The 72,089-nt window shown below is 39.5% G+C and overlaps 1 protein-coding gene and 2 pseudogenes across 1 annotated transcript; 2 read left to right on the top strand and 1 right to left on the bottom strand.

The window, feature by feature from the left end:
• Positions 1–24,284: 24,284 nt before the first annotated feature.
• LOC113906199 lies at positions 24,285–24,665 on the bottom strand (annotated as a pseudogene).
• Positions 24,666–42,929: 18,264 nt separating this feature from the next.
• On the top strand, positions 42,930–50,637 carry PTGS2 (prostaglandin-endoperoxide synthase 2). Its single transcript, XM_027565599.1, has 10 exons — positions 42,930–43,171; positions 44,229–44,345; positions 44,455–44,598; positions 45,283–45,426; positions 46,075–46,256; positions 46,856–46,939; positions 47,051–47,297; positions 47,582–47,868; positions 48,366–48,513; positions 48,663–50,637. The coding sequence occupies exons 1-10, from the start codon at positions 43,120–43,122 to the stop codon at positions 49,070–49,072; spliced, it is 1,815 nt and encodes a 604-aa protein (XP_027421400.1). The 5' UTR covers positions 42,930–43,119; the 3' UTR covers positions 49,073–50,637.
• A 19,370-nt stretch (positions 50,638–70,007) lies between these two features.
• Positions 70,008–71,040, top strand: LOC113906248 (annotated as a pseudogene).
• Positions 71,041–72,089: the final 1,049 nt, after the last annotated feature.

Raw genomic sequence — 72,089 nt, 5'->3', positions numbered from 1 at the left:
TGACTTAGATTTCACTCAAGTTACAGTGTCTGTTGCCCAAGAGTAGCAGAAGTGCTGTCTTCTCCGAATCAGCCCAGGGAATGCCTGTGAGGTGTTGATCTGGCAATGTAACTTCCTATTCTAATTCTCAATATTTTAGAGATTCTATGAGCCTCCCAAATTCTTTCACGTTTTCGTTTTACTACTACTAGTTAATACGCTTCCCTTCATTTCAGTTGAGAACCCCAACTATACACAATAGACACAATGAAACTTTGGCAAGAGAAGCTGACAGAGATAATCTTTTAAATGTATAGATCCATCTCACGTGTAAGCATAAATGGTAATGCAAAAATAATTTAATAGAATCCAGCAGCTTATTAAAAGAATAATTCACCATGACTCAGAGGGGTTTTCCCAAAGGAGATTTTTTTATTATTAGGAAATCTAGTGCTATAATTAATGTAATTAAAAGGTCAAAGGAAATAAGCCATTTAATCATCACTAATGATGCCAAAAAACATGTGATAAAATTAAGCATCCATTACTGATTCAAAATGAAATTTCATAAAACCGGAAGAATAGATTTTTTTTAACATAACAAAATACAAGTTTTTTCAAACTCAAATTACATCATACCTAATAAGGAAAGTATATTCATACTCTGACTAAGATCAGGAACAAGATAACCATGCCCACTACCTTAATTCTTGCCATAATTTTTGAAGAACTGGACAAAGTAATTAGAAAAAGGCAGAGTCCTTAAAAACTGAAGAACAAAAGAGAAAATGTCACTTATTTCAGATGGTGTGACTGTATATCTGTGAATCCTATCAATTCCAAATTAAAAAATAATTAAGCTAGCTAGACACAAATTAATATACAAATATCAATGTCAGCAGCTTTCCTAAAATGACTTTCCTTACAGTTACTTAGGAAAATAAAGAAAAGATGTAATTTATAATAGCAACAACAACAAAAAAACTAGGAATGAGCTTAAATGTGTAAGAATTATGTGATGAAAACTTCAGCCAAAGATACATTTAATAAAGTTGAATAGAGATGCAACCATTTTAAAGAAGGTTTGCTGTTATAGTCGCATTTATTTTCCTTTAAGTTATTTTATGAATGCCATGTAATCACAATAGAAATATAAATGTTTTTTGAGAGAGCAAGAAAAATCTACAACAAAATTCATGTAGAAAAATAAAAATAGAATAGCAGGGAAAGAAATAATGAAGGCCTAGTTCTATTATACATTTAAATCTGTAATTACAGTGATTAAAGTAGCATGACATTAGCAAATAAAAAGTTCAGTACAATAGAGGCATTCATAAAGAAACCCAAACAGATAGAATAATTTGTATATAATAGGACAGCATTTTGCAATAGGGGAAAAGGGCAAGCTGTTCACCATATGGACAATTTGGCTGTTTTGGCAAATGTTTAGCTATTTGAAAAAAAACAAAACAGTATTCCTAACTAGTTCTTTAGATCACGATAAATTCCAAATATATCAAATATGTGATGTCAATACTATAATAAAGTAAAAATTTTCATACAAAAACATGAGAGAATCTTAGTGGGGAGGTCTTTCTTCATATTCAAACCATAGAAGCCATAAAAGAGTTTGACAAATATGAATGCATTAAAGTAAAACATTTCTAAACAATGACAATATATACACAAATATAAATATGTGTATATATATAATATATGTGTGTACATGTATGTATGTGTAAATGCCAGTAACTATGCCAGATACAAACATAGATTGAGAGTGAGTCTGGCAGGATCTGTGAAAGCTTGAGTTACTCAAGTGGCTAACCACTGGGTAAGGCAGCAAGGAATAATCATTCTCCATCATTCTCTTCCCAGTATCCTCCCACAGGGGAACAAGAACCATCACACTCCCCATTAGAAAATTACCAAAAGATTGGCCTTTCTGTACATGCGGTGCTGAATCAAATCCAGGAGATAGTTTTGGGTGAAGTAGAAAAGCTTTATTGATTTGCCAGGCAAAGGGAGACACACCAGGCTTTTTCCAGAAAAACTTTGTGTCTCTCCACCCAGAAACCCTGAGGAAGATTTTTATAACAGTGGGTCAAAGTGGGGTCTCTAACAAGATTAGGGTGTTTGCACTTTCTTAAGTTCTTCTCAGGTGTCTCCTAATCTTGATGAGCTTCTCTGGTTCTTTAGTCTTGCTTGAGGTCATTTCTCAGCTGTTCCTCCCTTGATTAGCAACTGTTCAAATCTGCCCTTTGGAACTCAGGGAAGGTCATAATGGCTAGAGTCTTGCCTACAAGAAATGGGGGACAGAAGGCCTCTGTGATTCGGAGCCTCTCAGGGCGCACTCGGTTTCACTAGTAAGAGCACAAAGAGAGCAGATGGTCATTTAGAAACCTCAACCTCCAGTCTTGACTGTCTGACCGGCTCCAGGTTCAGTTAAGTTGCTCAGTCCTGTCTGACTCTTTGCGACCTCATGGACTGCAGCATGCCATAGGCTTCCCTGTCCATCGACAACTCTGGAGCTTGCTCAAAATAATGTCCATCCAGTTGGTGATGCCATCCAACCATCTCATCCTCTGCTGTCCCCTTCTCCTCCTGTCTTCAATCTTTCCCAGCATCAGGGACTTTTCCAGTGACTCAGTTCTTCATATCAGGTGGCCAAATTATTGGAGTTTCAGCTTCCAGTATCAGTCCTTCCAATGAATATTCAGGAATGCCTTCCTTGAGGCTTGTTTTCCTTTAAGATTGACTGGTTTGATCTCCTTGCAGTCCAAGGATCTCTCAAGAGTCTTCTCTAACACCGCAGTTCAAAAGCATCAATTCATTGGCTCTCAGCTTTCTTCATAGTCCAACTCTCACATCCATACATGACTACTGGAAAAACCATAGCTTTGACTAGATGGACCTTTGTTGGCAAAGTAATGTCTCTGCTTTTTAATATGCTATCTAGGTTGGTCATAACTTTCCTTCCAAGGATTAAGTGTCTTTTAATTTCATGGCTGCAATCACCATCTGCAGTGATTTCGGAGCCCAGAAAAATAAATCAGCCACTGTTTCCACTGTTTCCCCATCTATTTGCCATGAAGTGATGGGACCAGATGCCATGATCTTCGTTTTCTGAATGTTGAGCTTTAAGCCAACTTTTTCACTCTCCTCTTTCACTTTCATCAAGAGGCTCTTCAGTTCTTTGCTTTCTTCCATAAGGGTGATATCATCTGCATATCTAAGGTTGTTGATATTTCTCCTGGCAATCTTGATTCCAGCTGGTGCTTCATCTAGCCCAGCATTTCGCATGATGTACTCTTCACATAAGTTAAATAAGCGGGGTGACAATAGACAGCTTTGATGTACTTCTTTCCAATTTGGAACCAGTCCATTGTTTCGTGTCCAGTTCTAACTGTTGCTTCCTGACTTGCATACAGATTTCTCAAGAGGCAGGTAAGGTGGTCTGGTATCCCTATCTCTTTAAGAATTTTCCACAGTTTGTTGTGATCCACACAGTCAAAGGCTTTGGTGTAGTCAATGAAGCAGAAGTAGATGTTTTTCTGGCACTCTCTTGCTTTTTCAATGATCCAGCGGATGTTCGCAATTTGATCTCTGGTTCCTCTGCCTTTTCTAATTTCTGCTTGAACATTTGGAAGTTCTTGGTTCAAGTACTGTTGAGGCCTTGCTTGGTGAATTTCAAGCATTACTTTGCTAGCATGTGAGATGAGTGCAATTGTGTGGTGGTTTGAACATTCTTTGGCATTGCTTTTCTTTGGGATTGGAATGAAGACTGACCTTTTCCAGTCCTCTGGCCACTGCTGAGTTTTCCAATTTTGCTGGCATATTGAGTGCAGCACTTTCACAGCATCATCTTTTAGGGTTTGAAATAGCTGAACTGGAATTCCCTCACCTCCAGTAGCTTTGTTCGTAGTGATGCATCCTAAGGCTCACTTGACTTCACATTCCAGGATGTCTGGCTCTAGATGAGTGATCACACCACTGTGGTTATCTGGATCATAAAGATCTTTTTTGGAGTGTTCTACTGTGATTTCTTGCCACTTCTTCTTAGTAGCTTCTGCTTCTGCTAGGTCTGTAATGGATACAAATGAACAGTCATAGCTCAGGGTCCTCAGGAAACTGCCTCTGAGCGAGAGATTTTCAAAGGAAGCTTACCAAAATATGCTCTGGGGACAATGTCCTTAGAGTGGTTCCATGGAAGTAGTATCGGGCAGAAGAGAGTCACTGAACTTCAGGGATCTCAGTGGTGTGGTTTACCATCGCACCTCCCAGAAGCTGAGGAAATGATTCCTTCAGCCCTGCAGAGGGATCCAGGCAGTGCCCACGTCATCCACCACAGAGAGCAGGAGTGTTTCCAAACAGCCTTGGCTCAAGGCAGAGATGAACAAACGCTGAAGTTATTTTCCAAATATGTAAATTTTGTTATTCCAGTCTTTCGAATGGTCTCAGGTTTGCATTTTATGCACTGCTATATCCCCATACATACCTAGATACACACCTAAAACAATTCCTTAGATTCAACAGATGACCGGATAATAGTATTGAATCAGTGAATGAATAAATAAGACAATTAAATTTTAATTTCCTTAAAACATAAATAATTCTTTCAACCAATTGGCTAACATCTATCAGTATTTTTAATGTATATGTCCTTTGGCTTTATGATTGCATATCTAGAATTTTTTCTGCAGTTATAGTCACATAGATGAATAATATGTATGTGATAGAAAATTATATCTTGCACCATTATTTAAAATATTAAGACTGCCATGGCTGCGTGCTTAGTTTTTTCCAACTCTTTGCGACCCTTTGGACTGTAGCCCACCAGGCTCCTCTGTCCATGGGGTTTTCCAGGCAAGAATACTGGAGCAGGTTGCCATTTCCTTCTTTGGGGGATCTTCCTGACCCAGGAATTGAACCCACATCTCCTGTATCTCCTGCATTGCAGGCAGATTCTTTACCTGCTGAGCCATCAGGGAAGCCCATTTAAAGACTGCAAACAATATAAAGTCTATAAACACGGAACTAAGAATGAATGACAGATAGATACAAGTGAACACCGTGCTGTTTAAAAGGAGGTGATAGAATGCACTGAAAAGAAATTATCTCCAAGGCACATTTAGTAGTGAGAAAAGTGTGCTGCTAAATTGGGTATAGGGAACTCCCTGTGGGCCAGAGCTGAAGAATCCACCTTGCAATGCCAGGGGTGCGGGTTTGATCCTTAGGTCAGGGAACTAAGACTCACGTCCCATGAGACAGCTCAGTCTGTGCTCTGCAACTACAGAGCCCACAGTCCAGAGCCCGAGTGTCACAACTAGAGAGCCTGCCTGCAATACCTAACAAAGCCAAAAAAATAAATAGTAAACAGTGGGTATAGAGTTCTTATGTTTGATAAAAATGAAAAATATCCACACATAAAAATAAAAGTCAAGGCTCTGATAAGTATAAAAAAAATATGTCTTTTTTTAAAAGATTTGCCTCTATTTTTGACTGTGCTGGGTCTTCGTTGCTGTACCTGGGCTTTCTCTAACACGGCAAGCAGGGACTACTCTGTTGCCGTGCGCAGGCTTCTCATTGCACTGACTGGTCGTGTTGCAGAGTACCGGCTCTAGGGCACGCCGGCTTCAGTGGTAGCAGCTGGTGGGCTTAGTAGTTGTGGCTCATGGAATCCTCCTGGACTAGGAATCAAACCGGCATCCCCTGCATTGCAAGGCATATTCATAACCACTGGACCAGCAGAGAAGCCCTATTTGTCATGTTTTTAACATCATCTATTAAAAGAGTTTGAGTCTGAATAAACTCCGGGAGTTGGTGATAGACAGGGAGGCCTGTCGTGCTGCAGTCCATGGGGTCGCAAAGAGTCGGACACGACCGAGCACTGAACTGAACTGAACTGATTAAAAGGGTTTCTGACGTTCCTCCTTCCAAATCCTATTTGTTTTTTAAAGATTTTTTTTAATGTGGACCATTCTTTTTAAAAAAATTTTGGCCATGCCCAGTGGCATGTGGGATCTTAGCTCCTCAACCAAGGATCCAAGCCACACCCCATATATAGGAAGACGAAATCTTCACCACCACACCAAGGAAGTCCCTTTTCCTTTTTTCTTTCTTTCTTTCTTTCTTTCTTTTTTTTTTTTTTTTTTTTGAGGCGTAGAAAGGAGTAGCTATATTCCTTTGCCAGTAGGATTTGATGAGGAATTTTATAACAATATTTCCCAATGGTGGGGTTGCTGACAAGAAGAGGGTGTGTGCAGGGTGTTAGGTGGTCAGATCTCCTAATCTTGATGACCTTCTCTGAGCTTTTTAATTTTGCCTCAGGAGGATTCTCGACTGCTCCTCCATTGATTAGCCATTGTTCAAAGCTGCCCTTAAGAACTCCGGAAAGGTCATTGAGACTGGAGTCTTGCCTACAAGAAATAAGCGGGAAAAAAGTCTTCTGTGCCCCAACTTGGTTTCACTTCCCCCTTTCTTGGATCCTCCTTACTATCAGAGTAGTTATATCATACTTACTTAAAGTCTACATTTGTAATAATCATCACTGGTTTCAGGCATTCTTTAAATTTAGCTCTCTTCTAAATTTCAACTTTCTCAGTCTAGGTCTAATTCACGTTCGGCTCTTTTGGAACCCCACGGACTGTAGCCCACCAGGCTCCTCTGTCCATGGGATTTCCCAGGCAAGAATACTGGAGTGGGTTGCCATTTCCTTCTCCAGGGGATCTTCCCAGCCCAGGGATGGAACCTGAGTCTCCACTTGGCAGGCAGATTCTTTACCACTGAGCCACCAGTGAAATGCAATTTCAACTTTACTAATTCATAAATAGACATCTTGGTATTTCACATTATAGACAAGCGTCAGGGTTTTTCTTAATTTACATACATTTTCAAATATTTTTAATTTGATTATTTGCTTCTATAGAGAGAACATCATAGGCATTTTTAAAGCTGAAATAAACTTTAGAAAGCATGTTAGATATGAGGAAACTTGGGTCCATGGAGATTAAAAGCATTACGGAAGATTCAGCACTACTTAGCAGCACAGACTGCAGAATACCACGCATCTGATGGCGACCAGGTGTTCTCTCTTGGTAAAAACAATCTTTTATTATTAGATTTTGTCTGTCATGATTTTCAGATCATGTGAGACAGCTAGGAATAAATTGTGACTTGGTGAGAAGACAAATATAAACCATCTAGTATAAGTTTATTTTCAAAGATAGTACAACCAAAGTAATCATTTATCATGTAGTTTATACATAGGCTAACTAGGGTGATTTTTCCAGTGTGGACCTGCATAATATAACCCTCCCGAAACCAAGAAAACTTTTCCAGTAGGACTTTATTAAATAAATCCTTAGTTAAATTTCTTTCCTTTCTTAAAAGAATTTATATTTCTGTTTAAATAGGATGTTTGAAAAATATACCTTTAAAGACTTCTTTAAAAAAAAATCTGCCAGGACTCAAGGTCTATTTTATAGTCAACAACAAGAATCACAATTTGATCACACTGGAGAAGAGCACGTGCACTGACATCAGATTGCCCTGGTTCAAATCCCAGTTCTGCCTCTTAATATTATGTGTGACCTTGTGCTGTCTCTGCACCACAGTGCCCTCGTCTATAAAAGATACATGACAACAACACGAATCTCTATGAATTGTTTTGCATCTTGGAACTTAAATGAGTTTTACTCTGAAGAAGCTTGGGCCTCCCAGGTGGCTAAGTGGTAGAGAATTTGCCTGCCAGTGCAGGAGATATAGGTTTGATCCCTGGGTTGGGAAAAATCCCCTGGAGAAGGAAATGGCAACCCACTCCAATATTCTTGCCTGGAAAATCCCATAGACAGAGGAGCCCGGTGGGCTATAATCCATGAGGCTGAAGAAGAGTTGGACACAACTTAGTAACTAAACAACAGCAACATAAAGAAGCTTATAATAGAATCAGATTATGTGTGTATGCTCACTCAGTTGTGTCCAACTCTTTGTGACACTATGGACTGTAGCCTTCAAGGCTCCTCTGTCCATGGGATTTCCCAGGCAAGAATGCTGGAGTGGGTTTCCATTTCCTTCTCCACAAGATCTTCCCAATCCAGTGAGTCTCCTGAGTTTCCTGCATCAGCAGGTGGATTACCACTGAGCCACCTGGGAAGCCCAATAAGTTAAACTGAAAACCTACGTAAAAGTTAACTGTTGTTATGCAGAGATGTAGCCATGCTCTTGAAATTCTGCAGTAATAGGAGACATCTCTAGTGGTCGATATTTTCCCCCTTCCGTTTTCCTTCTTTCTTAAATAAAGATGTATTGAGCACTTACTTGGTTCAATAAACTTACCACACTTGGAACAGATGTGTCTCTGTGTGAGGATAACTAAATTTTGTAGTCTTCCTCATCTCAACATATATATATATTTTTAATTGGAAGATAATTGCTTTACAATGTTGAGTTAGTTTCTGCTGTAAATGTGAATCAGCTATATGTATACATATATCCCCTCCCTCTTGGACCTCTCTCCCGTCGCTGCCCCATCCCATCGCTCTAGGTCATCACAGAGCACCGGGCTGAGCTCCCTGTGTTATACAGCAGCTTCCCACTAGGTATCTACTTTACACATAGAGCGACTAACACACACACACACACACACACACACATACACATGTATATATGTCAATGCTGCTGCTGCTGCTGCTGCTGCTGCTAAGTCGCTTCAGTTGTGTCTGACTCTGTGCGACCCTATAGACGGCAGCCCACCAGGCTTCCCATCCCTGGGTTTCTCCAGGCAAGAACACTGGAGTGGGTTGCCATTTCCTTTTCCAAGCATGAAAGTAAAAAGTGAAAGTGAAGTCGCTCAGTCATGTCCGACTCTAGCAACCCCACGGACTGCAGCCAACCAGGCTCCTCCGTCCATGGGATTTTCCAGGCAAGAGTACTGGTGTGGGGTGCCATTGCCTTCTCCCTATGTCAATGATACTCTCTCGGTTTTCCAACATATGTGTATTCTTTACTTCTACTGAATGCCCTTAGTAGGTCATGGAGTGAATTAATTTTTCTAGCACCTATGATAAAATTGCTCAGCACCATCTTGATTTCTTTTCTCACCCACTTTTGTAGCTTTATGAAACAGCATGCTTGGATTGGATGCTTAGTTCCTGAATAAGGAATTTTAAAAAAAAAGTGACCACTACATTTCTCACTCCTCAATCTTAAATCGTTTTTGAACTTATTACTCAAACTAATTTCTAAAGCACAGAAATTAAAATATTAATATTGTTAAAGAAATCAGAAAAATTCATATGCATTGTGTATTGTTTTGTTTATTTTTCATGTGGTCTTACCCCAAAGTTGATTTGCTGTGAAGATAATATTTTTAAGCTCCTGGCACCAACTTCTTCTGAGGTCTTAGATGCCCCAGTCTTGGAGAACTTGGTTGTTGTGTACTCAAAAATCAATTAAGATTAGTGTCTGCATGAGAAAATGACATTCTTACCACTTAGTTAAGAAAAGAAACTTGATATTTACCCATATTTTATGTTACCAATAGTGAGTGTTATACACACTTGGGTGTTTAATACAGAGAGAGATTTCCTTTGGGAAGCTTATCTTTAAATCAATATGATATGAATTTTCTCAAAGCCCTGGGAGACCCTAAATCAAAGTAAAGAAGCCACTTTTTAGAGCAGTTAAACCCACCACACAGTCCCATGAAGGCAGAAAGATACTGAACATTTAAGAATGTTAGAACACATGTGTAGAGTGCCTCACTCAGAACTTGTATACAGAAGAACTAATAGGTTTTGTCTATAATAAGCATTAATAACATTAAAATACACATATATATGAAAATATCTAAGATTTACAGTGTTGACTTTGTTGCTATTACTGACCAGGGTTCTTGCCTTCCTTAATGAATAAAAACTGATAAGAGGTCAGACAAGAAGGTTCCAGCCTGTCTCATTGCTAGGCACTATTCTTGGTATCTCTTGTGCATTATCATATTTTATCCCTACTTACAGATAAGAAAACTAAGAGAAAACTTCAGTCCTTTTTCAGAGATTGAAAAAGCAGAAATTATCAGGAACCTAAGTCCAGAATGCAGACTCCTAAACATATAGGGTCCTACTGCTATGTAGCTTATTTTGTATAGTTGGAAAAACAGATATGTAAATAATTAAATCTCAGATTAGTAATTCACTACCTTGGTCCTCTCTGAGGCCCAGTGTTATTATACATAGAACAGACTTCAAAATATACATTGGGGGATTTCCCTGGTGGTCTGGTGGCTAAGACTCCTCCTTCCCGTCTAGGTGATGCAGGTTTGATCCCAGATCTGGGAACTAAGATCCCACATGGCATGAGAAAAGCCCATGCTAAGAACCCAGGCAGCTAAATAAATATTAAATATATATATAGGTAGCAACTGCTGGTGAAGATTAAATTACACTCTACATTATGCCTCACCTCAAATATTCAATAGATGCTATAATGGAAAGAATGAATAACCAAGCACTGTGAAAGCACTGAAATCTTGACTCATTTTTTTTTCAACTTGTTTTAAATTGTTGGAACACGAACATTTAATACTGAATATTTTCAGGAATTCCCTGGTAGTACAGTGGTTTAAGACTGTTTCTACTGCAAGGGGCACAGGTTCAACCCCTAGTCAGGGAATTAGGATCCCACATATCAGGCAGCACAGCCAGAAAACAAACAAACAAAATTATTGGCCTAGAGAAGAGTGATGACTCCATGCTAGCAATGTTTAAAGTATTCTATTTTTCTATTAAACAGTACTAAAGAATGAGTGACCATTTTAGCTTTTTTCATCTTCTTGCTACATATCTTATTGAAAGCTCAAAAATATTTTATTAAAACCACCATATATATATGGTGTGTTTCAGTGGTTCACTTTTCGTAACACAATCCACCAAAGATAAAAGGTATGTTATGTTCTGCATTAACAGACCCTCTTTGATCAACATATACTTTTCAATTACTGAACCTGTTTAATGCCTTCATATAACTTAATTCAATTTGTAAATACATTCGTTTCTTCTTTCCTGTTTTATCTTCTGCCTTCCCCTCAATAATATAAGCAAGGCCCTTACTTTTGGTAATTAGTGATGACTGTGAATAACTATAATGCCAATAGATGACTGAGTGAACATGATTCCAAGGGAACAGAAGAACGAAAGTCATGCACAGTATGTCATTTCCAAATATATACTGAATAATTACCTTGAGCCAGAAATTTACAATTACCCTCATTGGCATGTTTACTCACAAAAGCAAGCCATTGATTTGCTTGCTTCAAAATCAAGCTCTGAATTTGGTTTGATTATAAAGCTTTGCATCTCCTACCCACAGAAGGCACCTAGTATTTTGTGAAAATACATTCAGCAACAAAAAAAGAACAAATATTTCATTCAGTGACTGTAAAATAGATGATTTATCTTAATGTATTTAGGATCGCGTGCTACGTGCTAAGTTGCTTCAGTCGTGTCTGACTCGTGGCGACCCTATGGACTGTAGCCTGCCAAGCTCTCCTGTCCATGGAATTCTCAAGCAAGAATACTGGAGTGAGTTGCCATGCCCTCCTCCAGGTCAAAGACAACATTTGGAAACAAACAACAAATAGCCTAGTGAATAACACATCCATTAAATCACTTCAAATTTTTGTTTGGTGTTTCTAATTTCTTTTTTAATAAAAAATTGGTAAGGAAGTTGGGAGTGGGGTACCTTCTTTAAATAGATTTTTTCCCATTTGCTTCTAAAATCAATTACACGCACCACTTATAAGTGAAAACAGCTGATTACTTAAACGCCAACTGAGTAAGCTTTTACTTAAATGCCAAGTGAAGAATGCAAATTTAAAAACAGTATTTGCAACTATTCAAATACCAAAATGGAATCAGTTTAAACCACAAAAAGGAGATGTGTTTTGGAGTTGAATGTCATATCAGCAATGTGATCATCTTTGTGGCAGATGAACATCTTAACAACAACCAGCAATCTGAGAATAGTTCAAAGTATAAAATTAGATGAAAATGAAAATGCAAAGACATGAAATATCTCAATGGCAGAGCAGAGCAATGATCAGATTTCACTTGAAGAAAGGGATTTCAGGAAGTCTAAATGTCCTGGATTTAGATGTCTTCTCATAGTTCAAAGGAGTTTATACGTCTTACTTATCCTCATTACCAACTTACAAGTAGATGAGGAAACTAACAAAGATAAGGCCTAAGGTTTTAAGATCAATCTCTCAAATTAAATGCTCCTTTCATTACACTATATTGGAAATAATGATGGCATTTGACATAAAGAAATTTTAAATATTTTAGACCACACCAAATTAGGATATGTAAATAAGAAATACATAATAAAATATTTTTATTAAAATACATATCTTTTATTATAAAAATAATGAGTGTTTGTTTAGAAAATATAGAAATAAAGATTAGCAAGGCACTGCTTTGGTGGTCTTTCTCTGGTGGCTCAGATGGTCAAGAATCTGCCTATAATGCAGGAGACCTGGGTTCCATCCATGGGTCAGGAAGATCCCCTTGAGAAGGGAATGGCTACCCACTCCATTATTCTTACCTGGAAAATTCCGTGGACAGAGGAACCTGGGAGGCTATAGCATGCGGTAGCAAAGAGTGGGGTATGACAGCGACTAACACTTTCTTCACCTTCCCTGGTGGTCCAGTGGCTAAGACTCTGAGTGCCCAATACAGAGGCCCAAGTTCCATCCCAGATCAGAGAACTAGATTCCACATGACTCAACTAGAGTTCACATGTTGTAACTAAAGCTCCTGTGTGCCACAACAAGACCTGGTGTAGCCAAATTAATTAATTAATTTGTTAAAACTTCTAGCAAAAAGATGAAAATTAAGATTACCTTTAGTCCCATAGCTAAGAGATAGTCATTGTAAATATATATTATTTAGTGTCTACTAACTACCAGATCCCCAAATCTCTCAAATCTATTTCCCAAAATCTCCTTAACTGCCTTTCTACCAGACGTAGTAGCCTCCTTGCTATTCTTTGAACATTTCTAACAGTGACTATTCCATTATATTTATAGACGCAAAGATGTAAATAGATGAACGGTTATTGGCATGTACAGTAATAATTCAATATGCAAACACTATTAATAGTGTTTAATTATTTTATTCAGTTCAGTTCAGTTCAGTTGCTCAGTCATGTCCGACTCTTTGCAACCCCATGAATCACAGCACGCCAGGCCTCCCTGTCCATCACCAAATTATTAATTTTTTTGAGCAAATGATCTTTTGATTTTATTTGCAATTTTTGCTTCTTAGGGCAAACTATTTTTTTCTTATCATTATTAAGCAATTCTATATTGAATTAATTCATTATAGCTTTTTCCTGTTTACCTACTGATATATTTGATTTTTTAAATTCATTTGCAAGTGTTATTTAGTAAACATTATAGTTATTTGCTAAATATATTTCCTTAGTGTAATTTTTCTTTATCATTTTGTTTATTGTGGGCACTTTAAAAAATGAATAAGTATTTTAAATGATTTCATCTAGTCCACATTTCTTGTATAGTCCACAGTTTTTAAATAGAAGCTCTTCAGCATTATAAATTCCATATTCCTATTTATTTGTTCAAGAAATATTTTGAGCACAGACCATATATTAGGTACATGTACTAAGTACTGTACTAGGTATTAAAGATACAGCAGTAAACTGAAGAGGTAAGAATTGTCTCACTGATGAGCATACTAGAGAGAGGAAAGGAGATAATAAGCAAGTAAGTATGTTTTTAAAATTAGATTATAAAAAGTACAATGGAAAAAATAAACAAGAATGTATAATCAAGAGAGTAACTGGAGGAAACACTATCTGAGCTGATTGCTAAGAGTATGAAAAATCCAGCCCTATGGAGGAAAACCACCCTGGGTAAAGATAACATCAAATGCAAAAGCCTTCGGGCAGTGAAAAGTAGGACACAATTATGACACACATAGCCCTGTGTGACTGGATCGTAGTGAGGAAGAAAGAGTTGCCTGAGGAAGTTGGAGAGGTGGGTAGGGCCTTGCAGGCCATTTTAAAGAGTTTAAACTTTATTTCAAAAGCAACAAGAAGCTGTTAGACTTGACAGATGAAACATGATGTTTAATATCCCTTTTAAGAGTATTTAAGTCTATGGATCACAATAAACTGTGGAAAATTCTGAAAGAGATGGGAATACCAGACCACCTGATCTGCCTCTTGAGAAACCTATATGCAGGTCAGGAAGCAACAGTTAGAACTGGACATGGAACAACAGACTGGTTCCAAATAGGAAGAGGAGTACATCAGACTGTATATTGTCACCCTGCTTATTTAACTTCTATGCAGAGTACATCATGAGAAATGCTGGGCTGGAAGAAGCACAAGCTGGAATCAAGATTGCCAGGAGAAATATCAACAACCTTAGATATGCAGATGACACCACCCTTATGGCAGAAAGTGAAGAAGAACTAAAGAGCCTCTCGATGAAAGTGAAAGAGGAGAGTGAAAATGTTGGCTTAAAGCTCAACATTCAGAAAACGAAGATCATGGCATCTGGTCCCATCACTTCATGGCAAACAGATGGGGAAACAGTGGAAACAGTGGCTGACTTTATTTTGGGGAACTCCAAAATCACTGCAGATGGTGACTGAAGCCACGAAATTAAAAGACACTCTTTGGAAGAAAAGCTATGACCAACCTAGACAGCATATTAAAAAGTAGAGACATTACTTTGCCAACAAAGGTCCATCTAGTCAAGGCTATGGTTTTTCCAATAGTCATGTATGGATGTGAGAGTTGGACTATAAAGAAAGGTGAGTGCCAAAGAATTGATGCTTTTTAACTGTGGTGTTGGAGAAGACTCTTGAGAGTCCCTTGAACTGCAAGGAGATCCAACCAGTCCATCCTAAAGGAGATCAGTCCTGAGTGTTCTTTGGAAAGACTGATGTTGAAGCTGAAATTCCAATACTTTGGCTACCTGATGTGAAGAGCTGACTCATTTGAAAATACCCTGATGCTGGGAAAGATTGAAGGCAGGAGGAGAAGGGAATGACACAGGATGAAATGGTTGGGTGGCATCACCGACTCAATGGACATGGGTCTGGGTGAACTCCGGGAGTTGGTGATGGACAGGGAGGCCTGGCGTGCTGCAGTTCATGGGATTGCAAAGAGTCAGACACGACTGAGCGACTGAACTGAATTGAAGTTTATAAAAAAAAAAAACAGGAGTATAAAAATGGACATATGTTGAGTCCAACTGTTGCCGGTGATTTTGAGGTTCCTTCTTTGTCATGAAAGAATTCAGAGATGAGGCAGAGAGATTTAAGAAATTAAACTATGAAAAGTGTTAGTTATTCAGTCATGTCTGACTCTTTGAGACATCATGGACTATAGCCAGCCAGGCTCCTTTTTCCATGGAATTCTCCAGATAAGAATACTGGAGTGGGTTGCCATTTCCTTCTCCAGGGGATCTTCTTGATCCCTGATGAATCTATGTCTCCTGCATAGGTATGCAGATTTTTTAACCATCCGAGCCACCAAGGAAGCCCAAGAGAGTAAAGTAAAAGTTTATTTAAGCAAGGATACCCACTCTCTGAGGGAGAGTGGGCAGACAGGTGAAGAGCTGCATCACTAGGCCTCTTTGGCAAGCTGCTTATAAGGGATGTACAAATGAAGGGGTGGAACATTCAATGGAAAAGTTTGGGGGTTGACTTTCCTGATTTTCATCCCAGCTCCATTTTCCCAAGTGAAAGAGGAATTTCTGTCCCCATTTAGCCTAGATCAGAAATGTCATGGCATTCATGCATGATGGAGAACTTATCTGTAAGGCAAATCTTATTATAATGAGAGCACAATGAGAAAAAGTTTACATTTGGATGCAGGATATTCCCTCCTATCCCTATCTTTCTTTGCTACTCAAACCCTTATCACTCAAAATGTGTGCTTTCAGCTTGAAGGTTCTTGTTTTCCATTGTTTGCCTATGGACTCCTGCAGTTCATAAGATACGTGATTTTAGCCCACTAGGCTCCTCTGTCCATGGGGATTCTCCAGGCAAGAATACTGGAGGGGGTTGCTATATCCTCCCCCAGCGGATCTTCCTGATCCAGGGATTGAACTTGCATCATTAATCTGTAGACCTGTACAAAGGGTCAGAGCAGTTCCTGGCAGGAGAGGCCTCCAGCAGTGTCAGCCATAACTATTGCACTAAAAAAAAAGCTACAAGTGGTGCTGGGAAAACTGGTCAACCACTTGTAAAAGAATGAAACTAGAGCACTTTCTAACACCATACACAAAAATAAACTCAAAATGGATTAAAGATCTATTTGTAAGACCAGAAACTATAAAACTCCTAGAGGAGAACATAGGCAAAACACTCTCCGACATACATCACAGCAGGATCCTCTATGACCCACCTCCCAGAATATTGCAAATAAAAGCAAAAATAAACAAATGGGACCTAATTAAATTTAAAAGCTTCTGCACAACAAAGGAAACTATAAGCAAGGTGAAAAGAAAGCCTTCAGAATGGGAGAAAATAATAGCAAATGAAGCAACTGACAAACAACTAATCTCAAAAATATACAAGCAACTCCTACAGCTCAATTCCAGAAAAATAAATGACCCAATCAAAAAATGGGCCAGAGAAGTAAACAGACATTTCTCCAAAGAAGACATACAGATGGCTAACAAATACATGAAAAGATGCTCAACATCACTCATTATCAGAGAAATGCAAATCAAAACCACTATGAGGTACCATTTCACGCCAGTCAGAATGGCTGCGATCCAAAAGTCTACAAGCAATAAATGCTGGAGAGGGTGTGGAGAAAAGGGAACCCTCTTACACTGTTGGTGGGAATGCAAACTAGTACAGCCACTATGGAGAACAGTGTGGAGATTCCTTAAAAAACTGGAAATAGAACTGCCTCATGACCCAGCAATCCCACTGCTGGGCATACACACCGAGGAAACCAGAATTGAAAGAGACACGTGTACCCCAATGTTCATCGCAGCACTGTTTCTAATAGCCAGGACATGGAAGCAACCTAGACGTCGATCGGCAGATGAATGGATAAGAAAGCTGTGGTACATATACACAATGGAGTATTACTCAGCCATTGAAAAGAATACATTTGAATCAGTTCTAATGAGATGGATGAAAGTGGAGCCTATTATACAGAGTGAAGTAAGCCAGAAAGAAAAACACCAACACAATATCAGATCAGATCAGATCAGTCGCTCAGTTGTGTCCGACTCTTTGGGACCCCATGAATCACAGCACACCAGGCCTCCCTGTCCATCACCAACTCCTGGAGTTCACTGAGTATACTAACGCATATATATGGAATTTAGAAAGATGGTAACAGTAACCCTGTATACGAGACAGCAAAAGAGACACTGATGTATAGAACAGTCTTTTGGACTCTGTGGGAGAGGGAGAGGGTGGGATGATTTGGGAGAAAGGCTTTGAAACATGTATAATATCATATATGAAACGAGTCGCCAGTCCAGGTTCGATGCATGATACTGGATCCTTGGGGCTGGTGCACTGGGACGACCCAGAGGGATGGTACGGGGAGGGAGGAGGGTTCAGGATGGGGAACACGTGTATACCTGTGGTGGATTCATGTTGATATATGGCAAAACCAATACAATATTATAAAGTTAAAAAATAATAATAATAAAAATAAATAAATAAAAAATAATAATAATAAAAAAATAAAAACAACCTAAAAAAAAAAAAGCTTTAAAAATGTTGATACCATTGATTTGGAATTTCAAACTTTAGGAAAGGACTATAAGATGAAACGAAGATCTTCTAATTATTAAAGCTGATTTTGAAACCAAGGAAGACCCTGTGGGACTCCTGGGCATAGAAGCCTTTCTGTGTCCCCCATTTCTTGCACAAAATAGACGCCAGCCTCCATGACCTTCTTCTCTGAGTTCCAACAGTTGCTAGTCAGGGAAGGGAGGGGATACACAGATAAGGGAAGAGCAGCCTGGAAGCAATAGTGCAGCCTTGGGGCAGAGTCAACCTCATGGGATACACATGACAATATCTTTGAGCTATTTACAGAACTAAAACAAATGGAAGATGTTATCATTCTTCATTCCAGAGAAGACCACTAGAGGCCAGATTAAAGGAACTAGAGAAGCTCATCAGATCACCTGAGGCCAGGTTAAAGGAATACAGGCCCTACACATACCTGATCATTATCAGCAATCTCATCCTTGAACCCTTGCTATAAAACTTCTCACCAAATCTTCCTGGCTTAGGACACACAATTTTTGACATCTGCCGTGTCCTCCCTTCTTAAGCAAAGCAATAAAGCTATTCTTTTATGCTTCACCCCAACTTCTGTCTCTAAGATTTGATTCGGTATTAAGTGCATGAGTTCAGTTCAGTTCAGTCACACAGTCGTGTCCGACTCTTTGCGACTCCATGAACTGCAGCACGCCAGGCCTCCCTGTCCATCACCAACTCCTGGAGACCACCCAGACCCATGTCCGTTGAGTCAGTGATGCCATCCAACTATCTCATCCTTTGTCGTCCCCTTCTCCTCCTGCCCTCAATCTTTCCCAGCATCAGGGTCTTTTCAAATGAATCAGCTCTTCTCATCAGGTGGCCAAAGTATTGGAGTTTCAGCTTCAACAGCAGTCCTTCCAATGAACACCCGGGACTGATCTCCTTTAGGATGGACTTTTTGGATCTCCTTGCAGTCCAAGGGGCTCTCAAGAGTCTTATCCAACACCACAGTTCAAAAGTATAAATTCTTCGGCACTCAGCTTTCTTCACGGTCCAACTCTCACATCCATACACGACCACATAGCCTAAACTTGACGGACCTTTGTTGGCAAAGTAATGTCTCTGCTTTGGAATATGCTATCTAGGTTGGTCATAACGTCCCTTCCAAGGAGTAAGCATCTTTTAATTTCATGGCTTCAGTCACCATCTGCAGTGATTTTGGAACCCCAAAAAATAAAGTCAGCCAGGGTTTCCACTGTTTCTCTATCTATTTCCCATGAAATGATGGGACCAGATGCCATGATCTTCGTTTTCTGAATGTTGAGCTTTAAGCCAACTTTTTCACTCTCCTCTTTCACTTTCATCAAGAGGCTTTTGAGTTCCTCTTCACTTTCTGCCATAAGGGTGGTGTCATCTGCATATCTGAGGTTATTGATATTTCTCCCGGCAATCTTGATTCTAACTTGAGCTTCTTCCAGCCCAGCATTTCTCATGATGTACTCTGCATATAAATTAAATAAGCAGGGTGACAATATACAGCCTGATGTACTCCTTTTCCTATTTGGAACCAGTCTGTTGTTCCATGTCCAGTTCTAACTTTTGCTTTCCAACCTGCATATAGGTTTCTCAAAGGGCAGATCAGGTGGTCTGGTATTCCCATCTCTTTCAGAATTTTCCACAGTTTGTTGTGATCCACACAGTCAAAGGCTTTGGCATAGTCAATAAAGCAGAAATAGATGTTTTTCTGGAACTCTCTTGCTTTTTCCATGATCCAGTGGATGCTGGGAATTTGATCTCTGGTTCCTCTGCCTTTTCTAAAACCAGCTTGAACATCAGGAAGTTCACAGTTCATGTATTGCTGAAGCCTGGCTTGGAGAATTTTGAACATTACTTTACTAGCGTGTGAGATGAGTGCAACTGTGTGGTAGTTTGAGCATTCTTTGGCATTGCCTTTCTTTGGGATTGGAATGAAAACTGAACTTTTCCAGTCCTGTGGCCACTGCTGAGTTTCCAAATTTGCTGGCATATTGAGAGCAGCACTTTCACAGCATCATCTTTCAGGATTTGAAATAGCTCCACTGGAATCCATCACCTCCACTAGCTTTGTTCATAGTGATGCTTTCTAAGGCCCACTTGACTTCACATTCCAGGATGTCTGGCTCTAGGTCAGTGATCACACCATCGTGATTGTCTTGGTACATGGTTTTGTACAGTTCTTCTGTGTATTCTTGCCATCTCTTCTTAATATCTTCTGCTTCTGTTAGGTCCATACCATTTCTGTCCTTTATCGAGCCCAACTTTGCATGAAATGTTCCCTTGGTATCTCTAATTTTCTTGAAGAGATCTCTAGTCTTTCCCATTCTGTTGTTTTCCTCTATTTCTTTGTATTGATTGCTGAGGAAGGCTTTCTTATCTCTCCTTGCTATTCTTTGGAACTCTGCATTCAGATGTTTATATCTCCTTTTCTCCTTTGCTTTTCTCTTCTCTTCTTTTCACAGCTATTTGTAAGGCCTCCCCAGACAGCCATTTTCCTTTTTTGCATTTCTTTTCCATGGGGATGGTCTTGATCCCTTTCTCCTGTACAATGTCACAAACCTCCATCCATCGTTCATCAGGCACTCTATCTATCAGTTCTAGGCCCTTAAATCTATTTCTCACTTCCACTGTATAATCATAAGGGATTTGATTTAGGTCATACCTGAATGGTCTAGTGGTTTTCCCTACTTTCTTCAATTTAAGTCTGAATTTGGCAATAAGGAGTTCATGATCTGAGCCACAGTCAGCTCCTGGTCTTGTTTTTGCTGACTGTATAGAGCTTCTCCATCTTTGGCTGCAAAGAATATAATCAATCTGATTTCGGTGTTGACCGTCTGATGATGTCCATGTATAGAGTCTTCTCTTGCGTTGTTGGAAGAGGGTGTTTGCTATGACCGGTGCATTTTCTTGGTAAAACTCTATTAGTCTTTGCCCTGCTTCATTCCATATTCCAAGGCCAAATTTGCCTGTTACTCCAGGTGTTTCCTGACTTCCTACTTTTGCATTCCAGTCCCCTATAATGAAAAGGACATCTTTTTTTGGTGTTAGTTCTAAAAGGTCTTGTAGGTCTTCATAGAACCATTCAACTTCAGCTTCTTCAGCGTTACCGGTTGGGGCATAGACTTGGATTACTGTGATATTGAATGGTTTGCCTTGAAAATGAACAGAGATCATTCTGTCGTTTTTGAGACTGCATCCAAGTAGTGCATTTCAGACTCTTTTATTGACCATGATGGCTACTCCGTTTCTTCTGAGGGATTCCTGCCCACAGTAGTAGATATAATGGTCATCTGAGTTAAATTCACTCATTCCAGTCCATTTTAGTTCGCTGATTCCTAGAAAGTCGATGTTCACTCTTGCCATCTCCTGTTTGATCACTTCGAATTTGCCTGGATTCATGGACCTGACATTCCAGGTTCCTATGCAATATTGCTCTTTACAGCATCGGACCTTGCTTCTATCACCAGTCACATCCACAACTGGGTATTCTTTTTGCTTTGGCTCCATCCCTTCATTCTTTCTGGAGTTATTTCTCCACTGATCTCCAGTAGCATATTGGGCACCTACTGACTGGGGAGTTCCTCTTTCATATCCTATCATTTTGCCTTTTCCTACTGTTCATGAGGCTCTCAAGGCAAGAATACTGAAGTGGTTTGCCATTCCCTTCTCCAGTGGACCACATTGTGTCAGATCTCTCCACCATGCCCACCTGTCTTGGGTGGCCCCACAGGCGTGGCTTAGTTTCATTGAGTTAGACAAGGCTGTGGTCCTAGTGTGATTAGATTGACTAGTTTCCTGTGATTATGGTTTCAGTGTGTCTGCACTCTGATGCCCTCTCGCAACTCTTACCATCTTACTTGGGTTTCTCTTACCTTGGACGTGGGGTATCTCTTCATGGGTGCTCCAGCAAAGTGCAGCCGCTGCTCCTAACCTTGGATGAGGGGTATCTCTTCACCCGCCCCTCCTGACCTTGAACATGGAGTGGCTCCTAGAGGCTGAGTTTTCAGCATGAACTTCACAGAAGATGTCATTGTTGTTTAGTCACTAAGTCATGTATGACTCTTTGTACCCCATGGACTGTAGCCCACCAGCCTCTTCTGTCCATGGAATTCTCCAGGCAAGAATACTGGAGTGGGTTGCCATTCCCTTATTCAGGGGATCTACCCAACCCAGTGATCGAACCCTCATCTCGTGCATTGGCAGGAATGTTCTTTACCACTGTGCCACTGGGGAAGCCACAGAAGACAGTTCCACTCATTTATTCAATAAATATTTATTGAAATATGTAGCACTTGAAATACTGACAAATGCTAATAAATGATAAATCTGGTTGGATTGTGAGCCTGTTAATTCGTCTGGTGAATATTAAAGGAAAATAGCTTTATGCTGATGCTGAAGTTCCAATACTTTGGCCACCTGATGCAAAGAGCCAACTCATTGGAAAAGACCCTGATGCTGGGAAAGATTGAAGGCAGATTCTTTACCAACTGAGCTATTGGTGAAGCCACCATAGTAGGAATCTTACTCACAAGCCAGCTATATGTCTTTCTGTTCAACTGTTTTGAAAATGAATTGCTTCTGTATTTCTTATAATTTCTCCTTTGATAGAAAAGACCATATACCATATCTTTCCTACATGATCATGCATAACTCTTTAACTCTTTTCTGTATTTTTCTTTTATTCATCACACCATCTATTGAAAACACATCTTTGTTTCCTTAAAGTTTTTTTCCACATTGAGGTACTTGCTGACAAATTTGTAACAGATGCAATAGCTTATTTATGTTAAACCTAGGCGCAATGAAAGTTTTATACTTATTATTATATTTAATATGTTGATTATTCAAGACATGTCTATATTATTATTAGATCAACAATCAAACATTAATATCAGGTACTAATGTAATATTACGTTTTCCAGTTCATGTGAAATGGAAACTCATTTAACTTGATCTCTCTTGTATTTAGAATGTTTTTGGTTTGAAAGTGCTTATTACTATAATTTAGGCCAATTAAATAGAGTTATTTTTACAATCAACCAGGGCAATATTTCCCAAAAAAGAGATATACATAAACACACAACAAGGCCCCAGTTCTTACTTCGACTTCAGTTCTGAGTCAGGTACAGCAATGTAAAACCCATTAGCTTACAAAAGAGGTGGATTAAAAGTGGGCTTCTCACAGATGAAACAAGTCAGGCTTACTTGGCTAGGTGGCAAAATATTAATATTTGCAGAAAAATCAATTTCTAATTACATAGGACATGCCAGCTTCTAATTACCTTCAGTTGAGTTCAGTCCCTCAGTCATGTCCGACTCTGTGACCCCATGGACTGCAGCACGTCAGGCTTCCCTGTGCATCACCAACTCCTGGAGTTTACTCAAACTCATGTCCATTGAGTCAGTGATGCCATGCAACCATCTCATTCTCTGTTGTCCCCTTCTCCTCCTGCCCTCAATCTTTCCAGCATCAGGGTCTTTTCAAATGAGTCAGCTCTTCGCATCAGGTGGCCAAAGTATTGGAGTTTCAGCTTCAACATTAGTCCTTCCAATAAATATTCAGGATTGATTTCCTTTAGGATGGACTGTTCATATCTCCTTGCAGTCCAAGGGACTCTCAAGAGTCTTCTCCAACACCATCATTCAAAAGCATCAATTCTTCGGCACTCAGCTTTCTTTATAGTCCAACTCTCACATCCATACATGACTATTGGAAAAATCAGAGCTTTGGCTAGACCGACCTTTATTGGCAAAGTAATGTCTCTGCTTCTTAATATGTTATCTAGGTTGGTCATAGCTTTTCTCCCAAGGAGTAAGCATCTTTTAATTTCATGGCTTCAGTCACCATCTGCAGTGATTTTGTAGCCCAAAAATATAAAGTCTGCCACTATTTCCACTGTTTCTCCATCTATTTGCCATGACGTGATGGGACTGGATGCTGTGATCTTTGTTTTCTGAATGTTAGGCTTTAAACCAACTTTTTCACTCTCCTCTTTCACTTTCATCAAGGGGCTCTTTAGTTCCTCTTCACTTTCTGCCATAAGGGTGGTGTCATCTGCATAGCTGAGGTTATTGATATTTCTGCCGGCAATCTTGATTCCAGCTTGTGCTTCCTCCAGCCCTGCGTTTCTCATGATGTACTCTGCATAGAAGTTAAATAAACAGGGTGACAATATACAGCCTTGACGTACTCCTTTTCCTATTTGGAACCAGCCTGTTGTTCCATGTCCACTTCTAACTGTTGCTTCCTGACCTGCATACAGGTTTCTCAAGAGGCCAGTCAGGTGATCTGGTATTCCCATCTCTTTCAGAATTTTCCACAGTTTATTGTGATCCACACAGTCAAAGTGAAAGTGAAGTCGCTCAGTCGTGTCCAACTCTTAGCGACCCCATGGACTGCAGTCCACCAGGCTCCTCCGTCCGTGGGATTTTCCAGGCAAGAGTACTGGAGCGGGGTGCCATTGCCTTCTCCGTTAACAGCGGCTAGGCATATTATATTTACTTGGAGCTGGTATACTTGGTGACAGCCTTAGTGCCCTCAGACACGGCGTGCTTGGCCAGCTCCCCAGGTAGCAGCAAGCCCACAGCGGTCTGGATCTCCCTGGATGTGATAGTCGAGTGCTTGTTGTAATGCGCCAGGCACTATGCCTCGCCAGCAATGCGCTTGAAAATGTCATTGACGAAAGAGTTCGTGATTCCCATGGCCTTGGACAATATGCTGGTGTCCAGATGGACTTGCTTCAGTACCTTGTACACGTTCACGGAGTAGCTCTCCTTGCAGCTGCACTTGCGCATCTTGCCATCCTTCTTCTGGGCCTTGGTCACAGCTTTTTTAGAGCCCTTTTTAGGGGCAGGAGCCGACTTAGCCGCTTCAGGCATGTCTATAATGATAACATCCAACAACACAGAAATATCGTGAAACACAGTCAAAGGCTTTGGCATAGTCAATAAAGCATAAATAGATGTTTTCCTGGAACTCTCTTGCTTTTTATGATCCAGGGGATGTTGGCAATTTGATTCTTAGGTTCCTCTGTGCCTTTTCTAAAACCAATGCCAAAAAATGCTCAAACTACTTCACAATTGCACTCATCTCACATGCTAGAGAGGTAATGTTCAAAATTCTCCAAGCCAGAGTTCACGGATTGTTGAAATCTGGCTTGGAGAATTTGGTGCATTACTTCACTAGCATGTGAGATGAGTGCAATTGTGCGGTAATCTGAGCATTCTTTGGCATTGCCTTTCTTTGGGATTAGAATGAAAATTGACCTTTTCCAGTCCTGTGCCTCTACTCTTTTGTAGAGTCAGAGGGATAGAAGTAATGAGGAACTAAATTCAAAAGCCACAATTGCACTCATCTCACATGCTAGTAAAGTAATGCTCAAAATTCTCCAAGCCAGGCTTCAGCAATATGTGAACTGTGAACTTCCAGATGTTTTAACTGGTTTTAGAAAAGACAGAGGAACCAGAGATCAAATTGCCAACATTGCTGGATCATCGAAAATGCAAGAGTTCCAGAAAAACATCTATTTCTGCTTCATTGAATATGCCAAAGTCTTTGACTGCATGGATCACAATAAACTGTGGAAAATTCTGAAAGAGATGGGAATACCAGACCACCTGACCTGCCTCTTGAGAAACCTGTATGCGGTCAGGAAGCAACAGTTAGAACTGGACATGGAACAACAGACTGGTTCCAAATAGGAAAAGGAGTACGTCAAGGCTGTCTATTGTCACCCTGTTTATTTAACTTCTATGCAGAGTGCATCATGAGAAATGCAGGGCTGGAAGAAGCACAAGCTGGAATCAAGATTGCCAGCAGAAATGTCAATAACCTCAGATATGCAGATGACATCACCCTTATGGCAGAAAGCAAAAAACTAAAGAGTCTCTTGATGAAAGTGAAAGAGGAGAGTGAAAAAGTTGGCTTAAAGCTCAACATTCAGAGAACAAAGATCATGACATCTGGTGCCATCACTTCACGGGAAATAGATGGGGAAACAGTGGAAACAGTGTCAGACTTTATTTTTCTGGGCTCCAAAATCACTGCAGATGGTGATTGCAGCTATGAAATTAAAAGACATTTACTCCTTGAAAGGAAAGTTATGACCAATCTAGACAGCATATTAAAAAGCAGAGACATTACTTTGTCCACAAAGGTGCATCTAGTCTAGGCTATGGTTTTTCCAGTGGTCATGTATGGATGTGAGAGTTGGACTGTGAAGAAGGCTGAGCACCGAAGAATTGATGCTTTAGAACTGTGGTGTTGGAGAAGACTCTTGAGAGTCCCTTGGACTGCAAGGAGATCCAACCAGTCCATCCTAAAGATCAATCCTGGGGGTTCATTGGAAGGACTGCTGTTGAAGCTGAAACTCCAATACTTTGGCCACCGGATGTGAATAGCTGACTCATTGGAAAAGACCCTAATGCTGGGGAAGATTGAGGGCAGGAGGAGAAGGGGACGACAGAGGATGAGATGGTTGGATGGCATCACCGAGTCAATGGACGTGGGTTTGGGTGAACTCCGGCAGTTGATGATGGACGGGGAGGCCTGGCATACTGCGGTTCAGTGACCGAACTGAACTGAAAGTCAAAAGGCAGAACAGAGAGGGAGAGGCAGTGGGGAAGTAAAGTGAAAGGGTCTACAGTCTTGCAAAACATCTCCCAAGGAATGGCCAGCCTTTGGAAAGGGTATATTAATCTCTTCTATTTGCATGTGGGCAGGGACAAACCATCTTTCCATGAGCTGAACAAAAGCCCTTTAGTTTACAGACAAGCAGAGGGACAGGGTCCTTTTAAGCAAGCCACTGTGTATGTTTATAATAACAAAAGCAATAAAAAGCAAGTTAAAGAAACAGTTTCCATCATGGAGTTAGAATTGGCTTTTTCTCTACAACAGGACATGACTTAGCAACTGAACAACTCAATTTTATTCCCAGATGACACAGTGATAAAGATTCTGCCTGCCAATGCAGGAGACACAGGAGAGGCAGGTTTGATCCCTGGGTTGGGAAGATCCCTTGGAGGAGGAAATGGCAACCCACTTCAGTATTCTTGCCTGGAAAATTCCATGGACAGAGGAACTTGGCAGGCTGCAGTCCACGGGATCCCTAAGAGTTGGACATGACTGAGCACGCACAAAAAATGAATTTTAAGCTGAGGGTGAGTTTGGCTTTTAGTATGGTCTTATGAAAAGTTCCAGGGGGCAGTTGTATAAGTATTTGAAATTTAGATTAGAGAGTAGAGATACAGCTTTAGAGGTCAGAAACCCTGAAGCTTTTGCAGAAGCAGTTGGGAAAGATGCACACGGCTTATGAGTAGTGCTTCTGAAATTGAGCAGGACCCTGTAAGGCCCTCCCAGGTATAAAAACCTCTCTGGTGACCCAAGGACGAAAGAGCAGATAAAACCAAGGAGGATCTTGGAATGCAGGAACAGAAAAGCCAGACCCTATCATCCTTCCCTCTCCCATGTTATAACTATTAACTGATTTCAGGTTCTCCTGAGCAGTATAACCTGTCTCCCCTCCTACCCAATAGGGAGGAGATATTTGTGTTAGTCTTCCCCTCCTGCAATATATGTGCCTTATCCAATCAGCAAATGACCCACAAGACCCCCTACCCCACCCCTGTACCCTGGGTATAAAAGTGGACTAAAAAAAGGACCACTGTTCAACACTGGCTCTCCCTTGAGCTGGCCCGCTGTTCTAACAGTGTCTCCCACTCTAATAAACTTTATTTCCCTCTCATATCGGGAAATTCTTTACCAACCCACACCCAGACCATAACACTCTCCATGCTCCTTATTTCTTGTTTACAGGAAAAAAGGCTTCAGCCTACTTAATCTTTCCTGAGTTCTAAAGGGGGCTTCCCTGGTGACTCAGATGGCAAAGAATCTGCCTGAAATGCGGGAGTGCTGTGTGTGTGCTAAGTCACTTCAGTCATGTCCGACTCTTTGTGACCCTTTAGACTGTAGCCCACCAGGCTCCTCTGTCCATGGGATTCTCCAGGCAAGATTACTGAAGTGGGTTGCCATGCCTTCCTGCAGGGGATCTTCCAGACCCAGGAATCAAACACACATCTCTTATGTCTCCTGCATTGGCAGGCAGGTTCATTACCACTAGGGCCACCGGGGAAGCCTGCAATGCAGGAGACCCGGGTTCAATTCCACGGGGTCACAAAGAGTCAGAAATGACTGAGCAACTAACAAAAAGCAGATTCAAATAGTTCCTTACTAGGGAAGGATGTCAGAGCTATGGGAATGGAGGTCAAAGCTATAGTCAAAGCTATGGTTTTTCCAGTAGTCGTGTATGGATTGAGAGTTGGACCATAAAGCAGGCTGAGTGCCAAAGAATTGATATTTTTGAACTGTGGTGTTGGAGAAGACTCCTGAGAGTCCCTTGGAATGCAAGGAGATCCAACCAGTCCATCCTAAAGGAAATCAGTCCTTAATATTCATTGGAAGGCCTGATGCTGAAGCTGAAGCTCCAATACCTTTGCCACCTGGGATGTGAAGAACTGACTGATTTGAAAAGACCCTGATACTGGGAAGGATTGAAGATGGGAAGAGAAGGAGACAACAGAGGATGAAATGGTTGGATGACATCACCGACTTGATGGATATGAGTTCGAGCAAGCTCCGGGAGTTGGTGATGGACAGGGAAGCCTGGTGTGCTGCACTCCATGGGGTAGCAAAGTGTTGACACAACTGAGTGGAAGTGTTGGACACAACTGAGTTGAACTGAACTGAAGGGAAGGGAGGAAATGCAGAAACAAAGGAGGACCAGGGAAGAAACAATAGTGCAGTGATAAAGCAGGTCTTGGTTTCTCCTCAAGGGATATACATATTTTTGAGATCTTTGTCAGGAACAAAGGTCCCAACCCCAATAGAGAATGGCAACTTCAGGCTAAGCACAAGATTCCTGGGGAACCACCACGCTGTTGCCTCACCACCAACCAATCAGAAGAAAGTCATATGCCCTGCAGCTATCACCCCAAATTTCGCCTTTAAAAACTCTTACCCCAAATGATTGGAGAGTTTGAGGTTTTTGAGCATGAGGTTCCTGTTCTCCTTGCTTGGTCCCTGCAGTAAACCTTTCTCTGCTCCCAACTCCAATGTTTCCATTTGTTTAGCCTCCCTTTGCATTGAGCACAAGCACTTGGGTACGGCATCATTTCAATGAAAGGGAAAACATTATATGAATACAATGTCTGGATATGAGAGGAATGAGAGAAGGAGTAAATTCTTCAGATTTTATTAATAACAAGGGAATAACAAGTTATTAATAGCAAGGGAATTATTGTCCTTAGGGTACAGAGAATTTTTAGTTAGGAAAAGAGCATCTGTCATTTTTCAGATTCTGCAGCATTCAGCCTTGAAGATTTTTACCAATGATTATGAATAGTCCAAAAAAAAATGGATTGCCTTTAGCAAAATAGGCTGTGGCTCATATGGTGGAGGTTGTTTTCATCCACCACTAAAATTAACGTGAAGCATGTGTGAGAAGAGTAGAATTAATATGTGAACAAGAGAAAAAGAAACAGCTAAGAGCAAAAGCCCTTTTATGGGCTGAGGTTCTTTAAAATTTCTTTTAATTAATAAACTTTATTTTTTTAGAGCAGTGTAAGGTCATGGAAAAATTAAGCAGCAAGTACAGAGTTCCCATATACTCATGTCCCCACACATGGACAATCTGCCCCACTTTCAAAAAGTGGGAAAGGGACCCGAAGAGACATTTCTCCAAAGAAGACATACAGATGCTTAACATCACTCATTATTAGAGAAATGCAAATCAAAACTACAATGAGATACCATCTCACATCGATCAGAATGGCCATCATTAAAAAGTCTACAAACAACAAATGGTGGAGAGGGTGTGGAGAAAGGGGAACACCCTTGCATTGCTGGTGGGAATGTAGACTGATAGAGCCACTATGAAAGACGGTGTGGAGATTCCGGGAAAAGCTAGGAATAAAAGCACCATATGACCCAGCAGTCCCTTTCCTGGTCATATACCCTGAGGAAACCAAAGTTGAAAAAGACACATGTACCCCAATGTTCATTGCAGCACTATTTACAATAGCTAGAACATGGAAGCAACCTAGATGTCCATTGATAGATGAATTGATAAAGAAGCTGTGGTACGTATATACAATGGAATATTACTCAGCCATAAAAAGGAACACATTTGAATCCATTCAAATGAGGTGGATGAACCTAGAGCCTATTATACAGAGTGAAGTAAGTCAGAAAGAGAAATATAAACATCGTATACTGACACATATATATGGAGTCTAGAAAGATGATACTGATGAATTTATTTTCAGGGCAGCAATGGAGAAACAGACATAGAGAACAGACCTATGGACATGGGGGAAGGGGGGAAGGAGAAGGGGAGATGTATGGAGAGAGTAACATAGAAATGTGTGTGTGTGTCTTAGTCGCCCAGTGGTGTCCGACTCTTTGAGACCCCATGGACTGTAGCCCACCAGGCTCCTCTGTCCATGGAATTCTCCAGGCAAGAATACTGGAGTGGGTGCCATTTCCTTCTCCAACATAGAAATTTACAATACCATATGTAAAATAGATAGCCAATGGCAATTTGCTGTATGAATCAGGGTACTCAAACAGGGGCTCTATGGCAGGTTGAAGGGTGGGCTGGGGAGGGAGACGGGAGGGATATCTGGGAGGGAGGGGACATGGGTGTACTTATGGCTTATTCTTGTTGATGTGTGACAGAAAACCACAAAATTCTGTAAAGCAATTATCCTTCAATTAGAAATTTTTAAAAAATAAACTTTATTTTTTAGAGCAGTTTAAGGTTATGACAAAATTAAGCAGCAAGTACAGAGTCCCCATGTACCCATGTCCCCTCACATGGACAATCTGCCCCGGTGCCAGCGTCCCCCACCAGAGTGGCCTGTTTCTTGCAGATGATGAACTTAAACTGACACACCATCATCACCCAAAGTGGCTTTTTGTCTCATCCTCTTTACAAGGTCTTTCACAAAAGCAGAAGTTTTTAATTTTAGGGACATCTACATCATCAATCATTTCTGATTTCATGGATCATGAAAGTCTGCTGTATCTAAAAAGTCATTGCGATAACATAGGCTGCATAGATTTTCTCCTACGTCATCTTTTATATTTTTTTAGTTTTGCATTTCACATTTAACTCTACTTTGAGTCAATTTTTGTGAAGAAAACTGTGTCTAGATTTTTTCTTTCTTGCATATGGATGTTCACTTGCCCCAGTAACATTTGTCAAAAAGACTATATTTCTCTATTATAATGCTTTTGCCAAAGATCAATTGACTCTCTTTATGGGGTCTATTCTGGGCTCTCTGTTCTATTGATCTATTTGTTTTTTTGCTATAGTGCACTGTCTTAGTGACTGTAGCTATATGCTAAGTCTTGAAGTCATTAGTATCAGTCTTACAATCTTGTTCTTCTCCTTCAATATTTAAATAGCCTGGGTCTTTTCCATTTCAAAATCTTAAGAATCAGTTTTCCTATATCCACAAGATAAATTTCTGAGATTTTGATTGAAAGTGCATTGAATCTATCAAGTTGGGAAGAACTGACAGCTTGACAATAATGAGTCTTTCTATCTATGAACGTGGAATTTCTCTAATTATTTAGTTCTTTGATTTTTTTTTGTCATCAGAGTTTTGTACTTTTCTTTATATAGATTTTATACATATCTTGTTATTTTGCATACTTGGAATAAATTCCACTTCATTATGGTGTATAATTTTTATACATTGTTGGATTTCTTGTTGTTGCTGTTGTTTAGTCACTAAGTCATGTCTGACTCCTTGAAATCCCATAGACTGCAGCACACAAGGTCTCCCTGTCCTTCACTGTCCCTCAGAGTTTGCTCAAACTCATGTCCATTGAGTTGATTATGCCATCTAATCATTTTATCCTCTGTCACCCCCTTCTCCTCCTGCCTTCAATCTTTCCCCGCATTGGGTCTTTTCAAATGAGTTGGCTCTTCGCATCAGGTGGCCAAAATATTGGAGCTTCAGCTTCAGCATAAATCCTTCCAATGACTATCAGGACTGATTTCCTTTAGGATTGACTGGTTTCATCTCCTTTCAAGAGTCTTCTTGAATACCACAGTTCAAAAGCATCCATTCTTCGGCACTCAGCCTTCTTTATGGTCCAACTCTCACACTCATATATGACTACTGGAAAAATCATAGCTTTGACTATTTGGACCTTTGTCAGCAAAGTGACGTCTCTGCTTTTTAATATGCTGTCAAGGTTTGTCATAGCTTTCCTTCCAAGGAACAAGCGTCTTTTAATTTCATGGCTGCAGTCACTATCCACAGTAATTTTGGACACCAAGAAAATAAAATGTGCCATTGCTTCCACTTTTTCCCCATCTATTTGCCATGAAATGATGGGACTGGATGCCATGATCTTCATTTTTTGAATGTTGAGTTTTAAACCAGCTTTTTCACTCTCCTCTTTCATTCTCATCAAGAGGCTCTTTAGTTTCTCTTCACTTTGTGCCATTAAAGTGGTGTCGTCTGCATATCTGAGAATGTTGATATTTCTCCTGGCAATCTTGATTCCAGCCTGTGATTCATCCAGTTTGGCAATTCCCATGATATACTGTGCATATAAGTTAAACAGGGTGACAATATACAGCCTTGTCTTACTCCTTTTCCAATTTTGAACCAGTCATTCCCTGTAAGGTTATAACTATTGTTTCTTGACCTGCATATAGATTTCTCAGGAGACTGATAACCAGACCAGGTGGTCTGGTAGTCCCATCTCTTAAAGGATTTTCCACAGTTTATTTTGACCCACACAATCAAAGGCTTTCACATAGTCAGTGAAGCAGAAGTAGATGTTTTCCTGGAATTCCCTTGATTTCTCTATGACTGAATGAATGTTGGCAAATTGGTCTCTGGTTCCTCTGCCTTTTCTAAATCCAGTTTGTATATCTGGAAGTTCTCAGTTTAAGTACTGCTTGAAGTCTAGCTTGAAGGTTGTTGGATTTTGTTTGCTAATAATTTGTTGCAAAATTTTGCACCAATACTTATGAGAGATATGAGTTTGTAGTTACCTTTTCTTGTAATGTCTTTGTGTGGTTTTGGTAATAGGGTAATTCTAACTTCATGGTTAAGTTACGAATTATGCTCTCATCTTCTGTTTTGTGGAAGAGACTGTAGAGGTTTAGAATAACTTCTTCTTTAAATGTTTAGTTGAAATTAGTAATGAATCCATCTGGGCCCGGTGCTTTCTATTTTAGAAGGTTATTAATTATTAATTCAAACTCTTTAGTAGAATTCATATTGTCTAATTCTACTTGCTTGAATTTTAGTCAAAGTGTCTTTCAAAAATTAGTCCATTTCATCTAGGTTGTCAAATTTGTGGTCACAAAGTTGTTATTTAGCTTATAATTAGCCTTTTTATTTCCATTATAATAATATGCCCACTCTCATTTCTGATATTAGTAATTTGTTTCATTCTACCCTCACCCCCAACCCCCATTTTTCGGTTTTGTTTCCTCAGGGGGAAACTAAGATTACTGATTTTAGATTCTTCTTCTTTTCAAATACATGCATTTAATGCTATCCACTTCCCTTCAAGCAGTGCTTTGGCTGAATCCCATGAATTTTAAGTTGTATTTTTATTTTTACTTAGTTTAAAATTTTTAAATTAAATTTAAAAATTAAACTTAGTTTAAAATTTTAAGCCTTTGACTGTTTGTATCACAACAAACTGTGGAAAATTCTTAAAGAGATGGGAATATCAGACCACCTGACTTGCCTCTTGAGAAATCTGTATGCAGGTCAAAAAGCAACAATCAGAACTGGACATGGAACAATAGACTGGTTCCAAATCAGGAAAAGAGTATGTCAACACTGTATATTGTCACCCTACTTATTTAACTTATATGCAGTGTACATCATGCGAAATGCCAGGCCGGATGAAGCACAAGCTGGAATCAAGATTGCTGGGAGAAATATCAATAACCTCAGATACGCAGATGATACCACTCTTATGGCAGAAAGCAAAGAAGAACTAAAGATCCTCTTGATGAAAGTGAAAGAGGAGGGTGAAAAAGTTGGCTTAAAACTCAACATTCAGAAAACAAAGATCATGCTATCTGGTCCCATCACTTCATGGCAAATAGATGGGGAAACAATGGAAACAGTGACAGACTTTATTTTCTTGGGCTCCAAAAAAGCAGCCATGAAATTAAAAGACACTTGCTCCTTGGAAGAAAACCTATGACCAACCTAAACAGCATATTAAAAGCAGAGACTTTGCTTCGCCAACAAAAATCCGTCTAGTCAAAGCTATGGTTTTTCCAATAGTCATGTACAGATGTGAGAGTTGGACTATAAAGAAAGCTGAGCACCAAAGAATTGATGCTCTTGAACTATGGTTTTGGAGAAGACTCTTCAGAGTCCCTTGGACTGTAAGGAGATCCAACTAGTCCATCCTAAAGGAAATCAGTCCTGAACATTCATTGGAAGGACTGATGCTGAAACTGAAACTCCAATACTTTGGCCACCTGATGCAAAGAACTGACTCATTTGAAAAGACCCTGATGCTGGGAAAGATTGAAAGCAGGAGGAGAAGGGGACGACAGAGGATGAGATGGTTGGATCACATCACCGACTCAATGGACATGAATTTGAGTAATCTCCGGGAATTGGTGATGGGTAGGGAAGCCTGGCATGCTGTGGTCCTTGGGGTCACAGAATTGGACATGACTGAGCAACTGAACTGAACTAAAAATTTTAAATGTCTCTTGTTATTTCTAATTTGACCCATGTGTTATTTAGGAGTGTGTTTGGTAATCTCTAAATATTTGGGAATTTTCTGGTTATCTTTCTGGTTATTGATTTTTAATTTAATTCCATGTGGTCTGATACATTGTATGATTTTTATCATTCTCAATTTGTTAAGATGTTCTTTTTTATGGCCCAGAATGTGGTTTATTTTTGTGTATTTTCTTTCTGACCTTGAGAAGTACCTATATTCTGGTGTTTTTGAGTAAAGTAGTCTACTGCTGGAGAAGGCAATGGCACCCCACTCCAGTACTCTTGCCTGGAAAATCCCATGGACGGAGGAGCCTGGTAGGCTGCAGTCCATGGGGTCACTAAGAGTCGGACACGACTGAGCGACTTCACTTTCACTTTTCACTTTCATGCATTGGAGAAGGAAATGGCAACCCACTCCAGTGTTCTTGCCTGGAGAATCCCAGGGACGGGGGAGCCTGGTGGGCTGCCACCTATGGGATTGCACAGAGTCGGGCACGACTGAAGTGACTTAGCGGCAGCAGCAGCAGCAGCAACAGCAGCATGGTGTATCTTTCTCCATCCTTTTACTTTATTCTGTGTGTGTCTTTATATTTAAGGCGGTTTCTTGTAGAAACCATATAGGTGGTCTTCTTCTTTGGTTTGTTCTGATAATGTCTGTTTTTTAGTTGATATATTTGTACCATTGTTGCTTAAAGTGATTACTGATAGAGCTGGATTACTATCTATCATATTAACTTTTTTCTACTTGTTTTCCTTGTATTCTGTTCCTATTTTTGTCTTCCATTCTTTTTCTGATAATTGTGCTTTTAATTGGGTATTTTATATGACTCTATTTTCTCTTCCTTCTTAACATATCAATTATGCTTAAAAATATTAAAGTGGTCATCATATGCATTTGCAATTAAACCAATTCCATTTTCAAATAACATTATACCACTTCATGCTTCATAATAAAATATTCCGAATTCCTCCCTCTTCCTTTGGTGTAATTTACCTATTATACATAAGCTGTAATTTACCTCCTATCAGGTCAGATCAGATCGGTCGCTCAGTTGTGTCCGACTCTTTGCGACCCCATGAATTGCAGCACGCCAGGCCTCCCTGTCCATCACCAACTCCCAGAGTTCACTCAGACTCACGTCCATCGAGTCAGTGATGCCATCCAGCCATCTCATCCTCTGTCGTCCCCTTCTCCTCCTGCCCCCAATCCCTCCCAGCATCAGAGTCTTTTCCAATGAGTCAACTTTTCATATGAGGTGGCTAAAGTTCTGGAGTTTCAGCTTTAGCATCATTCCTTCCAAAGAAATCCCAGGGCTGATCTCCTTCAGAATGGACTGGTTGGATCTCCTTGCAGTCCAAGGGACTCTCAAGAGTCTTCTCCAACACCACAGTTCAAAAGCATCAATTCTTCAGTGCTCAGCCTTCTTCACAGTCCAACTCTCACATCCATACATGACCACAGGAAAAACCGTAGCCTTGACTAGACGAACCTTTGTTGGCAAAGTAACGTCTCTGCTTTTGAATATGCTATCTAGGTTGGTCATAACTTTCCTTCCAAGGAGTAAGCGTCTTTTAATTTCATGGTTGCAGTCACCATCTGTAGTGATTTTGGAGCCCAGAAAAATAGAGTCTGACACTGTTTCCACTGTTTCCCCATCTATTTCCCATGAAGTGGTGGGACCGGATGCCATGATCTTCTATACATAAGCTATAATCCTTAAATACACTTTTACCATTATTATGTTGAACAAACTGCTACTTGTTAGATCAATTAAAAATAAGAAAAATAAAAGTTTTTATTTTACTCTTAGTCTTCACTAATGCTCTTTGTTTTTCTGTAGATCTGAGATTCTAACTTTCATAATTTTCCTTCTCTCTGAAGAACTTCTTGTGTAAGGCAGATCTACTGGCCACAAATTCCCTCAACTTTTTTCTGAGAAAAGTTGTTCCTTCACTTTTGAGGGTTAGTTTCCCAGTATACAGAACTCTATGTTGTTGTTTTTTCAACATTTTATTTCATTTTCTTCCTGCTTGTATGGCTTCTGAGGGGAAATAGGATATAATTCTTATCTTTGTTCTGTATATATGGTAAGGTTTTTTTTTCCTCTAGATTCTTTAGAGATTTTTTCCTTTATATTTTCTTTTCTGCAGGTCTAATATAATACACCTAGGTATTGGTGCTTTGGCACATCCTTACTTGATGTTCTCTGAGCTTCCTGGATCTGTGATTAATTTAGGGAATTTCTCAGTTAATATTGCTTCAAATATTGCTTCTATTCCTTTCTTTCTTTTCCTACTCTATTCCCATTACATCTATTTGACACCTTCTGCAGTTCTCCAACAATTCTTGGCTATTTTTTACGTTTGTTTTTTTAACACTGTATTTTCTCTATTCATATTTTTCTTTATCGATTTTGGAAGTACCTACTTTCATACCCTCAAGCTCAGAGATTCTTTCCTCAGACGTGTCCAGCCTACTAAGTTCATCAAATTCATTCTTCATTCCTATTACAATGTTATTGACCTCTAGAATTTTTTTTATTCTTTCTTAGAATTTCCATGTCTCTGCTTATATTACCCATCTGTTCTTGCACAGTAATTACTATTCCATCAGCACTCATGATCTTATATTTCCACCATCTGTGCTGTATCTCTGAGTCTGGTTTCAGTGTTCGCTCTGCCTCTTCCAACTGTTTTTTGTCTCTCATCGTGACTTGCCATTTTTTTTTTTTTTTGAAAGCTGGGCAAGGTGTACTGGGTGAAAAGCACTCTGATAAATAGGCCTTTAGCAATGTGGTGGGAGGGGTGGAGTGGGCGAGTCTTCTTGAGTCCTGTGATCAGGTCTCGGTGTTTTACTCAGCCTATGCCTCTGAGCTGTGAGTGTCACAAGTGTTCCTCCATTCCCCACTGCCACAGATTAAGTGGGACATGGCTAGAGGGTGCTAGAGTTTGAGTACATCCTTTCCCCAGGTCATTTAGGCTCTGATAAAATTCCCAGAGTTTAGCCTCTGGTAATACAATTTCTTTTGAGCCTAATTTAAAAGAACAATGCTCTGGCATATTTCAAAATGGTTATTTTTCCCCTGCTTCCCTGCCAGTCCTCCAAGGGGATTTTTTTTCTTTTCCTGGTAATTCACTGTGGGAAGTTGGCAGAGTTCCAGGAAGTAAAACTCATGAAACTAAATAGACGCGCCACCCCCCCCCCCCCCCCCCCCGCCCCTGGAATTTCTAACTCTTAAGGTTTATTCAAGATATGTGTGTGTGCGCTTCACTCTTCAGGCTTCCCTGGTGGCTCAGATGGTGAAGAATCCGCCTGCAATGTTGGAGACATAGGTTTGATCCCTGGGTTGGGACATCCCCTGGAGAAGGGCATGGCAACCCATTCCAGTATCGTTGTCTCCATGGAGAATCCCCATGGACAGAGGAGCCTAGCAGTTTACAGTCCATGGGGTTGCAGAGTTGGACACAATGAGTGACTAAGCCCAATCCATTACTCTTTGGGTTTCCCTACATAGGCACTGGTTTTCAAGGAGGTGTTTGCCTGTAGGTTTCTGTTCTGGTAAATTGTGCTTCTCTGTATGGCCAATCTCTCCAATTTTGTTGCTGTTGCTGTTTAGTTGCTAAGTCGTGTGGATGCTTTTGCAACCTCATGGATTGTAGACCTCCAGGCTCCTCTGTCCATGGGATTTCCCAGAAAAGAATACTGGAATGGGCTTCCATTTCCTTCTGCAGGGGATCTTCCTGACCCAGGGATTGAACCCGTGTTTCCTGCACTGCAGGCGAATTCTTTATGGCTGAACCACCATGGACGCCCTCTCCAATTTTGAGGGCAGCTTTTTATCCTGTCACCTCACTTCTTTGGAGGATCTAAGAATAGTATTTTGAGTTTTCACTTTGTTCAGATTTTTGTTAGGATAGAGTGGCAACTTCCAAGCTCATTTAAACTGGGTTTAATCCGTCAGTGTCATTGTGGTCTCATTATGCTGGCCCCAGCACGCCCTGCTCACATTCTCTTGTATTTCCTTCTCCCCTTTTAGGATTCCTAGCTCTAACACAAAGACCATGTTCAATCTACCTTGATTCACCTTAGTAGTTATGATATACAACCATGAAAAACAAAGGAAAAGAAAAATCTATCCAGGAACTAAGCTGAGAAAAAGGAGATACTTTTTTAAAGTAAAACTTAGGACTAGATATTGTTTGGTATTTCTCCATTGGTTTATTTGACAAGGATTTTTTTTTTTTTAATGTTTGTCCTTGTCAACTGGAAAAAAAAAAAACCTACACAATGTAAAAGGTGAGAATTATGTTTTCTTTGGTGGTAACCCCAGGATACCATCTCTCAGATAACTCTGAAGGACTTTTCTGAAGAGGTAAAGAAGGAGTCAGGATATACAAGTGTTTTTGCCAAACAAAAACCCCAAAACCCAGGAAGTGGAAGATCAAAAGATTCCTGCTAATCAAAAGAAAACAGACATCTGAAGCTAGTGAATTTAGTTCTGTCCACACATGGGAAGATGCAAGACCCTGGGAGTATTGAAATGCTTTCTTTGATAGGGCCACTATTCCATTTTTCTGCACCCTGAGTCCCCTCGGGGCGCACAGTCACTGCAGTGGCAGCCTGTTTACCTCCCCTCGGGAGCCACTGTCCTGACCATCAGGCTGGGGTGGGGGCAGGGGGCAGTGGCTGAGGGTTTTACATCCTTTGTTTACTGAAATGAGAGGTGACATTCTTTGTCCACATGCTCTTGTTTTTCTAGTTGAAACTCCTATCTTGTGTAGTCAGGAATAGGTAAACAACCATGATTTACTAAAAGTCTGGGCTTCCCAGGCGGCACTAGTGGCAAACAACCTGCCTGCCAATGCAGGAGACGTAAGAGGTGTGGGTCTGATCCCTGGGTGGGGGAGATCTTCTGGAGGAGGGCATGGCAACCCACTCCAGTCTTCCTGCCTGGAGAATCCCGTGGACAGAGGAGCCTGGAGGGCTACAGTCCAGAGGGTTGTAAAGAGTCGGATATGACTGAAGCAACTTAGCATGCACGCATGCACTGAAAGACTAAAGTAGAGGTCTTTTATGGGTACTTTTATGGGTACATCTGTTTCTGCCCTTCAAGAAACAGATGTACACTGTGGCAAAACCTTGTTAAAAATGTCTCTTCAGGCAAGATGCAAGATAGTAAAGCTGTCTTTCTAGTCAGCCTGTCATGAATAAAAAAGACAAGGGCAATCTCCACTATCTTTGAGTGAATCAGAATAGGATAAAGGTGAAGACAGGGAGATAGAAAAAAGTTCCACGTCTAAGATAGTAGATATGACCATCCTTTCATGTCTGAATAGTGCGTGTGTGTGTGTGTGTGTGTGTGTGTGTGTGTGCAAAGTCGCTTCAATTGTATCCTACTCTTTGCAATCCTATGGACTATAGCCCGCCAGGTTCCTCCGTCCATGGGATTCTCCAGGCAAGAGGACTGGAGTGGGTTGCTGTGCCCTCCTCCAGGGGATCTTCCCAACCCAGGGATCGAACCCACATCTCTCATGTCTCCTGCATTGGCAGGCGGGTTCTTTACCACTAGCGCCACCAGGAAAGCCCCTGAATGGTAGAACCCTGCTCAAAGCAGTAAGAAATATCTCCCTTGAAAATGTCAGTGCCTTTGGAATTTTGGGTATTAATAGTCTTTACTGTTCATTTTCTTTTAGCTCATATGAATGGCTTATTACTTCAACTAACACATATTTCATTCCTTTTTTAGTATATTCATGACGGTTAAATCTCAAATGAAAACTGCATATGTAGACTTTTAAGAATGTTGTAACATCAGACACAAAATCTACCTAGTGATCTTTACAACAATCAAGAGAGAAAAAGAAGTTAATAAAAATTGAAGCAGCAGAAGGGGGCAGTAAAACGCAGCAGAATGCTCTGGAAGATTTTTTAATATGCTTTCTTATTTTTAGTTAACAGAATTCTCCAACAAATTTCAGAGACTAATGCATTTTATATAACAGATATATGTATTTGTCTAAAATGAACACAGAAACACTAAACACAGACACAGGTGAAAAACATAAATCTCACATGATTATAATCTTATTTTTTTATGCTGTGACACATCATGGCATAATAATCAAAGTACTTTTCCACACAGGACAGGATTTAGCCATTTTGATTTGGTCTGGGACATTTAATATTCCCCCATGATCAGCATCCCCAAATGCACTACCCATTCTATTTTACTGTCCAGACTTACCAAAGTTAATAAATCATAACAGTTTTCCCTCAAGTCCATAAGCGGACTTCCTTTCTAAACTGCACCCATCCTTAAAGTGTCATTTTTATCCTTGAACTATTTTCTGACAACATAGGTATACGCAACTCTCTCTATTGTGCTACAGAAGTTACAGATTAAACCAAGTAGTTTAACCGAATAGGTATTTTTTAATTGAATTTCCACTATGAAATGGAGTTCAATTTCTTTAAGTTCCAAGTAGTCTAAATGTGATTATTCGCAACACCCTGTTTTGTTCTCACTTTGAATTTAGTCTCCCTGCAAACAATAGAACACACTTTTATATGCAGCAGGTATACAATTAAGATCAGATGAGGACAATGATGATGATGACTTCAAAATGAATTCAGGATTACAATATAAAGCCAACAGAGTCAGAATATGAATTCTTCCTTGGCGTCTAACCAAACTCAAATTGATAACCCTAAATATCCACTTAAAATTTGAGTAGACACATCCTACCACTTAAAATGAAACAGAAAACTGGAATTATTAAAAGACTGTTTACATCTATGCTCTTAGTTGAAATTTCATGTACGACTCAGTACAATAAATGGGAGTGTCACAAATGGAATGATTAAATATGACTAGAGGAGAAAGGCTTCCTGGGTGAGATGGAATTTTAGTCATTTGTCTCACGTAGAATCACATTAAGCAAAATGTTGAAAAAAAAGATGATTGTCTTTTTTTAAAGGGCTCTACAATGCTGCTACTTTTTTCTTTTCTCTTTTTTGGGGGGTGGGGGAGGGGGGTGGCATTTCACCTTCAGACACCCCTCCCGACCACAAGACAGAATCAAACAAATGCAAAAGATGATGAAATTGAAAATTGTCAAAATCACCCTTCCTTCATATCCATTCCATCCGAATTCCTCATCAAATTACCTTCCAAAATGAGCCTAGAAAACTGGCCCTAATAAACCCAGACAACTGAAAAGTGAGTGTAATGTTGTACTTTAATCCTTTGTCACAACTCATTATCCTAGAGAAGTAGGCAGAAAACATGCACACAAACCAATCTTTAAAAATCTACTTCCTTCAATTGGTATCTCCTGTGAAGAGCTGGCGACCAAAACAGTGAAAATCACTGCAGCAGAGAAAGAAATGCCATAAAGCAGATCTTTTGGACGGTGAGCATCCTTAAACATCCCGGTCACCTCCGCTTCACTTGTTCATGGGAGGAGAGGTTACAGCGGTGACCCCTCAATCTCAGATTGACTATTTACAGGATAAGTGCTCAGGGTCAGTTTTGAGGGGAGGAATTTACCTTTATTTCCTCTCTCCAAGAAGCAACGTCGGGGTGGTGGCATGAAGAACAGTATTTTTTATGTTGAAAACAACTTAGCTAGAAAAAGAACCTACAGGTACGTATACACTGACTACTGCTATTACAGTTCATTCGGTCAAGTAAAAAAATAAAAAAATTAAAGTATTAATAAAAATATTAAAGTATTAATAAAAAATTAAAAATTAATGGATGTGCGTACATCTACACGAGGTTAAGAGTAGTCACTGAAACCAGGACACATCTGAAATACATGACATGAGTAAAACATGTCAGCCTTTCTTGGCCCGATTCTCCCCAGTCTCTCCAGACTGTGACTTCCTCGGCCCCCAAAAGCCGAGGGACCAGACGTGGGGGGACGGGGGTGGGGGCGCGCGAGGGAATTCCCTGCGCTCCGGAACGTCCCAGCCCCCTGATCAATTCCGGGAGAGGAAGCAAGCCAGGAGGCCGCCCTCCCCACCCACGCCCTCACCCAGAAAATCTACCTCGGACCCCCTCTCGGAAGCCTCGGTCCCAACCGCGACAGAAGGAAAGGAATCTGGCGCGAAGCCCGGCGCCAGCGGCGGAGAAACCGGCCGAGGGGCGCTGGAAGGTCTGAACTGGAAGGGGGCGATCCTCTTTGCACCCACCGTAGGGAAGCCAAGCGCGACTCCCCAAGTTTCCGATTTTCTAGTTTGCGTAGCTAAAAAAAAAAGAAAGAAATCCTACCCCAACCCGGGTCTTGCGCAATTGTTTAAGTAGAAAGAGGGGGAAAAGTTTTGGAAGGGGGGAAGGAAAGGCGGAAAGAAACAGTCATGCCGTCACGTGGGCTATTTCACGCATAAAAGGAAGGTCCTCTCCGTTAGCTTCCAGTTGTCAAAGGACTCGCAGTGAACGTCAGAGGACGCCCCGGAACTCCGCACCGCGCCTCCTCCGGCCCCGCAGCTCCGATCCGCGCACCTCCACGCCTCCGCCGGCCCCGCGCCCCGCCCGCAGCCGAGATGCTCGCCCGGGCCCTGCTGCTCTGCGCTGCCGTGGCGCTCAGCGGTGCAGGTGAGTGAGTTCCTGGCGCCTGTGCCCGGGATTCCGCGGCTCCGTCCACCCGGGCTGAGTTTCTGCTCAGACTTCTCCCGGGAACTCCAGGTGTTATAAATACTCCCAGAATTCAGAGGCCGAGTCCGGACGGATAGCCCCGCTTTGCCCTCAGCTCTGATCTTCATGGGCCAGTTATTGCACCCATCTTTTCTCATCTGCTAAATAGGAACGGGGATACTAATTTGCAGGTTGTCACAAGAAGATCTGATCAATATATGTGAGGTGCTTTTGTATAGCACCTAACTGCTATTGAATGAAAATAATTGTATTATACAATTTCCCTAGTTAGTGCTTTCCCGTCCCAGGGAATACCAGATTGTTTTTTTAAGATAAACAGAATAGCTTAAAAGCAAGCTGTTTTTATTTTGCAAATTTCTTTATAGTTGGTTTTTGTCGTTTTTTTTAATGTAAATTAAGTCACGCCACCTTAATACTGTAAATCATTCAATGATCTCTCCTGACACGTAGAATAAAACCCAAATTCCCATAAAACCCGAAGGATCTGCCTTCACCTTTTCTGAATTTAGCTTCCAGCTCTCCCTCTCCTGCTGTCAGGCATGCCTCAGGGCCTTTGCACTTGTTTTCCTCTCAACTTAGAATGTTCTTCCTCCAGATCTTTATCCAGCTTTATGACAGAGAAGAAAGAAGTAGGAAAAAAAAAAAACCCCAAAGTTTGATTAAAATACTTGATCTATTCACTTTAGTTTTGAAAGTCCTACTTTGAGCCTCTTCTAAAGGCTAATTTGAGCATCTAAAGTTTCTAAGAAAAATTTAGCAACATGATTTCCCTGGTGGAATATTCTGTTACCTTTATTTAGAAAAGGAAGTTGGTATTTCTACATTATAACCATTCTGTGAGGCAAGTCGGGGGGGAAAAAAAAAAAAGTTTTCCCATGACTACCTGTATATTTCTTGAATTTTTTATTGTGAAGTTGACTCATAGTAAGTAAAGCAATTAAATGCTTAAGATTGACACTGAAAAATTATTCATTCACTGTCTGTACTGTTTTTGTAGCAAATCCTTGCTGTTCCCATCCATGCCAGAATCGAGGTGTATGTATGAGTGTAGGATTTGACCAGTATAAATGTGACTGTACCCGAACAGGATTCTACGGTGAAAACTGTACCACACGTAAGTTTGTTGTTGAGTGCCCTCATTTGGAATGGGGTATATACAGTTATCATTTTACAGAATTGTGCTTATAATGTGTCCCGTTAATTTCTTTTTCTTCTCATTGCAGCCGAATTTCTGACAAGAATAAAATTACTCCTGAAACCCACTCCCAACACAGTGCACTACATACTTACCCACTTCAAAGGAGTCTGGAACATTGTCAATAAGATCTCCTTCCTGCGAAATATGATTATGAGATATGTGTTGACGTGTAAGTACACATCACTTTCTAGTGTTCTCAGCTGCCTCAAAGAGAAATGTACTTTACAAATTTTAGATTTTAAAACTTAATTCAAAACATGTTTAAATATACCATTTTAGTTTGCCTACTATCTTAATGGCCAAAAATATTGACATCTGAATCCCTTGAAGTTTCTAAAGTTCTGTCTCACAGGCAGAATTCTACTTAAAATACTGCATGCTTCTGCTGACCTTCACTGTTCTCCACAGTTTGTGAAAGATGCCTGGTCCAGTTGTTTATTGAATGGCCATGGGGCACAGAATTGCACCCATTAAAATAAATGAATAATTTGGATTGGGGTCGGCGAGAAAGTAACTTTTATTTCTAATGTGAGTGTCAAGCACAGACGTTTTGCTCATGGGCCTCTTGAACAATAAGTGGATGGTTATTTGAAAAAAATGAAAATGGCTAGACCAAAACATCTTCTGTAAAGAATATATACTTTATCAAAGATGCCTTTTAATGCATCATTCTTTCCTCTTTTTTGAGCACCAGTAGCAGGCTTTAAAGTATGATTGCTTTAAAATAGAGTATCTTTGTATTAATTAAATTAAATTTATTCTAGTGCCACTTTGTACATTATACAATAAAAATGAGCATTGATTTGCCTTGTGGATGGGAACAAATAACATTTTTTTTCCTCTAAAATTTCAGCGAGATCACATTTGATTGAGAGTCCACCAACTTATAATGTGCACTACAGCTATAAAAGCTGGGAAGCCTTTTCTAACCTGTCTTATTATACCAGAGCTCTTCCTCCTGTGCCTGATGACTGCCCAACACCCATGGGTGTGAAAGGTGAGTGAGAGGAGACAGAGTTATATTAACTGTAACTGGGATTGGATTGATACCTAGAAATTTTGATCCCAAACTATGATTATTTGTTAATAAAACCATTTTTTCCCTTCTTATGTATATCTCTGGATATTTTTTGAAATTGTGAGTCCATGTAAACTATTCCATGGAAGGAAATAGGCATTTTGGTATGAAAAAGTGAAAATGTTAGTCACTCAATTGTGTCTGATTCTTTGCGACCCCGTGGACTGTGGATAGCCAGGCTTCTATGTCCATGGAATTCTTCAGGCAAGAGTACTTGAGTAGGTTGCCATTCTTTTCTCTAGAGTATCTTCCTAACCTAGGTATCGAATCTGGGTCTTCTGCTTTGCAGGCAGATTCTTTATCATCTGAGCCACCAGGGAAGCCCAGACATTTTGGTATAATGTCATATGTTCTCAAATTCTTTCATTAAAACTGAATTGATACTAGTTAAAGTAGATTATTCAGTAAGAGGCTGTTCCCCTATATCTTAGAACTTCCATTAATATGATCCTGTTCAAAGTTGTATTTTTCCTGTAAGTGAAGAAGACCCTAGTAAATTGACAGTTCACTCTCCGCTTCCTTAAATATATAGATGGGTTCTTATTTTGGCTTTCTCATTTTTTATAGGGAGGAAAGAGCTTCCTGATTCAAAAGAAGTTGTGAAAAAAGTACTTCTAAGAAGAAAGTTCATTCCTGATCCCCAGGGCACAAATCTGATGTTTGCATTCTTTGCCCAGCACTTCACCCATCAATTTTTCAAGACAGATTTTGAACGAGGACCAGCTTTCACTAAGGGAAAGAACCATGGGGTGAGACAGAGTTAAATGAGAATTTGTAGCAAATCAAGTTCTATGTGTAAAAACCTTAATGGAGTTTCCATTTTATCTCACTGGTTGAATAAAAAAATACATAACACATACTTACATACGTATATACAGATTATTATTTGTAGTTTGACTCATATTTTTAGTTTAAAATATTGGATCTGCAAAAAAGTTGTCTTCAAAAAAATTTGTTACCTTGATTATGCTGCCTTAAATATTATAAGGTGAGATTTTTGCAGCATTATTATCTCTTGGGTTTCAGTGACATAGCTTCAATGAATAAGTATTTTATATCAAAACATTTTCTGCTGCTTTTTAAAAGAAATATCATATAATTAGAGTGAAAATTTCTTATACAGGTTCCATATGAGACACTAATAGGAGACATTTAGATTTATAAGCTATGGGGTTATTTTTAGTGGATAAGCAAGTTAATTTATTATTTTGTGGCTGTGAAAAAAAATGTGTTACTGAAAATTTTAAAGCAAACTACATCATCACATTATCTAGTAATAAATACATCCTAGGCATTTTACATAAGAACAACTTCAGTAGCAAATCAAAAATTTTCCATAATCTTCTAGGTGGACTTAAGTCACATTTATGGTGAATCTTTAGAGAGACAGCATAAGCTGCGCCTTTTCAAGGATGGAAAAATGAAATATCAGGTTTGTTCCATTTAAATATTAAGAATTCATTACCACTAACCACCCACCTATGTTCCAAATCTCTAATGATGAAAATTTGTTTCTTACTTCTTCTTACTGATACTTTTTTAGATGATTAATGGAGAGATGTATCCTCCCACAGTCAAAGATACTCAGGTCGAAATGATCTACCCGCCTCATGTTCCTGAACACTTGAAGTTTGCTGTGGGCCAGGAAGTCTTTGGTCTGGTGCCTGGTCTGATGATGTATGCCACCATTTGGCTACGGGAACACAACAGAGTGTGTGATGTGCTTAAACAAGAGCATCCAGAATGGGGCGATGAGCAGTTGTTCCAGACAAGCAGGCTAATCCTGATAGGTAAGCAAGAAGAGCAAATCACTTAAAGAAAATCCTCTTCCTCAAAGAAAACTAACTTGTTTCCTTTGCTTGGGAGGAATATAATTCTGGGGGAGTGTCATGCATGTACAATCACCTGCTCCATATTCATTCAGTCCTTCAGCTGGATTGCTCAGACACCTACCTCTCAATGGAGGAAAAGAAAATCTAGATAGGAATGCCAAATGACCAGTTGCATTTCAGTTGCTTGAACATTTGTGAGCAGAAAGAATTCATGTTTTCAATTTTTTATTTTGTGCCTGTAGGAGAAACTATTAAGATTGTGATTGAAGACTACGTGCAGCACTTGAGTGGCTATCACTTCAAACTGAAGTTTGACCCAGAGCTGCTTTTCAACCAACAGTTCCAGTACCAGAACCGTATTGCTGCTGAGTTTAACACGCTCTACCACTGGCATCCCCTTCTGCCTGACGTCTTTCAGATTGATGGTCAGGAGTACAACTATCAGCAGTTTATCTATAACAACTCTGTCTTACTGGAACATGGTCTCACTCAGTTTGTTGAATCATTCACCAGGCAAAGGGCTGGCAGGGTAAGCATTATTAGTGAAAAATAAAATAAAACCACGGACTGGTTGGTAACTAGAATGTCTGCTGCAGGAAAGATTTTTCTTAAACTTACTGAAAGATTAATTATTGCTAGTAATCTTTCCTTGAAATAAGAAGGCTGTGTAATATATATATTTAATATTATATGATCTTGATTATAATATAATTTTACCATTATAATCTAAATCATAGAAATAATCTATAAATATTCCAAACTTATAGTTTAGGTCTCCACTGGTAGCTTCAGTTTACCTACTTGGCACTCAAGGGATGTTTTTAAAATAGAAATCTTGGGAATTCCCTGGTGGTGCAGTGGTTAGAATTTCTTGCTCTCACTGCTGAGGGGCTGGGTTCAGTCCCTGGTCAGGGAACTAAAATCCCACAGGCCACTTAGCATGGCCAAAAAAAAAAAACAAAAAAAAATCTTACATATGCCTAAAACTCAATTAATGTGTTCTACAATTTAATTCATATTCCACAGGTCGCTGGCGGTAGGAATCTTCCAGTCGCAGTAGAGAAAGTATCAAAGGCTTCAATTGACCAGAGCAGAGAGATGAAATACCAGTCTTTTAATGAGTATCGCAAACGTTTTCTGCTGAAGCCCTATGAATCATTTGAGGAACTTACAGGTGGGAAACGGTTTCTAAACTCCTTCAAAGAGTCAAGGGGCAAATGGAAACAACAGAGAAATTGAAAGCAAATTGAGCGAAGGGGTAAAACTCCTCATTTTGTCAAAAGTTTGACATTGGTTGTATCTCTGTCCTTGTCACCCTCACAGGAGAGAAGGAAATGGCTGCAGAGTTAGAAGCGCTCTATGGAGACATAGATGCCATGGAGTTTTATCCCGCCCTTCTGGTAGAGAAGCCCCGTCCAGACGCCATCTTTGGGGAGACCATGGTAGAAGCTGGAGCACCATTCTCCCTGAAAGGACTTATGGGTAATCCTATATGCTCTCCCGAGTACTGGAAGCCTAGCACTTTCGGTGGAGAAGTAGGTTTTAAAATCATCAACACTGCCTCAATTCAGTCTCTCATCTGCAGTAACGTGAAAGGCTGTCCCTTTACCTCATTCAGTGTTCAAGATACGCACCTCACCAAAACGGTCACCATTAATGCAAGCTCTTCCCACTCTGGACTAGATGATATCAACCCCACAGTCCTACTAAAGGAACGTTCAACCGAACTGTAGAAGCCTAGCGATCATATTTATTTATTTATATGAACTGTTTCTTTTAACTTAATTATTTAATATTTATATGAAACTCCTTGTGTTACTTAACATCTTCTGTTAAGGAGAAAAAGGGGGTCATGCTTGTGAAGATTTTCATGTTGATTTTAAAGATGTCGAAGTTTCTTCAAGTTAAAGGGGAAAGCAGTTTTCATTCTTCTGTACAATCCAATGGGAAATGAGTATGACATTTTTTACTTGAATTTCAACTTATAATAAGAACAAAAGCTAAGTTTGAACATGTAAGTGCTGTTGCAAGATGACAAAATGCTGCACATTTCGACACTATCATATTTCCAGGGTGTCTCCTATGATGCCTGAGAAACAGCTGTCTACTCACTGGTCCTTTTCAGTCTCCTTTTAGCCATTTTCAGATCAGTTTACTTCGACTATTTTGTTTTCCTGGTTTTAAGGTCTGAGTGTGTTTTTTTGGACTCTGCCTGTACTTTCTTACCTGAACTTATGCAAGTTTTCAGGAAATCCTCAGCTCAAAACTACTACAAAAGGCCTTTACAAAAAGGTATACATTCATTTTAAGTGAAAGGCAAAGAACTTTACAAATAAACTATAACCTGATTAAGAGCCCAATACCTTAAAGCTCTAGGGGGTTCTCGACACCAAGAACGTATTCCTATTCTAATTAATGTCTTTCCTCATTTAAAAGCAAATAATTGCTGAATAGTTCCCAGGGAGACAGTGCTTCTTTTCCACATCTCATTGTCAGTTGACATTTTCTGGTACTGTATATTAATTTATTGAGAGCTATTATGTCTTCTTAGGATGACTATTATAAACTGGGTTTAAGGCTACATGATGTTCTTTGTTGGCATTATGTCAGAATCAGTGTATCTTGTGGGATTACCTCTCCAAATTATTACTATAACATTAGTGTTTGGATTAAGATTTGTGAAAACATGTGAGGAATCCAACTCTGGTATACTGAGATGGAAAGTTGGAATTCGCCTTTAAGGCTTACCTACTCACCAGCCCACAGAGAACGTTGTCTCGTTACCCTGGATGTGCTGACACTGACAGTGTGTACGTTTTTGAAGGACTTGTGGATGTTTCATTAATTCATTCACCCCTAACTTCTGGAGAAACATTCTTTACAAAGCACTGTGGGTCTTAATATTTTTAAATCATGCACTGAAAATCAGTATTTATGTAAATAATTGAACAGGTATGCCTGTTAGGCAAAGGGAGAAAAATGAAATTTCATTAAAGAGAAATAACTCAGGGGAATTTTTAGGATTTTATGTTTAAATGATTTATGGTTAATAAAGAGTCAATAGTAGAAGAGCTTGTATTAAAAAAACTGTTACCTTCATTGATTTTTTTAAAAAACTGATTTGTTAAATATCTGAATGACTGAATCTGGGAATTTGGAATATATGAGTGTTTTGGTGCCTCAGACTATGATTAAATTAATTTATGTAAACTGTAAGTGTTGAAACAAATAGCTGTTTATTTTTGTATTATTTAAAAATTGAAAACCTCTTCTAAAATAAATTTTGACTGTTTCTGTATATCTTTGTCATGAGATGATTTCTCTAAAGCATTATTCTCCTATCTCTTCCAAACCGGACTGGCCTTTAGTGACATTGTTCTGCCCTCCATCATATAGAGGTCTTAAGGTCACTATTATAATCTCTCATACATGGAAACACTGTATTAGAAATGGGTGCTTTGTCCTATAGAAGAGAGATAGCAACAAACTTATTTTCATTGCCTAATCTTCAGTTTAGTTCAGTTCAGTTGCTCAGTTGTGTCCGACTCTTTGCGATCCCATGTATCACAGCACACCAGGCCTCCCTGTCCATCACCATCTCCCGGAGTTCACTCAGACTCACATCCATCGAGTCAGTGATGCCATCCAGCCATCTCATCCTCTGTCGTCCCCTTCTCCTCCTGCCTCCAATCCCTCCCAGCATCAGAGTCTTTTCCAATGAGTCAACTCTTCGCATGAGGTGGCCAAAGTACTGGAGTTTCAGCTTTAGCATCATTCCTTCCAAAGAAGTAGGGGAAAAAGTACACAAAAGGCAAAGAATAAGGCAAAGCTGCTAAGGAGGAACAGAATTTAAAAGAAAGTTGAAAGATGGAGAGATTAAGTTCAGTTGGGTGAATCATTGATACCAGGTTCATTGGCTCTGTCATTTGCTACTCTTGACATCTTGGTAATTTCAATATCCACGTGGACTGCATGTTTAACATCCTGCCTGGGGTCTCTTATCTTCTATTTTAGTGTTGCCTTCTTCCATATTTCCTATGATCATACAGACTTTGATCTCATCATTAATTACTGTACCATTTCCAAAATCTTCATTTCAATCATCTTTTACTACCAACGCTTGCAGCTCCCATATGTTAGTATTCATGCTCTAGCATCTATCTTCAGCTTCACTGAACCTATTGATTCACCAAACCTTATCACCTCCTATCTCCTCATTTCCTTCCTTATGCATCTAACTCAGATTCCATTGTCCATCTTGAGACGCATTCCCTCATTTCTTGGTCTACTCTCCATTGTATGTAACTGACACAACTTAAGTTCAGCCATAAACAGATTATTTGACTTCTCAGTAGCATTCAACACAAATGTCTATAGCATCTTTACTGTAAGATTTTTTTTTTTATTGGCTTCATGGTTTTATACTCTCCTCATCTTTCTCCCCTTCCATACAGAGTTACTATTGGGTTGTTTATTTTTAAAGCTCTTCAGACATTGTGTGTTGTGTGTGTGTGTGCTCAGTCACTCAGTTGTGTCTGATTCTTTGCAACCCCATGGACTGTAGCCCTCCAGGCTCCTCTGTCCATGGGATTTCCCAGGAAACAATATTGGAGTGGGTTGCCATTTCCTCCTCCAAGGGACCTTCCTGACCAGGGGTTGAACCTGCATCTCCTGCATTGGCTGGCAGATTCTTTACCTCTGACCCACCTGGGAAACCCTCATCATCACTAGGAATTAAGGTGTCCTGATTCCTCTTTCTCTTCTTTATCTGTACTCTTCCAGGTTAATCCTGTCCAAGTTTATAAACTGAACCACTAACTAATCACTCTCAGATTTGTTTCTAGAACCAACCTCTGTCAATTAACAACTCAAATTCATATATTTAGTGGCTTGTTTTATATCTCTGCCCTTTCAGCACCACATACTCCAAATAATAATCATTCAATATTAAAGACACCACTATTGCCTGGTTTTCAAGCAAAAGCATCTCTTTCCTTCACACTCATAGCCAGTCCAGCAGCAAATCTTTTGTCTATATTCCTGCACACAAATCTTAAATCTGTCACTTTCCATCCAACTCCATGGCAATCAACCTTATCGATGTAATAATCTCTTAATTGGTGTTCTCTATTCTTGCCTCATTCCAAATCACTGTCATAGCAATGAGAGTGATCATTTTCAGACATAAATCATATCATGCCCCTTCGCTTGTTTGAAATCTTCTCAGTTCAGTTCAGTTCAGTCACTCAGTCATGTCTGACTCTGTGACCCCATGGACTGCAGCACGCCAGGCTTCCCTGTGCACCACCACCTCCCAGAGTTTACTCAAACTCATGTCCATTGAGTCAGTGATGCCATCCAACCATCTCATTCTCTGTCATCTCCTTCTCCTCCCGCCTTCAATCTTTCCCAGCATCAGGATCTTTTCCAATGAGTCAGCTATTCGCATCAGGTGGCCAAAGTATTAAAGTTTCACCTTCAGCATCAGTCCTTCCAATGAACACCCAGGACTGATTTCCTTTAGGATGGACTAGTTGGATCTCCTTGCAGTCCAAGGTACTCTCAAGAGCCTTCTCCAACACCACAGTTCAAAACATCAATTCTTTGGTGCTCAGCTTTCTTTATAGTCCAACTCTCACATCCATACATGACCACTGGAAAAACCATAGCTTTGATCAGACGGACCTTTGTTGGTAAAGTAATGTCTCTGCTTTATAATATTCTGTCTAGGTTGGTCATAGCTTTTCCTCCAAGGAAATCTGATGATTTCCTATTCCACAATGGATAGATCTAAACTTATCTTATCCTATGAGACTTAGTGATCTATCCCTGCCTATTTCAGTCATGTCTACTACAATTTCCCACCCTCGTTCACTTTGGAAAATAGTTTAGAAGTCCCTTCTAAAACAACAACAACAAAAAATCATTTACAATATGTATTAGCTTTATATTTAAGCTGTTAACAAATTACCACAAACTTACTAGCTGAAAACAACACAAATTCATTACCTATGGTTTCAGAGTTCAGAAGTAAGAATAGGTCTTGTGAGTTAAAATCAAACTGTGAGCAGCACTGTGTTTCTTCTGGAAGCTCTAGGGAAGAATCTATTCCTCACCTTTCCCAGCTTCTAGGAGCCACTTCAATTCCTTGGCTCATGTATCTTTATCTTCAAAGCCAGCAGGGTAGCATCTTCAAATATCTGTGACTCTGACCTTTTTGCCTCTTTCTCATTAAGGCCCTTTTGATTGTTTTGAGCCCATGAAGATAATCAAGGAAATTCTTCCCTCCTCAAAATCCTTAATATATTTGCATATACAAAGTCCCTTTTGCCGCATAAGGCAACATATTCACAGATTCTAAGGATTGGGCCTGGACATTGTTGGAGGGCCATTATTTTTCCTACCATATCATGTAATCTAGCCAATGATCTCTTGGGTATTTTCACTAGAAAAATAAAAACCTATATTCATGCAAAAATCTTTTCAACACAAAAATAGCTAAAAGCTGGAAATTATCCAAGTGTCCTTTAATACGTTAATGGTTAAATAAAATGTGACAAACTGGGGTGTATCTATACCATGGCTGCTACTGCTGCTAAGTTGCTTCAGTCCTGTCCGACTCTGTGCGACCCCATAGACGGCAGCCCACCAGGCTCCCCTGTCCCTGGGATTCTCCAGGCAAGAACACTGGAGTGGGTTGCCATTTCCTTCTCCAGTGCATGAAAGTGAAAAGTGAAAGTGAAGTCGCTCAGTCGTGTCCGACCCTCAGCGACCCCATGGACTGCAGCCTATCAGGCTTCTCTGCCCATGGGATTTTTCCAGGCAAGAGTACTGGAGTGGGGTGCCATTGCCTTCTCTGATCTATACCATGGAGTACTACACAAAACAAACAAATGAAATTATTGATGCACATAATAATTTGGATGGAACTCAAGGGAATTATGCTGCGTGTAAAAAGAACCAATCTTTAAAAGTTACTTATGGTATGAGTCTATTTATATAACATTTTTTAACTAACAAAAGTATAAGGATGGAGAATTGATTAGTTGTTACCAGATTAGGGATGGTGGGATGGGTAGCTATAGCTATAAAGAGGTAGCATGAAAGCTTTGTTCTGGGATAAATGAAACTCTCATAAATTACTGATGACAGTGTAAAAGATTATAGCCATTTTGGAAGCCACTCTGGCAGTTTATATAAAGTTAAACATACCCTATGTCCAGCAATTCTACTTCCAGCTACTTACCTAAGAAAAATGAATATATGTGTACATAGAAGACTTAAAGACTGTCCATGGCCACTCTTCCAAAAAATTGCAGAGGGTGGAAAGATCCCCAACTCATTTTACAAGGCCACCATCATCCTGATACCAAAAAAAGACAAAGATACTACACACACACAAAATTACAGACCAATATCACTCTTGAACATAGATGCAAACATCCTCAGCAAAATTCTAGCAAACAGAATCCAACAACGCATTAAAAGAATCATACACTAGGATCAAGTGGAGTTTATCCAAGGGATGCAAGAATTCTTCAATATATGCAAATCAATCAATGTGATACACCAAATTAACAAACTGAAAGGTAAAAACCATATGATCATCTCCATACATGCAGAGAAAGCTTTTGACAAAATTCAACACCCATTTATGATTAAAAAAAAAAACTCTCCAGAAAATGGGCATATAAGGAACCTACCTCAACATATTAAAGCCCATATATGACAAACCCACAGCAAACATTATTCTCAATGGTGAAAAACTGAAAGCATTTACTCTAAAATTAGGTACAAGACAAGGGTGCCCACTCTCACCACTATTATTCAATATAGTTTTGGAAGTCCTAGCCATGACAATCAGAGAAGAAAAAGAAATAAAAGGAATCCAGATTGGAAAAGAAGTAAAACTCTCACTGTTTGTAGATGACATGGTACTATTCATTAAAAAATCCTTAAGATGCCACCAGAAAATTACTAGAACTAATCCATGAATTAGTAAAGTTGCAGGATACAAAATTAATACGCAAAAATCCCTTGCATTCCTATACACGACCAATGAAAAATCAGAAAGAGAAATTAAGGCAACAATTCCATTCAACATTGTAACAAAAAGAATAAAGTACCTCGGAATAAATCTACCTAAAGAGACAAAAGACCTGTATGCAGAAAACTATGCATGCATGCGTGTTAAGTCACTTCAGTCGTGTGCGACTCTTTGCGACCCTATGGACTGTAGCCCGCCAGGCTCCTCTGTCTGTGGGATTCTCCAGGCAAGAATACTGGAATGGGTTCCCATTTCCTTCTCCAGGGGATCTTCCCGACCCAGGAATCGAACCCTGGTCTCCTGCATTGCAGACATATTCTTTACTGACTGAGCTATGAGGGAAGCCCTAAAGACAGTATGGTACTGGCACAAAAACAGAAATATAGACCAACGGAACAAGATAGAAAGCCTGAGATACACCCACACACCTATGGGCACCTTATCTTGGACAAAGCAGGCAAGAATATACAACCTTTTCAATAGCTGGTGGTGGGAAAACTGGACAGTTACATATAAAAGAATGAAATCAGAATACTTCCTAACACCATATACAAAAATAAACTCAAAATGGATTAAAGACAAATGTAAGGCCAGAAACTAAAAAAACTTGAAGAAAAGAGGCAGAACACTCTTTGACATAAATTGCAGCAAGATTCTCTTTGACTCACTTCCTAGAATAATGAAAATAAAAACAAAAATAAAAAAATGGGACCTAATGAAAAGTAAAGCTTTTTTATAGCAAAGGAAACTATAGACAAGATGAAAAGATAACCCTTAGAAGGGGAGAAAATAATTGCGAATGAAGCAATGATAAAGGGTTAATCTCCAACATATATAAGCAGCCCATACAGCTTAATTATCAGAAAAACAAACAACCCAATCAAAAAAATGGGCAAAAGACCTGAACAGACATTTCTCCAAAGAAGACATACAGATGGCCAATATACACAAGAAAAGATGCTCAACATCTCTCATTATTAGAGAAATGCAAATCAAAGCTAGGATGAGGTATCACCTCATACCAGTCAGAATAAAATCTGATAGATTTTATGATGATGACCATCATCATAAAATCTACAAACAATAAATTCAGGAGAGGATGTGGAGAAAATTTAAGTTGATAAAGCCACTATGGAAAACAGTATGGAGATTCTTTAAAAAAAAAAAAAAACTAGGAATAAATCTATCAGATGACCCAACAATCCTGCTACACCCTGAGAAAACCACAATTCAAAAATACACCTGTACCCCAATATTCATCGCAGCACTATTTACAATAGCCAGTACCTGGAAGCAAACTAAATGTCCATCAACAGATGAATGGATTAAGAAGATGTGGTATGTATATGCGAATGAGCATTACTCAGCCATGAAAAAGAACAACTGCTAAGTTGAACTGAGGTGGATGAACCTGAAGCCTGTTATACAGAGTGACAGATGTCAAAAGAGATAAACAAATATCATATATTAATTCATACATATATATGGAACCTTGAAAAATGGTACCAATTAATCTATTTATAGGGAAGGGATGGAGATGCAGACATAAAGAAGGGACTTGTGGACACAGTGGCAAAGGAGAGGGTGGGATAAGTTGAGAAAGTAGCGTTAACATATATGCACTGCCATGAGTAAAATAGCTAACTAGTGGGAAGCTGCTATATAACACAGGGAACCCAGCCTGGTGTTCTGTGACAACCTAGAGGACTGGGATGGGGAGGTGGGTGGGAGGAAGGCTCAAGAGGGAGGAGATATATATATATACATACACACACATAGTTATGACTGATTTGTGTTGTTGTATAGCAGAAACCAACACAACATTGTAAAGCAATTATCATCCAGTTAAACAGATTTTAAATAAAGAAATAGAACAGAAACATAAAGAAGTACTTAAGATATAATTTACAGCATGATGGCCATAGTTGCCATGCTGTATGATATATATGAAAGTTGTTAAGAAATGAATCCTAAGAATTCTCTTCAGGAAGCACCAGAGTCTGCTCTTCTGCACGGCAGTGGCAAAGAGTAAGTTTCAGATGGAAGCTTGGCCATGGTTTTGATTTCGATAGGGAAATTAAAATGAAGAAGAGAGCAGGCCTTTGACTGATTTCTGACCCTGCCTGGACTACATACCTGCCTGCAAACACACTAATTGTTACCAGAAAGTCAAGAGGCACTTTAGATAAGACAGCAAGTGGGTATTGGCTTTTCTTGAGCCGTTAGAGGCCTGGCCAGCACCCTGGGGTCCAGAAAATCTAGTGACTTTCATCCAGAAAATCCAGATGAAACAAATAGCTTTGTAAATGTTAAAGAAAAATCAGAGCTGCATTTTTGCATGCAAACTGATGATATCAGTTTGGAATTATAATCAGGAGCCCCAAAACTGAAATTTGAAGTCTCATCCATGGGGTGAATGCACAGCCTGGGACCTCTTCCCAACTGGGACTCCAGATTGCTGTTAACAAGGGACTTCTCACTGCTGCTTAAGTCTGGATGTTGCTCAGTCAAATCTGATGATGTATGTGCCACTATTTCTCTTTCTTCTTTCTATTTCTCTTCTTTTAATGACTGTATATTGAAATTAAGTCAGTCAATCCTTTATTAAATATTGAAATTGTTCAAAACAAAAATCTTTGTCGATCAAGAGACTTTTTTTAGAGATATGCTGCTGCTGCTGCTAAGTTGCTTCAGTCGTGTCCGACTCTGTGTGACCCCACAGACGGCAGCCCACCAGACTCCCCCGTCCCTGGGATTCTCCAGGCAAGAACACTGGAGTGGGTTGCCATTTCCTTCTCCAATGCATGAAAGTGAAAAGTGAAAGTGAAGTCGCTCAGTCATGCCCAACCCTCAGCGACCCCATGGACTGCAGCTTACCAGGCTCCTTTGCCCATGTGATTTTCCAGGCAGGAGTACTGGAGTGGAGTGCCATTGCCTTCTCCGTTTAGGGATATGAAGAAATAGCTAACAAGGAATGTCAATGAAATGCAAATCTCATATATTTGAATGCAGTTACTATCATATCTTTCAGTTTTCTTCTTATCAGGAGAATACTGATACCCTTCTCTCCCTCTCTCCTTTTTTTTAGGTTCCATTATTTAAATGTAACTGTGTTGGATCCATTTGACTTCTCTCACACAACTTAACAAAAGAACAAATTAAAACACACATTCACACATGATTAAGTCCTCAGAATCTGCCTTCTTCTATAAGGCTCATCAGCTCCATCACTCAAGGTAGGATGCTACCTAATTTTTCTATTTCTCCTGCTAAAAACATGTGGACTAATCTTTATATTCTTAGATGTACAACACACTGTGATTATGTGATTTTGATTGAATTTGTTGATTTTCCACTTATGTAGACTATTTTTCTATGTGAATGAGAGCTCCTAGCCACTCTGTTTGGATACAGAGTTTACCATGTGAGAGCTTAAGTAAAGATTCGGAATGGGCCATCTTATTCCTTATAAATGGAAATGTTCCTGGCATCTCATAACCAATTACTGCATATAGAATTAAATACATATCACTTTCATGAAAGTAGCTTATTTAATAATCACAATAAAAATAATGAAAAATAAAAGCAAATCAATGAGGAATGAAAATAATTGTAATAAACTTTATGTGCTAAAGCTAGCATACTTTAATCACAAGAAAGCATTTGAAGATCTCAGTGAAAAGCAATTTTTTTTCTTTAACTTTTTTCTTTTTTTGACTGCATAGCACAGCATGTGGGATTTTAGTTCCCTGCTGCTACTGCTGCTACTGCTAAGTCACTTCAGTCGTGTCCAACTCTGTGTGACCCCATAGACAGCAGCCACCAGGGTCCCCTGTCCCTGGGATTCTCCAGACAAGAACACTGGAGTGGGTTGCCATTTCCTTCTCCAATGCATGAAAGTGAAAAGTGAAAGTGAAGTCGCTCAGTCGTGTCCGACTCTTAGCAACCCCATGGACTGAAACCTACCAGGCTCCTCCATCCATGGGATTTTCCAGGCAAAGTACTGGAGTGGGGTGCCATTGCCTTCTCCAACCAGGAATCAAATCTGGGCCCTCAATAGTGAAAGCAAAGAGTCCTAACCACTGGATCACCAGGGAATTCTTGAAAGGCAGTTTCTTCTTGATTAGGGTGCTTGCTGATAAACTGGTAATTAGGAAGATGAAGAAAATAGTAAAGTAAATAAACACACATCTCAAAATTGAAATCTAAGTGAAATGTGGTTGTTACATATTTTACATTACATGAATGATCACTTTAGTAATCAAGAAACTGCTACTTATCATTTTAAAAATGGGTCTCTTTTTGTTCCTTTACTTTCCTTCATTCCATAAGTATGGATATAGATAGGGAATTCCCTGGCAATGCTGTGGTTAGGACTCCGAGCTCTCACTGCTGAGGGCCCAGGTCTGATCCCCTGGTCAGAGAAATAAGATCCACAAGCTGTGTGGTGTGACCAAAAAAATATAGATAGATAGATAGACAGCATTGACAAATGTTGTAACTTGCCTAATAATTATATTTTAACAACTTAGTATCATAGACTTAGGCTATTCAGAGCTGCTTTTTTCCATAGTTGAAGTTTAAAAAATGATTTAAAAATTACAATTGTCCCCCAACTTGACCTCCAATTTCAGTGTATTACTAAAGACTCAAGTTTTTGCAGAGCTTAGCCACAGTCTGGGTTTGAAGTAGAGGGAAGCAGTTTAAGATGAATAGTAAACAGTTTGGAAAATCATTCTGTTTTTTAATCCAGACAAAAAGCACTAATTCTGTGGATCCTCACTAAATACCATTGGTATTCAAAAGTAATCAGATTACTCTCACTATAATAATTAATTTAAAGGCCTTAGATTAAGTAGAATGTATTACTATTTCAGCATTCTATGTTATGTTACTCAGAAAAATAAATGGCCAAATTGCCTGTAAGAGTAATCCATGAAGGAAATTCAGAAAATAGATAGCTTTTTTGAGAACATAACATAAAAGGTTATCTTCTGTTTACTTTCCAACTTCCTTCCTAAAAGACTCATCACTGAAATCAAACGGAAGTTTGAGATTTGAGTTGGTCACATGTCTCTGCCTCATGTTTTAACTTCTCTCCTGCGTCTTCGTTCAAGTGGACTCTGTCCAAATAGCAGGCACTTGCCATTTCATGTTCCTGATTGTTCCTAATACATGATGTGAAGCATCATGGTGTGACTTCCCCTGGTTATTACTCAATATCTGGTTAAGATGGCAACATTCATTCACAAAACGCAGGGTGGGGTATGTTTTACATGCTCTTGAAAAAGTGGAAAACATTATAATCTGAAAGAAGCAAAGAAGAATGGCCAATGGATAAACAATCTTTCCTCAAACAAAACAATATTTAGAAATGATGCAAATGAAGAATGTTCCTTTCACCCGCATCCTGAAATCTACCATGTATGTTTTTTGTAACATTATCATGGTATATACATATATATATATATATATGTATGTATGTGTGTGTGTGTGTATCTTAGATTCCACATCGCTATTGAGAAATATTTTAAATATTGAGTTATCTGAAATGCTGTTTAAAGTCGGAAGATGCCTCCTTCAGAGAGGAAAAGGGAGAAAAGTATTTGAATGTTAGAAACAATGTAATTGTATTAAAAGCTCCAACTTTGAAGAGGTTAACACCAAATAGACTGATGTGCACTCCCTTTTCTCATATTAATTCTCTTTATTCATCTAAAAAATGATATAAATATTCTTAATAAGGTGAAGTCACATAAATAGATTCATTTAGAATATGACTTCTAGTCTATGTTTAGAAATCTATAGCATCACTTGAAATAAAGTTATGTCCTTGGAAATTATAAAACAATTGTGAATTTCTAAGCTAAACTACTTAATTTAGGTGTTACGAGTCAAGAATAGGACTTTTCACATTCTTGAGGATATTAGCATGGTGGTGGACTGGCTAAATGCTTGCAGGCAGGATGGGCTTAGGAGTTGGACAAATATGGGTTCTGTTCCTTTCTAGCAGTGTGGTTAATAAGAGCCCTGTATTCCTCATCATTCAAAGGTAAAATGGGAATAGTAATATCTACTGCATTCCTGGGGCTTCCCCTGGTGGCTCAGACAGTAAAGAGTCTGCCTGCAATGCAGGAGACCTGAGTTCCATCCCTGGGCTGGGAAGATCCCCTGGAGAAGGACATGGCAACCCACTGCAGTATTCTTGCCTGGAGAATTCCACAGACAGGGGAGCCTAGAGGACTATAGTCCATGGGGTCACAAAGGGTCAGACACAACTGAGTGACTAACACACACACTGTATTCCTAACCCAGGATTGACATACAATTCAAGGAAGCAAGTTTTATTTTTCTATTTCAAACCATAACTCAAGGCAAATTACTTTGTAGGTTTTCATTTCTCTGAGTGAGTGAGTGAGTGAGTGAGTGAGTTAAAGTCACTCAGTCGTGTCCAACTCTTTGGGACCCCATGGACTATACAGTCTATGGAATTCTCTAGGCCAGGATACTAAAGTGGGTAGCCTTTCCTTTTTCCAGGGGATCTTCGCAACCCAGGGATCGAACCCAGGTCTCCCACATTGCAGGCAGATTCTTTACCAGCTGAGCCCCCAGGGAAGCCCAAGAATACTGGAGTGGGTAGCCTATCCCTTCTCCAGTGGATCTTCCCGACCCAAGAATCAAACTGGGGTTTCCTGCCCTGCAGGTGGTTTCTTTACCAACTCAGCTATCAGGGAATCATATAATAAATATGTTGATAATAACACCACATTGAAAAAAATAACAGATAAAGTGGAAATAACTTGCTGTTCTAAAATTGGCTTTCTGTGACATCAAGAACCAGGAATCTCTCTGGACTTCATTTGCTTCAGATACTATAAGAAGTTTTAGAGAGGGCTACATAATTCCTCTTATATTTGACTACTAAATTAAGTTAATATCCACACATCCTGTGGTAACTCAAGATAGTTCTTTGCTTCTCAATTGGTTTACAGCTCAGCAAAGGTCTACCCTGTTATGCCATGATACAAAGCATTACTTAGGGGATTAAAAAAAATTTTTTAGCCGTGTTAGGCAGAATCATGTCCCCTACCCAAAGCTGTCCAGGTTCTAACTCCTGGAATTTGTCATATAACAACATGGAATAAAAGCTGCAGAGAAAATTATTTTGCTAATCATCTGACCTTAAAGAGTTCATCCTGGATTACCCAATGTAATCATAAGAATAACTCAAAAGGGTTCCTAAATATGAAAGAGGAAGACAGAAGGCTCATTGACAGGGCAATGCAATGCGAGAAAGACCTGACTGTCTATTAGTAGTTTTGAAGACGGAAGCGGCCAGGGAAGCAAGAATGTGAGCAGCCTCTAGGAGGTGGAAAAGGGCAAGAAAACGTGTTCTCCCCTAGAGCTCCCACAAAGGAATGCACACCTCAATTTTAGCCAATGTGGCCAGTTTAGGACTTCTGAACTACAGAACTAAAAGATAATGAATTTGTATTGTTAAGTTTAGGTGAGCTGTTACAGCAGCAATAGGAGACTAATACAGTAGCTAATGCGAGCAAGAGAAGAACACACTGGGAGTGATGAGACCAACCTCCTATAATGGCAAGTATGTGTAAACCACTCAACACAGATACAAGCAAAAAATCATATAGTGTCTCTTGAGCTCTGTTTCCTTCTACTTCATGATAATGTTACAGTCCTACTCAGACCTGCTTACAGCATTCCCAATAGACTGGCAGGTGTATGCTTTTTGCTTCAATGCCCTTATGACTTGGGTTTCCCTGGTGGCTCAGATGGTAAAGAATCTGCCTGCAATGTGGGAGACCTAGGTTTGATCTCTGGGTTGGGAAGATCCCCTGGAGAAGGGAATGGCTACCCACTCCAGTGTTCTTACCTGGAGAATTAATTCCATGGGCAGAGGAGCCTGGTGGGCTACAGTCATGGGGTCACAGAGCGTTGGACATAACTTTTGCTTTTTTGCCTTGTGACTTACTTCTTTTAGGTCTTGTCTTATGCATTTACCTTAAGTGTAGTCTTTTAAGCCCTAAAGTCATCACAGTATTTCTTCAGAGATTTTCCTTTTTTGAATTTTCTCTGCAAATACTAACTATAGAGTGATTCACTATCTTTCTTACCTGTGTGTTCACACTCTGCATGATCTCTGTTGGGCCCACTCTAGTCAACATTGTGTGTGGATTAGAGGGAGATTTAAAAGGAGAATGTGTAATTTTTTTCCTGGAATTAAAACTGAAAATGAAAGCCTCCACTTGAAAAATAAGAGGAACATCACCAGAATTCTTTCTTTACCCAACACAATGTCAGTTCAGAATAAGGAAAAAACAAAAGTGGTCAGCTACTTCATGCCCAATATTCTACAGCTTTAATAAGATCTAGAAGGAGGTGACAAGTCAAATTGGGAGTTATCATGGTATGGGAGTTGGTGACGGACAGGGAGGCCTGGCGTGCTGCGATTCATGGGGTCACAAAGAGTCGGACACAACTGAGCGACTGAACTGAACTGAACTGAACTGATGGTATGGTGAAAAGAAAAAAATGCTAGTTTTGGAGTTAGCAAAACTTGTATGTTCAACAATTATGTTCCTCTTCAGTTCTTCCTTATCATTTTTTCTCTTTTAGTAAGTCTTTATTACAGAATTGTGACATTCATTTTTTCATTCTTAGCATGAAGCTCACTACTGGGAAATACCCTTATTGGTTTCTGATTGAATGAATATGCCTAATTTAGCACAGAAAGGGACTTTTGATTGAGAAAACTGTCACTCTGATGGGATACAGAAAACCACTGCTTAGTAGATGGATACTTTTGCTATCATAGATTATTTTGAGAATCTTATAAAAGCTAAACACCTAAAATAAAAAATAACACAATAATTATCATAAAACTCAGGTAATTCTTAAGCTTTTGAACATGATCCAAATTAAAAACCTACAGCAGTGGATTCTCCTGCAGTAAAATAAAAGGGAATTAGTAACAACTTGGAAAAGACTGAAGAGAATTACATAACAAAAGAGGGTAGTAATGTCATAGAAAGAACTTTCAATTGAGAATCCAGTAACTAAGAGATCCAGTTTTACCAAGAATTTATTTAATCAAGTTATTTAAAACATTTTGATAGAAAACATCAAAGAGAACTTCCCTGGCATTCCAGCAGTTAAGACTGCTTCCAATGCAGGGGGTGTGGGTTCATTGTCTGATCAGGGAACTAAGATCCTACATGCCACATGGCCAAAAATTTTAAAGTTAAATTAAATTTTAAAAAATCAGTAGAAAGATTAATCGTAACACTCTTTATGTCTCTTTTCATCTTGTTTCTAACATTCTATTGATCTGTTTCTACTTTAATAAAATTAGGGTGTTAGTGATATGGGTTAAATGTTTGTGTCCCTCCAAATTTCACATGTTGAACTTCTAACCCAAGTATGGATGAATTTACTTCTCAGGAAGTAATTAAGTTTAAATGAGGTTATAAAGTGAGGGTCCCAGATAACAACAAGGTCCTACTGTATAGATCAAGGAACAATATTCAATATCCTATGATAAACCACCATGGAAAAGAATATTTAAAAGAGAATATAAATATATGTATAACTGAATCACTTTGTTGTACAGCAGAAATTAACACAACTTTGTAAGTCAACTATACTTCAACAAAAAAAGAAGTCAGGGCCCTGATCTGATAGTATGACTATCCTTGTAAGAAAAGACACTACATTTAGTACAGTCAGACAATAGAACACTATTCAGCACTAAAATGAAATGAGCTATCAAGCATGAAAAGACATGGAGTAACCTTAAATGCATATTACTAAGCAAAAACAACTCTTCTATAAGCCAGGAAGAGACCTTTCATCAGAAATCAAATTTTCAAGTACCTTGATCTTGGATTTCTCAACCTTCAGAACTGTAAGGAATAAATTTACGTTGTTTAAACCACCTAGACTGTGGGGTTTTCTTATTACTACTTTTTGGCTGCATCAGGTCTTAGTCATGGCGTGCAGATCTTCCTTGGGTCATGCGGGATCTTTCCATGCAAGCTCTTTCACACGCCGGATCTTTCACAAGCGTAGTTGTCTCCACCTCCTCACTCGCCCCCAGATTGCGGGATCTTAGTCCCAAGATCAGCAATTGAACCTCCATCCCCTGAATTGCAAGGCAAAGTCTTAACCTCTGGACTACCAGGGAAATCCCTGTGGAATTTTGTTATGGCAGCCCACGCAGACATACACAACTGAATAATCACCAAGGTTCTAGCACCATTTCTACTTCCATAATGTCATAAATCTCTAATTAGCCCAACTTAGGAGGCCAATATAAGGAACAACTATAGGTGACATTTTATTCGTATTATGAAATAACACATATAAAATCAAAAGCTTCTTTTAAACACAATCTTGAACTATACCAACAATTTTTTGTTATAAAATGGCTTCAACTATTACTATGTTTTCAACTCTCATTTTTTTAAACTTTAGGTATAGAACTTTTATTAAAAATTTCCAGTCCAAAGACAAAAATTGTCCAACCTCCAAAATAAATCAATAAGCCTGCTGCTGCTGCTGCTGCTAAGTTGCGTCAGTCGTATCCGACTCTGTGCGATTCCATAGACGGAAGCTATATGCCTTAGACAATCACTGTATCACTCAAAATAAAACATTATTGTTCCATTGTCACAGTGAAAATGAGAAAAAATATAGCTTCACACACAAAATAATAAAATCACTAATTATAAATCATATTCATAAGAATACACGTACGTATAAAAATCACGTCCAATGATCCTGACTCAAGTGTTATAACCATGTCCAAAAATGATTAAAGAAAAAGTGAGGGATTTACATGTGATCCAGTTGCTAAGATTCTGTGCTCCCAATGCAGGGAACTCAGGTGTGATCCCTGGTCAGAAAACTAGGATCCAGCACAGTTAAATAAACAAATAAATATTTTTAAAAAATACTTTGTTAAAAAAGTAAAACTAGAAAATACTTTACTTAAAGTGAAAAAGGACACATAGCTTTAAGACTCTTTAAGTCTGTCAGAGGAACCAACTGTTAACTGTGTCCACACATACAATTTTATTCATAAATATTCATACAATTTAATTTTTGTTTAAAAAAATTGTGTGACTTTTTTGTCCCATGATAGAAGTTTTAATATACATTGCATCATATAGATCTACACGTACTTCATATGGAAATTTTAGTCATTGATTTAAACTCAACATAATCTCAAAGGTAATTTGTTATTGACTCTAATAATTAGGAATAATGAAATTTTTCCCAAAATAATTAACAAGTGAAAACTAAATAAAGCAAGTCTAAAAAAGAAACCAAGGAAAGAAAAACAGGGGATTTCCCTGGTAATCCAGTGGCTAAGACTCCATGCTCTCAATGCAGGGGACCCAGATTCGATCCCTGGTCAGGGAATCAGATCCCACATGCCGTAATAAAGATGGAAGAGCCCACATGGCCCAAGTAAGACCAAGTGCAGCCAAATAAATAAACAAAATATTTTTTAGAAAAAGGAAAGACAAAAGAAAATAAAACTTGAGTTAACTCTACCCTTTGGTTAAGATCATGGCATCTGGTACCATCATTTCATGGCAAATAGAAGTGGAAACAGTGACAGATTTTATGAAAATGTGTTCAGATGGTGACTGCAGCCAAGAAATTAAAAGATACTTGCTCTTTGGAAAGAAAGTTATGACAAACACAGCACATTAAAAAGCAGAAAGTTCACTCTGCCAACAGAGGTCCGTCTAGGCAAAGCTGTGGTTTTTCCAGTAGTCATGTATGGATGTGAGAGTTGGACCATAAAAAAGGCTGAACACCAAAGAACTGATGCTTTCAAACTGTGGTGTTGGAGAAGACCCTTGAGAGTCTCTTGGACAACAAGGAGATCCAACCAGTCCATCCTAAAGGAAATCAACCCTGACTATTCATTCATGACCCAGAAAACCATGATAGTGTGATCACTCACCTAGAGCCAGACATCCTGGAATTCAGAATCAAGTGGGCCTTAGGAAGCATCACTACGAACAAAGCTAGTGGAGGTGATGGAATTCCAGTTGAGCTATTTCAAATCCTAAAAGATGATGCTATGAAAATGCTGCACTCAGTATGTCAGCAAATTTGGAAAACCACTGGCCACAGGACTGGAAAAGATCAGTTTTCATTCCAATACCAAAGAAAGGCAATGCCAAAGAATGTTCAAACTACTGCACAATTTTACTCATCTCACATGCTAGCAAAGTAATGCTCAAAATTCTCCAAGCCAGGCTTCAACAATACGTGAACCATGAACTTCCAGATATTCAAGCTGGATTTAGAAAAGGCAGAGGAACCAGAGATCAAATTGCCAACATCTGCTGGATCATCAAAAAAGCAAGAGAGTTCCAGAAAAACATCTGCTCTATTGACTATGCCAAAGCCTTTGACTGTGTGGATCACAGCAAACTGTGGGAAATTCTTCAAGAGATGAGAATACCAGACCACCTGACCTGCCTCTTGAGAAATCTGTATGCAGGTCAAGAAGTAGGAGTGAGAACTGTACATGGAACAACCGGATGGTTCCAGATCGGGAAAGGAGTACATCAAGGCTGTATACTGTCACCCTTCTTGTTTAACTTGTATGCAGAGTACGTCATGCGAAAGGCCAGGCTGGATGAAGCAAGAGCTGGAATCAAGATTGCAGGGAGAATTATCAGTAACCTCAGATATGCAGATGATACCACCCTTATGGCAGAAAGTAAAGAACTAAAGAGCCCCTTGATGAAAGTCAAAGAGGAAAGATAAAAAGTTGGCTTAAAACTCAACATTCAGATAACTAAGATCATGGCATCCGGTCCCATCACTTCATGGCAAATAGATGGGGAAACAGTGACAGACTTTATTTTTTGGGGCTCCAAAATCACTGCAGATGGTGACTGAAGCCATTAAATTAAAATATACTTGCTCCTTGGAAAGAAAGTTATGACCAACCTAGACAGCACATTAAAAAGCAGATGTTACTTTGCCAACAAACGTGTCTAGTCAAAGCTGTGGTTTTTCCAGTAGTCATGTATGGATGTGAGAGTTGGACCATAAAGAAAGCTGAGTGCCAAAGAATTGATGCTTTTGAACTGTGGTGTTGGAGAAGACTCCTGAGAGTCCCTTGGACTGCAAGGAGATCCAACCAGTCCATCCTAAACGAAATCAGTCCTGAATATTCATTAGAAGGACTGACGCTGAAGCTGAAACTCCAACACTTTGGCCACCTGATGTGAAGAATAACTCATTGAAAAAGACCCTGATGCTGGGAAAGACTGAAGGCGGAAGCAGAAGGGGATGCCAGAGGATAAGATGGTTTGATGGCATCACCGACTCAGTGGACATGAGTTTAAGCACATTCCAAAAGATGGTGATCGACAGGGAAGATTGGTGTGCTGCTATCCATGAGGTCACAAAGAGTCTTTGACACGACTTAGCAACTGAACAACAATAACCATTCTTTGACAGGATATTTTCAGGATGCTTTCTATTAAGTGGTTTGAGGGTTTGGGTGTCAATGTTGGATTTTTAATTTATTATATATGCATATTTATATGTTCTATTGAGTTATAATTGATTTACTATTTATTTGATTTTATTTATTTTGGCTGTACTGGGTCTTTGTTGCTTCACCTGGGCGTTCTCTAGTTGAGGCGAGTGGGAGCTACTCTTCACTGGGGTGGTGAGACTTCTCGTGGTGGCTTCTCTCGTTATGGTGCACAGGTTCTACAGCACTGGCTCAGGAGTGTGGTGCATAGGCTTAGTTGCTCCGTGGATTGTGGGATCTTCCCAGACCAGGGATCAAACCCATCCCTGGGTTTAGTAGGTGGATTCTTAACCACTGGACCATCAGGGAAGCCCTAGCTGACTTGCTGTTGTGACTTTGAGGAACGTAATTTGTGATGGCCCAGCAAATAATTGACAAAAGGCAAAGAGATTGTCCAAAACTGATGGTTGCCTAGAAGTTCTGAGTGAAAATTATCTACATAATATTAAAATGTGTTTCTGTTAAAGCAAATCTCTCCAGACTAGAGTTGTATGGCTCAGGGAAATAGACAGATCTTCAAGAATAAACATTTCTAAATTAGGAGCAGACATTAAAATGAAATTAAAATTAAATTAAAATGTCTTTCTCAATTAAATGGGAAAAGGACTCAAACCAGAATGGGATCCTGAATTGTAATGGACTTTCTGTAACATACAAATCTTTAAGAAATAAATATGCCTATGATGTTTGGAACAAGATACCAATGTTTTACTCTTATAAAGCAGCAAGTAACATAACAACAACTAAGTAATACAGAGTTTTGTGAGTCAAATTTGTATTTTCTCTGTGTTAGGCATCTCCAGAGAGATAGAACTAGTAGGAGATTTATCTTTATCCCGTAAAATGCTGGTTAATTTTAATATGCTATCAATCAGAAAATACTAATTTCTGATATATAAAGTACAAACATGAAATATGTGTCTAAGAATCTATATAAGGGAGGCCCTCTGATGGCACTCTGGACCGGAAATCTTAACAATCTAAACATTAAACAGAACAGCTTCCTCAAATATCTGGGAATTTCAGAATGACTGACACTTCTGAAGCTGTTCCAGATTTTGAAGAGATGTTTGCCAGTAGATTCCATTCAGTTCAGTCACTCAGTCATGTCCAAGTCTTTGCACGCCAGGCCTCCCTGTCCAAAACCAACTCCTGGAGTTTACCCAAACTCATGTCCATTGAGTCGGTGATGCCATCCAACCATCTCATCCTCTGTCCCTATCTCCTTCTGCCTTCAATCTTTCCCAGCATCAGGGTCTTTTCAAACCAGTCAGCTCTTTGCATCAAGTGGCCAAAGTATTGGAGTTTCACCTTCAACATCAGTCCTTCCAATGAATATTCAGGACTGATTTCCTTTAGGATGGACTGGTTGGATCTCCTTGCAGTCCAAGAGACTCTCAAGAGTCTTCTTCAACACCACAGCTCAAAAGCATCAATTCTTCAGCACTCAGCTTTCTTTATAGTCCCACTTTGACCACTGGAAAAACCATAGCCTTGACTATACGGACCTTTGCTGGCAAAGTAATGTCTCTGCTTTTTAATATGCTGTCTAGGTTGGTCATCACTTTACTTCCAAGGAGCAAGCATCTTTTAATTTCATGGCTGCAATCACCATCTGCAGTGATTTTGGAGCCCCAAAAAATAAGTCTGACACTGTTTCCACTGTTTCCCCATCTATTTGCCATGAAGTGATGGGACCGGATGCCATGATCTTAGTTATCTGAATGTTGAGTTTTAAGCCAACTTTTTCACAAAGAGTACCAAGATGACAAAGAGTACCAAGAATAACTGAAGCACCCTCCTGAGTCCCCTCCAATCATCGAGAAATGGAATAGCAGATCTGGTAGGAACCGGAAAAATAGAGGTAATCGGTTGCAAGGTAATAGACAGTTTAGAGGTAGGGATAGCAGACAGGGGTGCCCAAGTAACAACTGACCCAATCAGTGGCATAAATGATCCTGGGGTAACAATTGCCTGCAGCACAGACCAGAACGTTACTAGCCCATCAATATAGACATTATGGTTAAAACCAACAACCTCCCTAAGGCTACTACCGATAGAAGTGTCAGCTGCTGCTGCTGCTGCTAAGTCGCTTCAGTCGTGTCCGACTCTGTGCGACCCCATCGACGGCAGCCCACCAGGCTCCCCTGTCCCTGGGATTCTCCAGGCAAGAACACTGGAGTGGGTTGCCATTTCCTTCTCCAATGCATGAAGGTGAAAAGTGAAAGTGCGACTCAGCTTGTAGTAAAACCATCTACTTTGTTAACATGACAAAAGTTTATATTGTACCTTCTGTTGGTCACAGTTTTATATTCTGATTGTAGCGAGTGAATTATTAATTTTTTTGGAACTTGAGAGTTTTTAAAAATTATATCTTACTGGAGAGACGTAAGGGTTGCTGGAACTAAATATCTCCTAAAAAGGTTCAAAAAAATCTATGAAACACTGTTATGAAATTCACGCTTCTTGTTTGACATTCACTACCAGCAGAAATTAGTTCAGGAAGAAGAGAATGAGGGCCTAGAAATCTCATAAGATATGACAAAGGGTGAAAGAAACTTGTTACCTAATTGATGCTTCTAAATTACTGAAGAGAATATGTTAACCAAAAGGGTGTTCTCTGTTTGTAGTTTAGAAAGAGGTGACCCAATAAACAAAAATGTGCCTGCAGCACTGTTGACACAGTTTTATAATAAAACAGAACTCTGTTCCATGGGGTAATTATATTCCCATAGCACCAGATTAGTATAAGTAAATCTCCTGAATCTGTGAATCTATTAAGAAACTCAAGTTCACATCATATCATGGAGAGAAATACAGTTACAGCATGGAGGTAATATCAGCAGACTATCCAGCCTGTAACTTATAGAAGCTAAACACTATTTTTTAAGATTATGTGTATATTATGTATAAAAACAAGCCTGCATTTGCATGATAGAGACTAGAAATAAGGGGAATTGAAAGAATTCATGTATCAGATGGTCTCCCCAGGATGTTTCTTTAGTTTAAAGTAGTTAATTCAATCTACTTAAATCACACGGGTTCCCAGATCCTCTTGTGGAGAATTCTAGTGGATACTGAGTGAATATTAAAGGACTTTGGAGACAGA

Source organism: Bos indicus x Bos taurus, chromosome 16, assembly GCF_003369695.1.
Source record: "Bos indicus x Bos taurus breed Angus x Brahman F1 hybrid chromosome 16, Bos_hybrid_MaternalHap_v2.0, whole genome shotgun sequence".
Classification (NCBI taxonomy): Eukaryota; Metazoa; Chordata; class Mammalia; order Artiodactyla; family Bovidae; genus Bos; species Bos indicus x Bos taurus.
The sequence above is the reverse complement of the archived record's forward strand: the minus strand, read 5'-3'. Positions and strand labels throughout refer to the sequence as shown.

Excerpts from the sequence above, each read along its gene's own strand:
- PTGS2 (XM_027565599.1), top strand. The coding sequence starts at position 43,120 with ATGCTCGCCCGGGCCCTGCTGCTCTGCGCTGCCGTGGCGCTCAGCGGT. Across the intron at positions 44,599-45,282 it reads TATGAGATATGTGTTGACGT|CGAGATCACATTTGATTGAG; the intron begins GTAAGTACACAT and ends CTAAAATTTCAG. Across the intron at positions 46,257-46,855 it reads CTAAGGGAAAGAACCATGGG|GTGGACTTAAGTCACATTTA; the intron begins GTGAGACAGAGT and ends ATAATCTTCTAG.